Source organism: Castanea sativa, chromosome 1 (genome assembly GCF_040712315.1).
Source record: "Castanea sativa cultivar Marrone di Chiusa Pesio chromosome 1, ASM4071231v1".
NCBI classification, from domain to species: Eukaryota; Viridiplantae; Streptophyta; class Magnoliopsida; order Fagales; family Fagaceae; genus Castanea; species Castanea sativa.
In genome coordinates, this window is record NC_134013.1 from 35,067,485 (window position 1) to 35,139,573 (window position 72,089).

Genomic DNA, 72,089 nt, shown 5'->3' on the forward strand with positions numbered 1-72,089 from the left:
CTAATGGGGCGAAATTGATGAACATATTCAAGGCTTTTAGGGATAAGGGTTATAAAGTTCTGATTCACAGGGTATAGTAATCTACCTGAATTAAGCGAAGATAGGATTGAAAGAATTACATCCTAGTCCACCACTTTCCAAAAGTATTGGTAACGAATGATACTTGTGGCGACTGCGAGACAATTTATAGAGAAGAGAAGAGGTGTTAGAGTTGGTTTCTATTGCCTCTTCTCAAGCACTACAAATTCACTGATCTTGACAACACTCCACCACATCTTATCATATGGAAGGAGAAGTGTTAAAGTGAAGGCATCTAGACCATGCACAAATTGGGTGGATTTCATATGTAGCCTACAAGATTGATTTCGAACACCAACCCTTGATGCATGAATGGATATGGTTGTTCATTGGTAAAACTAGAGTGATTTGTGGGCAATTTTATCCCCAAGCTGTTGGAGTATGTTTCCCATTGACTGGCACCAATCAAGACCACCTAAGGTTGATTTTTTGACCTATGGCGAAGTAGATTTTTGGCGATGATTCGAGGTGGTTCATCGGAGAGAAAGAAAATCATATTTGCAGATTTGAAATATCAGATCATATCCCAAATCGATCTCAAATCAAATTTGAATCATAACCTAAATTATCAACACATCTTCGAAGTCTAAAAAATTTAAGCGAATTTATTTGAAAGTTTATAAAAAATAACCTTCATGTATATAGGTTTATTTGTCAATGAGAAGTGCATGAATATAGAGATCAAGAGGCCACTAAGGTACTAATCCATTAAAAGATCCCCTATGATAAAGAAGCACGAGGGATATCCATCCATGTTCAGCAACAACACCACCACCCTGCGAGCTACTATAAAGATTAAATTTGAATTTTCTAAAAAGATTATAGTTAAACAAGAAAATTTATAAATGTTATTTCTAAAATTTTGTGTATTTTATAAATTCTTCATCCAAACAAATGGAAGTTAAAGATTTTTTTTTTGTCAAAAAAGAATATTATTATTACTAAACTATCACTTAAATCCAAGTAAATGACTGAATTTGCAACAAATGGTAGTTAAAGGATTGAAAATTTAAATAAAAACAAAAATAATAATAATAATAAAGTGAGATTACTAGCTAAAAACTCGGCCAAAATTGGAAATGAACATTAATTTCCAAACAATATAATTAGTAAGCACTGTTACAAAACTATATTTGTTTACTAACATCTCGAGTTTAAAAGAATCGATGTTGGGCCTAAAAATCAAGTCTTTGAGAGTCGATGTTTATGGTTTGATCCCGTCTAATGTGGCATTTTTTTCACGTGGCGTCCACTTAGAAATCGAGTCTCTAAAACTCCTTTTATAAGTCTAATATATCCAGCTGTACTTTTTTCCTATTTCACTTTCTCACGCACACATAGTTTCACTGTCACACACATAAACTCAAACACCTTCTCTCTCTCTCTCTCTCTCTCTCTCTCTCTCTAAATGGGCGAATCTAGCTTTCGAAGATGAAGATCACCGGCGAGTCGCAACTGCCGAAGACATTCGTGGCGACATATCTATTTGATAATGCTCTCTCCTCTTCTCTCACGCTCTGTCTCATCCCTCTCTGGCTCTAATTTCTTCTCCATGGGCTCCGATTTAGAAATCCTCTCCATGGCACTCCAGATTAAGATTTCCTCTCCATAAATTTTTTCAACCTCACGCTTGCCTTGTCATCTCAAACAATGCTTGATCTTCCACAAACCCCACGGTGGTGGGGTGGGTTTGATGTGGGTTTTGATCGGCAGTAAACGGTGGGTTGGTTGGGAGTGGTGGTTGAGTGGTTGAGAGTTTTTTTGTTGATGTGGGTTGGCGATGGGTTTGTGGACTTTTGTTCGGGTTTTTTAGTGAACTTTTGTGGGTTTTCTGCCATGAGTTTGCCGCCGATGGGTGTGTTTGCCGTAGGCCTGGGATTTGCTTGCCTTGGGTTTGGGTTTTTCTTGCCATGGGTCTGGTGCTCGCTAGTGCTGAGTTTTGCTCAGAGTCATGGTTTTGGTGGTTCTTCCTGGTGGTGGCGTGGGTTTTTTTTGGGTGACAAAGATTTGGTGATTTTTTATTTTTTATTTGGGTTTGAAAGCTAGGGTTTGGGTATGGTTATCTATGGGTATTTTTTTTTATTTGGATTTTGTCCGAAAATTGGTCTAATATAGTGTTTTTGTTAGAGTATGAGGGATTATAATTTTTTTTTTTGGCTTATAAATCGAGTCTTAGAGACTCGATTTCTAGGTAGACGCCGCGTGAAAGAAATGTCCCATCAGATGAGATTAGACCATGAAGATCAACCCTCAAAAACTCGATTTTTAGGCCTAAAATCGAGTCTTTTAGACTCGAGATGTTAGTAAAAAATATAATTTTGTAACAGTGCCTACTAATTATATTGTTTGGAAATTAATATTATTTTCCAATTTTGTCCTAGAAACTCTTCCAAAGTCAGAGGGGTTATTTTGTAATTTTGTCCATCAATACAATAATAACAGCAGATTAGTGGAGCAAAGAAAGCATCAATGATGGAGGTTGGTGACACCAAGTGCATGTGTATCCCTATGATTGATATGCAGAAATTGGAAGATAACAATGATGGAGAGCAGCAGCAACAGCAGTATAAGAAATTGAGAGAAGCATCAGAGGAATGGGGTTGTTTCAGGATCATGAACCACAAAATCTCTTTGACTCTGATGTCAGAGATGAAGAAAGTGGTGAGAGAACTGCTTGACCTTCCCATAGATATCAAAAAACGTAACACTGAAGTGATACCCAACAGCGGCTATGTTGCTCCCACCGAGTTCAGTCGTTTTTTTGAGGGCTTGGGCATCTACGATTTTGGCTCTCCTCACTCTGTCGATGTCTTTTGTTCTCAATTGGATATCCCTCCACACCAAAGGTTTTTTTTTCTTTGCTCAGCTTTCTTAGATTTCAGTTTTTTCCCCCTTTATTTATTTACTTTCTCTTAATAATTATCAATACTGCTTTTTGATTAACAATAGTTGTTAATACTGCTGTAGCAAAACAGAGGAGAATGCGTTATTTATTTAGTGGGAATAAGTTATTTAGTTAAAATTGAAATTTTTTTTATTATAGAAGTATAGAAATAAAATTAAAAAAATAAGTTGAAAATGTCGATGATTCATAAATAGTATAAAAAAGTGTAATAAAATTTATAAATAGTAGCAAAAATAATCTGAAAGTAAAAATAAGTTGAAAAATTAATATTATCCCAAAAGCAGACTTTACTCTCTCTTAATAGGGATAGGGAGTAATAGTTAATACTGCTGGGATAAATTAAAAAATTGATTTTTATGTTTTTACACCGTATTTTAATTTAGTTTATAATTTTTTAATTGTATCAATTTAATTACTAACATTTTTAGTGCTGCGTCAATGATGCCCTTTTCATTATCTTTTAGATAAAAAAAGAAAAAAAAAAGACAGTTCAAATAGTGATATTAAAATATTTATATTTATGCCAACTAATAAATGAGAAATTGGGTTATTTCACATTCCGATTAAAGAACCTGTTAGGGTCTTCATCACTTGCACAGACTACAGACCACTAGCAAGAACACCAGCATCAACGAACTAAAACTCCTAGACTCTCCCATCTCTCACTCTCTAAAACCAAATGGGGTTCTTGATAAGATTGGAGAAATGGGACTGAAATGTACTAGGAAGAGAACCCTTCAACAAAGAAATAAAGGGCCTGTTTCGATTGAGGAGAGAGGGTGGGAAGGAGAGTGGAAATGAATAGAGTAGAGTTTGCTGAAAATAAGTTAATTTTGAGTCAATTCTACTTTATTCTACTTTACTTGCCTCTCTCCTATTCAATCCAAACGGACCACAAATCTTTCTTTGTTTCTGTAAAGCTCCCACTTTCGCTCTCTCTAATCTTTGTTTTCTTTTCCATTTTCTTTTGAAACATTTTTATCTCTTTCAATGTCGGTGGCAAGGCAAGAAAGAACCGAAGGATTTCAGAAGTGTTAGATCTTCTTCTTGATGGGTGTTTTCATTTATGTCCACTTTCTTTTGTATATAGCAGTGAAAACTAATCAATGGTCTGTGACCACATTACGAGAGCCTGTGCAGATTGTTGTCTGTGTTTTGTTTGCTAGATTGAAAATATAGTTATAATTTTTTCGTTGGCCAATTCTACAGTGGGTTCATAGTAAAAAACCCAAAACATGGATGGGCATAAAACACCTTAAATTTCTTTATTGTTTGAGTTTTTATTTTAATTTTAATTTTTTTCTTAATCTTCGTGGCAACATTTGTGGCATCCTGCTTGGCATAAATATTAATATTTAAATATCATTGCTTGACACATAAGTTTTTTTTGTCATTCAAGAGATAACAGCATAGACGAGATTTATATAAGACTGAAAATATTAGAGACTAAATTGATATAATTGAAAGATTTAGAACTAAATTAAAATATGATATAAAATATAAAGACTAACTTTGTAATTTACCCATTTTGCTACAACAAAATAAATGAGAAAGCTTTAAATTGTGTTGTAGTTCTACTTCCTTTTTGTTTTTTGTTTTTGCCACTAAAATACAGAATTGTAGCGTACAAATTTGTCAAAAGCGACGCGGATCATGCATGCGACCCTCGAAGGCACAAAACGCAAACAATTTGCTTGCCCACTCTGTTCCCAATGAAATCTACACATCCAAGACTTTAGAAGTAAAACAAAAAAACAAAAAAAGAGAATTGTGGGCTGAAGTTTCACGTTTTTTAGTTTTTATTGTTGTTGTTGTTGTTGTTGTTTGAAGGAAGTTTGGGTTGAAGTTATACGTTGGGGACGGGTGGGGAACATTATTTATTTATTTTTGAGACGTACGAACTTGAATTTTGTTTAGACACATTTAATAGGAAGTCTCACATATTTTGAGAGAGTAGTCTCATAATATGCCTTTTTGTTTGGGAGGCCATTTGTGCTAAATAATAATTAAAAAAAACGTAATTATAGTAAGGGACAGAGTTAGGACTTGGAGTTAGGGGGTGGCTTTACATCTTGCTGTGTACAGCGGCTCTGGCCTTTGACTTTATTGCTTTACTACTAAGAATTTTTGTTTAAAACTTTTTAAAGGGCCAAATTGTTTGTTTTGGTAAAATAAATTGATTGAGATTAATTTTTTTTAGCTTTATTATTGGTAGGTTTTTTTGTTGGGCTAACTTTTTTGGGCTTGTATATTTTGTTTTAGATTTAATCTATTAATTTTTTATGGCCTTTAAAAGATGGAAATTTTAAAACTGCAAAATTTTTACAAATTGCTAATATTGTGAGTGGTTATTGGCAAGTAAAAAGTGATGCAAGTGTGTAAACCAATAAGAATTTACTACCTCAATAGTTTGTAAAATTGTTGTAAAAAAGTTTGTGGTTATAATATTATTCTTAAAGGAATTGATGGCATTGTTAATGGAGGTAAAGTCTAATTTTATAAAACAAAATTGCTAAAATTAATACCTATTAATATAATAATATTTTTTTTTTTTTAAATTAGGAGGGGCCATAGTCCATTTGTAGCTCCATCCATGATTATAGTAATGTTTGAAAGTTGGGGAAAAAATTGTTACACACTCTAGTGCTCACACATTTATACATGTGAAAAAGCAATTGAAGTCACAATTTCCATGTTAAAAATCTTGACTTCAAGTTACGAGCTCAATTGTGTGCGTGTGTGTGTGTGTGTTTTTTTTTTTTTTAATTTTTTTTTATGTGTGTAAATGTGTGCGCAACAAAATATGTGTAATAAACACTACTCTTTTGAGAAATAGTCCGTTTTGAATATCATCCTTACGAGAGATGAGTGTTTTTAGCATCCAAGAGATGAGTTACATGTTTTCAATAGAACTCATCTCTTCTATGCTTTAAAAAATTCAATATCCCTAAATACTTTTAAAATAGTCTTAATTATCAAAATAATTTTAAAAATAATATCATTAAGTAAAAATAGCCTTGTTTTTTTAATGTAAAATATTAATATTAATTACTGTCATAGCTGTAAAATATTCAAATTTCAATTTTTGGATTTCAATCCATGATTTGGCGATTAAAGAGGATTTAAATGTGTAGTTTTAGTCACGTGACTTTTTTAATGAACCAAGTAACTTGTTTAAATAATATACTTTTTTTTTTAAAATTTTTTGATACAAGATAGAATTCTACTTTAGTCTAATCTAAGTGTATATGTGTGTGAAGCTCCCTTCTAGAGACTTGAATCCTGGCCATTGCCACCCACACCCCATAAGCACTTATACTTATAGAGTGACCATTGCACCAAGGGTGTGTGGTGGTTAAATAATATATCATAATAGTTCAATAAATTGTATGAGTTGGAAAAGATAACTCTAAATTAGTTCTCAAAAAAAAAAAAATTATGGGTTGGATATTATGTAACTTCCTATTAACATTAAATTTTATGTATATGTTTATAGTAAGTCTGAAGATGACATAATCCAATAGGAAAGCTGGAAATCTTATTTTAATTTTTAATTATTGTGTGGTGTAATATTGATAAAATTTATTATTTATGAATTAAACTTGATGTAATTTTTTAAATAAATAAAAGAAAACAATATCTTTGTTTTGGCAATCTAATATTATCTGAGGGACAAGTAATGATTGATGTACTACAAATTTTTCTATATAAATCTTATAAATTAATTAGTCACCATTTACAAAAAAGTAATTCAAATATTAATTTATTATGTTATTGAAATGGCATAATCATACACGTTAATTGGTAAGCTTCAAATTTGTAATGCAATAGTGAGGAGAAGAAGGCATACCCTTTACTCTTACGAGAGAGAAATCATTGAAGAAGGCAACACCTTATTCTATAATTTTAGGGAATGATGCAATCTTTCATAAACATTTGGCAAGGTGATTGTAGATTTGAATTTTAGAGCAATGGGTGATGTAATGGATATTATTGTTGATGTGACGCCAATTACATAATTAATTTGTAATTTTTTTGGGTGGTAAAATTGATTTTAATTTTAAATCTTCCTAGAGCAACTACCCCCATGTTCTAGTGCATATTTTTTATGCATATGTTTGAACTCGTTTTCCTTTTTAAAACTATTTTCATATAGTTTTCTTCTTTATTAAATATCATTTAGAAACAAAGAGAGAAACAGCTAGAGTTTAATCACATTAATTGATTCCAATTGAGCTGCTCTTATTGCCAGAGAGATAATACTGATGTATACTCAAGCAATACATGATCTGGCCATTGATTTAGGGCGAATGTTGGCCAAAAGTGTGGGGTTGGCGAGCGACTTGTTCAAGGGATGGTCTTGTCATCTTAGAATTAACAAATACAACTTCACCCCTCAAACTGTAGGATCCACTGCTCTAAGAATGCACACAGATTCTGGATTTCTAACCATACTTCAAGATGATGACAATGTTAGCGGTCTTGAATTCGTGGACAAGTCTGGTGCCTTTGTATCCATTGATCCCTGGCCAGGCACCCTCCTTGTCAATCTTGGGGACATTGCTAAGGTAGGCAAAGGATGCCATGTATGTCTTTCATTTATTTGTCGGAATTATTGTGCTCTAACTCATGATGTGGTGACTAAAAAAATGTTTAATTTTAGTCATATGACTTTTTTACTAAGTCATATGATTATTATTTTTTAAATAATATACAAAAATAGTTTTATAATTTACCATGTAATGAATTGAAACAAATAGCTCCAAGCATGTTTAGAGTGAAACTTTGTCCTTCCATTTATCGGCACTCAGATTAATTATGAGTTAAAATTTGTTATAATGTTTGTTGATATGTTGAAGGTATGGAGCAATGGAAGGTTTTGTAATGTGAAGCATCGAGTACAGTGCAAGGAAGCAAGTATACGAGTGTCAATTGCTTCATTTTTCTTGGGACCCAAGGAAGCAGAAGTTGAAGCCCCACCTGAACTTGTGGATTCTGAACACCCACGCCAGTTTGTCCCTTTTACCTATGAAGATTATAGAAAACTTAGACTTTCCATCAATTTGCATGCTGGTGAAGCCCTCCAATTTGTACGCTCCCATTCATGATCTACTGGCATGCCATGTATATCCACAACCTTTATACGTATCCTCCTCACCCAATTGTGACGATCTATAAGTCTAGATACAAAACAAATTTCACAATTTTTTTTTTCATAATTGTTAATTGTGATTGGTGTGTAATAAAAGTTATGTTAATAGTGTTTCCATTCTATACAAAAATGATCTTGCCCTAAATGGTATTGTAGTATTGTTGAATTAAGATTTGCGGGTTATTTAAACTAAAAATTTAAAATATAGGCTTGATCTTAGGTTAAGAGCATCCACATCAGTTCTTTCATTTTACACATCCACTTTTACACTAAAAATCCACTTTTTCTATTTTACACATCCAATTTTACAAAACACCCACATCAGTTCATCTATCCTACCACATTTTTTAATTAAATAATCAAGTCTCTTCAATTTTTTTATTATTTTCCTAACTAACTGGATATAATTAGTGCTCTCTCTCTCTCTCCCTACTCATTTCTGACTTTTGCTCTCTCTCTCCATACCCATCTCTCCAACTCTCCCTCTCCCTCTCCCTCTGCCTCTCGATCGCCTCTCCCTCTCCGATCACGAGCTCCGATCGCCTCTCCCTCTCCGATCACGAGCTCCGATCGCGATCCGCGAGCTCCGATCCTCAATCCGCTCCGATCCGCGGCAAGACCCACGAGCTCCGACCAGTCAAGCACCGATCTGTGATTGTGTATGTCTGTGGTTTTTTTTTTTTTTTTGTGCAAAGTGGTTCTCTGTGTATATTCTATGTGGAGAAAAAGATGAGAGAATTGAGTTGGTTGAGCACGGATCAGAGAGAGAAAAAAAGGAGCGAAGGAGAAATGATAAAATATTATATAAACAAGCTACAGTAGCCGTGTGTATTTACACGGTTACTGTAGCTCGTGGATGGTTTTGAATGATTTTACACAGTTTTAGCTCCATTGATGTAGGAGATTTTTTACTCAAAATATGTAAAATTGAGAAATTTTTGCATTATACATGACTATCCACCAACTGATGTGAATGCTCTAAGGTTTGAGGTCAACAGGAAAAGTTGGCATGCTCCTGCCATGTTTGGTTCCGTTGAAAGCTGAGTGCATTCTATTTTCATTCCTATTTTTTGTGGCACTCTTCACGAGTTCTCTCTTTTCTTTTTTTTTTTTCTTTTTTTTGTTTAATCTCCCAAGTTATGTGGTCACGCGACTTTATTGTATATAATTACGTAATAAATTTTAGCTGATATAATAAAAAATAGATAAGATACCATAAAACTAGGCACGTAACTTCATCATATTTAGTTGATATAAATAATATAAAAAAGATACAATCCTTCTCAAAAAAAAAAAAAAAAGATACAGTAATTTAAAAAAAGAAAAACGTTTCAACTTAATCACATATCCATTTTTTATGGTAAATCTTAATCATATATCCATAAATCGTAAAATTCGTTTATTATTATGTACTAATGTTGTCATTGATTTGTCGTAAAATATTATGTTAAAGGGGCAAAGTAGTGTTGCATGCCTCAAGCCACATAGATAACTAGTGGTGTAGTAGTTGCTAATGAGGGATGCACTAGCCAAGCCACATTAGCAGCAGACAATGCAGCAGTTGCTGATACTAGGTGCATTGGTTAGGCCATGAAGGTAGCAAGTAATGCAGCATTTGCTGATGAGATGTGCAACACTCAGACCACAAGGCTTGCATCAAGGGACTTGATTATCTCAGTAGTCTTGGAATTCCTTGAGGTCATGCCACATCATGAGTTCTTCATCCAGGATTGTTGAGGGAGTCAGTTCCATAAATCCAGGAGTTAGTTACTCAAGCTTGTCACATGTACAATTTCCAGAATATTCAAATAATTGATTTTGGCGCAAATTATAGAGTTGATTATATTTTTTCTATGTATATAAATAGAGCATCTTGTTTGTATATATTGATTCAGTTCATTTTCTTGTAATTGACTCTCAATCAATGAAATTCTCTCCACGTAAAATGTTATTTAGAAAACATTTTCATTGTTTTTAAGTGTTTGGCATGGCATCAAATCTTGGTCAACCCAAAAATATTTTTTGTTGAACACGAAAGTGTAGTTATGATGGTTGAAAAATGCATTTACGCAAGTATGACAAAGTAAGCCTTGTTGATCTACATATACAAAAAAGCCTTGTTGATCACTAGAGTATTAGAGCATTCTCATCAGGTCTCTTATAAAAAAAATGTCATTTTGACATATCAAAGACTTACTTGATTATTTTAACACACCATTTTACAATTCACCATTTATCACATCTTCTATTTTTTGATTTTAAACATTAAAATAATATATACAAATATTAAAATAACATTAAAAAAAACCCACCATATAAATGTATTTCTACTGTCACTTCCACCAACTCATTGCCACAGTGCCACCCCCACCACAGCCGACCACTGATACAAACCCACCACCATAATCGACCACTGATACAGACCCACCACCACATCCCACTATTGTTACAAATCCATCACCACTAACCAAAATCAACCAACCACTATTATAAACATTGCCATAAGCACCAAGAGAAAGAGAGATCGGTGAGGTGGAGAGAGAAGATGTCGGCGGATCCAGTCGAGATAGCTCCAGGCGAGGCAACTTCAGGTAAGATCGGCTTTAGGTGGCGTTAGGCGAGATCGATTTCAGCAATGGCTTGAGGATGAGAGAGGAAGAGAATTAGAGAGAAGAGGGAGCTGTGGAGGACAATCCAGACAAATATGGTAGCGAGATTGGCGGCGATATTGGTAGCTTCGGCGAGATCGACGGCTTTGGTGAGATCGGTGAGAGAGAAGAAATGGTGAGCAGAGAGAAGAAGTTCCAAATGAGAGAGAGAGAGAGAGAGAGAGAGAGAGAGAGAGAGAGAGAGAGAGAGAGAGTCTGAGTGAATGAGAGAGAAACAGTGAATAAAAAAATAATAAAAAAATTTGCAACATGCTACAGTGCGGTTTCATAAATGAAAGTGCATTGTAGCATGTTGCAAAATATTTTGAGATTTGAAAGACCTCATGAGGCTTGAATATTGGTGTTTGGTGTGTCAAATGCCAAATATTTGGCATTTGACACACGTGATGGTAATGTTCTTTGTCGCCCTGATAAAGTTATAAAAATGTCAAGCATCTATTTGGAGACTTGTTTAGCATGACCTATTAGAACTTGCCCTTGAACCGTTGAGCATGAACTAGGATGCTTGTGAGACTCATAGGATTGAGATTATGGGTAGTCATATTGCTACTTCAATAGTTTCTCTCAATGTTGAATTTGGGGGATGGTTCTCTTTTTCTTATGAATCTGCCTAGAGGAGATGACAAGGGTATGGTGTTTAGGCAAAATTGATAGAGGTTACAAAAGGGAGAAAAACCAAAATACCCTTATGGAAATCTCTATAAATAGAGAGAGATTCTTGAAGTCCAAACAAAGGCATGAAAAAATAAAAGGTAAATTATGTATTTGGTCTCTATCCTTTACACCATATTTCAATTTAGTCTATAATATTTCAATTGTATCAATTTGGTTTCTAACTTTTCAATGCCGTGTTATTTTAATCCATGTCGTTATATTTTAGATGGAAAACTCTGACATGTCAAAAATCGACATAATTGAAAGGTTAAAAACTAAATTAAAATATAATATAAATGATAGAGACTAAATATGTAATTTACCTAAAAATAAACAAACTTACCTTACTTTGCTCAAATTTACACTCCATTGTTCTAACTTTGCCATTGAAGTATCTTCCATAACCCCATTAGTTGAGTAAGGATATAGTGTAGGCCTTTTTTTTTTTCTTCCTAATTTGGCTGTAGGGGCTTTCTTTGTTTTCCGGCGAAAAAGGCAATCTCTAGGAGGTTGGGGTTTGCATTGTAACTTACTCACAATCAAGAAATACTTTAAAAATAATTGTAACTAATAAAATAATTTCTAGAATAATTTTATTAAGAAAAAATAATCTGGAGGAAAAAACAGAAAAAGAAAAAGAAAGGATAACAAATGCAAGGACCACACAGGAGACGATAGCTTGCACGGCAGCACTGTTCATCTCTCTCTCTCAAAAAATAAAACAAAGTTTATATATAGTATACACTGCACAGTGCTACGGTAGTAGTTTCATTCATTTCCGTTATTACCAGCCTGTGACTTCTGTTCTGGCTTTAGATTCATCAAAGCAAAGCAAAGCAAAGCAATGCTACTACTCTTTCCCACACCCACACCCTCCTTTCCCGCCAATTTCACTCCCTCCAAACCTTTCTGTCTCCCTCACCGCCGTCACCTCCTCCTCCGATGCAAGGCTGCCGACTTTGACTCCTTTACCGAGCGCTCCGGCTACCTCTTCGACCTCACCGCCTCCGAGGCCGATTCCTTGACCGAATATGGCGTCTCGAAGATCGCCGCCGTCTATAGGAGGAAACCGCTCATCCTATTTCGCCGCCTTTTTCAGACCGGTACCACTTTTGGCAAATGGTTTGCCCTCCGCTACCTCGACCGGGTTTATGATCGCTCTGACCTCATGTTCCAGGTCTTTTTTTTTCCTCTCATTTCGTTTCAATTCTTTGATTTTCTCCTTCTTTTCGTGTTTGCTTTACACTGTTCTTGATGGTTCTGATGCAGATTAGAGCCGCAGAGCTTCGGAAAATATTGGTCGAACTTGGTCCGGTACGTCTTGTTTCTCAATATTGAAGTTTAAAAAAAAAAAAAAAAAAAAAAAAAAATTTCATGTGGAACAATCACTGAACTTTTACTTCTTTGTTCAGAATTATAAGTTTCTTTTTCCTTTTTGGTTTGGCCAACAATATGATATTCATGGAATATTAAATTTGTCTAAGATGGCACAGCGATGAAGGATAGGTTTAGGGAAAACTGGTCTGTATGCTCGGGGGTGGGCTTAAGGTTAGGAGAATTTGTGGATTTAGGATTTTAGAAGAAAGGGTTAGGGCTTGTAGAACGAATTAGAGTTTGAAATTTTTTGACATTTCGTAAGAAAGTATGTAGGATTAATTAGGGGTGGGAAAATGTCGGGTAAATTATGTGTTTGGTGCCTAACCTTTAGGTTTTGTGTCAATTTGGCCATTGACCTTTCAAATGAGTCACTTTGGTCTCTAACCATTTGGTATTGTGTCAAAATGATCCCTGCCCTTAATAATAATTGTGAGCATTTTTCATCCATCAAGGACCAAACTGGCACAATACCAAAAGGTTATGGACCAAATTGACAAACATTGTCAAGGTTATGGACCAAATATGTAATTTACCCAAAAATGTTTAGTTTTGGTTGCAAAGAAAGGAGAAAAGAGAGGATTTTGTTTTTGTGTAGGGATTGTGAACAATATCCTATATCATGAATAGTACCCATGAAAGAGTAAGAAGACGAAAAAGAACTCTAGGCATCTGCACTTATGGTCTATTTGGATTGAGGGGGTGGGAGGGGGAGTAGAGTAGAATTGACCCAAAATTAGACTATTATCAGCCAATTCTACTCTACTCTACTCCCCTCCCTCCCCCCTCAATCCAAACAGACCATTAGTTTTTTTATGACTTGACTCCTAACCTTTAAAGACATCGAGCAAATATTATACGCGGACTCTTGTACAGCACTACTGTACTGGTGGCATTAGGACTTTGAATTTTACTAGGAAAATGAAAACTCAATAATAATTATTAAAGGCACATAGAAAATAAGCCCAAGACACTTAATAAAATATATTAGAAAATTTTAGACTCAACCCACCCTTAATGCACAGGAATTGCAGAAAGTAAAGATTTGCTGCTGATTACAAAAATTACCAACACTTGTAAACAAAAAGCTAAATAAAATTATTTTAAGCCTAGAACCTTTAAATCAAATGACTCATGTTTTCATTGGCCTCATGCATTGACCACATAAAATGAATCTTGAATGGATGAAATTGAGATTTATTTTGCTATGCTATGTCATTCTCCTCTGGTTGGAGGGAAAAAAAAAAAAAAAGAACCATGGATATGAGTTTTAAAGTTTTGGAGTGTGTACAATTTCTAGCAAGGTCTTGGAAAATTTTTCAAGGAGGGTGTTTGGGAAGCATGTTGTTAGAGAATGCATTTGAAAAAAAAATGAAGCCAAATTTGGATTTAGTTCTCACTGCGAATGAATATTTGGATGGTAAAATTTAGAGTGGAACCCTAAGGTGATTTGTAAACGGGATATTGAAAATGATTATGATCATGTGAAATGTGAGTTCTTAATGTATAACTGCGATGTTTGGCTTTGATGAGAAATGGATTCGGTTTTGTGTTTCTATCGTCAGATTTTATTGGTGGTTAATGGTTGTCTGGGGGGAGAGATGGTCAGGTCTTTGAAGGGATTGAACTCACTGTTTATAGACGTAAGCATGTGTGTCTGAGGTCATTATTTGTTTGGATGTCTATGGATGGCCATTCATCATATTTGTTGGATTTTTTTGGATTTCCTGCATTGTTGATTGTAATTTAAGGGTATATTGTAGTACAGAGCCTGTGTACTTCAGTTCTTCCTTTCGTGTTTTTGTGAAAATAATTTAAAAGTATTGCAGAACTTCTACTAATAAAAAATTTTTAGAACTTAGTCCTTGAATTTGTAATGCAACCAGAAATTTCTGGGAAGATGTTTTTGCCTTTATATCCTTACCCTATGCATGATTTAAAATTCCCTAATTATTTAGAAGGCCTAGATATTCATGCTGAAGAATCTTTTCTGACCCCAAGTTGATTTTCTGTAGAAGCATTAGTAGTTTCCATAAGTATTGGATTTTCTAGTAATCAGGAGAATTCTTCAATAAGGGACCCAACATCTGGTGTCACAGGCCTTTCAGTTACGAATCATGCTTCTATCTGCAATTTTACTAAATTCATTTACTGGAATATACACACACACACACAGAAGAAAAATATTGATTTTTTTTTTCTCCTGGTTGTAATTTGTTGTTTGAGCAATTCATCGAGTCCAGTGATCTTAAAACAACCCTAGAAATGTGTGCCTTAGTTAATATGTGATCTTCATTACAATAGTGTTAAATCATTTACCATGGAATTTATCTCAAAGTAAACAAGGTGTATAAAGTTTTAGGGAGATAAATGATGCGGCATCTTATCTATACATTGTTGAATGTTGACAAAAATGTGGGGAAAAGAAAGAAAGAAAAAAGAGAGGGCAAAAATTATTCTCACAACCATGGGGAGGAGGCATGTTGCAATTTTTATTCTCTTCCTAGTAAATGTTTCAATACAGATGTAATTTGATAGAGTACTGATAATAGACTTTGTATATAAATATTAATCCTTTTTGTGTTTTTATTTTCTATACCTTTACAAGAATAAAACTCATTGTTACCCTTATACTAAGATCTAAATTATCAAGTGATTGAGGTTGATTTATAATTGCTTCTTATGGTTCTCTAATAATTTTATTTTGAATGTTTCTGTCTTGTAGGCATATATCAAAATTGCTCAGGCTATTTCTTCTAGACCTGTAAGTTGACATATGCTTCATGCAAGGACTTTCTACTATCCATATAAAGCTCTAGTTTCCATACTCTGTTTTTATAAGAATTCAGTTCAATTGGCGTTGGTTTCTTGTATTATTAGTTGCTATCATTTGAGGTTCAAGTCCAAAGGCTTTTCTACTGTAATATGATAAAGCATAAAAAGGGTGGCAACTTACTAGCAAATCTATGCTAAAACCCAATATGTATTTTTGAGTCTAGGTTATCTGGAATTGTTTATCTAAAAGATCACCAACACACATCATTGGCTTGCAAGGAATCAATCAACTACTCCCTCTGTCCCATATTGTTGTTCATGTTTAGAAAATTCAACTTTTAAAGGAAACATCATATAATGCACTATCTTTCAAATAACATTCCAAAACCACCCTTCTTAGTTTAAAATATTGTGGAAGTGGAGTATTGACATTTTAAATAAAGGTTAACTTAAGAAAGTAATCAATATTGTGTTCATTGACCTTTCAAACAAGACCGTATTTGGGACATCTCAAAATGCAATAGAGGACCAACAACATGGGATGGAGGGAGTATTAAGTAGGACACCAAACATACCATAGAGCACCTTATCTCATGGCACAATAAGGTGGATTGACACATACTGGAATCAATTGCTCAATCAAAGCAGCATTACATGCTACAAAACACAATTGGAGAGGGAATCAACACTGACTGGAGGTGAATCGTTATTGACCGGAAGGGAAATAACATTCAACACTGAGGGGATTGGCTCAAGAGTATTAATTAAGTAGTAGCAGTGTAAATCAGCATCCTAGAGTGAGATCTTGGCTAGCTTAGATGGGTTAAACTCAATTGGTGATTGTCTTGGGGGAAGAGTAGTCACGGTAAAGGCTCAACTGTGGACTGTGGAGTGCTTATTGAGAACTCTGTCACTTTGGTTAGGGGACCCAATCAGTGGTTGCAATGGGAAAAAATAATCACATCAGCTTATCTACTTATGTACCCATTGGGAAAAATAAATTTTTGCTACAGTGCCTGTCCAATTTAGGAGGCATTGTAGCTTATGCATTTCATTTTTTTATTTTTATTCATTTCTTCTCTCTCACTACCGAGGCGCTTTGTCTCTCTCTCCTGGTCTTTGTTTCTTCTCTTCTCTCTTAGTGACCGAGGTCTCCTCTGTCACAAATTGTACAATTTTTGGATAAGACCTGAACAATTGAACGTAAAAAAAGAGATCTGAAAAATGAAAACCCCTAAATTATAGTTTGCATAAAGTGAAATCATTCTCTTGGAGGCAGGGGGAATGGCAAGGGGGAAAAGTCCATTCAGATTTGAAAATATGTGGTTGAAGTCGGAGGGATTTGTGGATAGAGTTCAAACCTGGTGGAATCGACATTCCTTTGTAGGTACACCTAGTTTCGTGCTTGCGAAAAAATTAAAGGCTCTGAAAGAGGATATTGTGCAATGGAATCGCCGAGAGTTTGGTAATGTAGCGCGTCAAAAGAAGCAATTACTGGAGGAGTTGATAACATTAGACGCTAAGGAGGGGGATTTTGGTCTCTCCGATGGAGAGAAAGTTCATAGGGCTGGTTTGAGGTCCCAGGTGGAGCATCCTTCTTTCCTTAGAAGAAATTTCCTGGAAACAAAAATCTAGGATGTTATGTATCAAGGAAGGGGATAATAACACCAAATTTTTTCACAAAATGGCTAACTCCCATAGAAGGTCTAATCATCTAAGGACCTTGGAGGTGGATGAGGTGGTTTTTGAGGAGGCCTCCGAGGTAACTTATCAAGTTGTACAATTTTATAAAAATTTGTACAAGGAGACTGAGGAGTGGAGGCCTTTTGTGGAGGGTTTGGAATTTGATCGTATTGAGAATATGGAGAGAGTTTGGCTTGAAAGGAAGTTTGAGAGAGAGGAGATTCTTCAAGTTGTTAGGGATTTGGAAGGGGACAAAGCTCCAGGTCCGGATGGGTTTATTATGGCGTTCTATCATCATTGTTGGAAGGTAGTGGAGAAAGATGTTCTAGCGGTCTTTGAAGAGTTTTTCCATCATTGCAAGTTTGAAAAATCCCTTAATGCGACCTTCATTGCTTTAATTCCTAAAAAGAATGATGCCTCCAATATTAGAGATTTTCGACCTATTAGTTTGGTGGGGAGTGTGTATAAAATCTTAGCTAAGGTCTTGGCAAATCGCTTGAGAATGGTTTTAGATCAGTTGATTTCTGAGAATCAGAATAGCTTTGTGGGTGGGAGACAAATCCTTGACTCGGTTCTCATTGCGAATGAGTGTGTGGATAGTCGTGGGAAGAGTAGGGTTCCTGGAGTCATTTGTAAGCTCGATATGGAGAAAGCCTACGATCATGTGAATTGAGAGGCTTTGTTGTATCTGCTGAATAGAATGGGTTTTGGAGTGAAGTGGTGTAAGTGGATACGTTCTTGTATATCCACAATTCAGTTCTCTGTTTTGATTAATGGGTCTCCAGTTGATTTCTTTGGCAGTTCAAGGGGTTTAAGACAAGGAGATCCGCTATCTCCCATGCTGTTTTTGATCTTGATGGAGGTGTTTAGTAGGATGTTGAGAAGAGTGGAGGGAGATGGCTTGATTCGTGGTTTTAATCTTGAGGGTAGGAGGGACGGTGGGGAACGTGTTTCACATCTATTATTTGTAGATGATACTATCCTCTTTTGTGATGCAGATGTGGAGCAAATTCTTCATATTCGGTTGTTGCTCCTTAGTTTTCAGGCGGTAACAGGTTTGAAGGTTAATGTGCATAAGAGTGAAATGGTTCCTATAGGGGAGGTTGGTGATGTGCATGCTCTGGCTGATATCTTGGGCTGCAGAGTTGGTTCTTTACCTATGTTGTATCTTGGCATGCCGTTGGAGGCTTCTCACAATTCCCCTTCAATTTGGAATACAATTTTGGAAAATATTGAGCGGAAATTAACTGGGTGGAAGAAGTTGTACCTGTCTAAGGGGGGTCGATTGATGTTACTCAAGAGTACGGTTTCTAGTCTTCCGACTTACTTTCTATCGTTATTCACAATTCCTACTCATGTGGCTAATAAAATTGAAAAGTTGCAAAGGGATTTCCTATGGGGAGATAGCAAGATACATTTGGTAGGATGGGATAAAGTTTGTGCGCCTATAGCCAATGGTAGCTTAGGGATAAGGAAACTCACTACCTTTAATAAGGTTTTATTGGGGAAATGGTTGTGGCGGTTTGGGAAGGAAGAGGGTTGGTTATGGAGGCGGGTAGTAGCTTCAAAATATGGGGAAGATTGGGGGGGATGGACCTCAAAGCTAGGTAGGGGAGCTCATGGGTGTGGTTTGTGGAGAAGTATTTGCATGGGTTGGGAGGATTTCAGCAAAAATTGTCAGTTTGTGGTTGGGTTGGGGAATAGGGTGAGGTTTTGGCAAGATGGGTGGTATGGGGATCAACCTTTTCAATTAGCTTTTCCAAGGCTGTATGGCATTGCCATTGATAAGGAGGCTTCTGTTGAAGCTTCTTTGCCTAGGCAGGGGGCGGAGGATAGAAGATTTTGGAATGTTCGTTTTAGCAGATTTTTTAATGATTGGGAGATGGATGAAGGGCTGCAATTTCTTCGTATATTGGGTGCTATAACCCCTCCTATGGATGTTGGAGACCGGATGAGATGGAAATTGAAGCCTAATGGGACTTTTGACATCCGGTCATACTATAACAAATTAAGAAATTCTCCTTCAACTATCTTTCCTTGGAAAGCTATTTGGAGAGTAAAGGCCCTTAGGCGAGTTTTTTTTTTTTTTTTGGTGTGTAGCTTGGAATAAGATCCTAACGGGAGACAATCTGAGATTGAGGAGATTGGATTTTGTGGATTGGTGCATTATGTGCCGTCATTGTGGAAAGACAGTAGATCACTTACTTCTTCATTGTGAGGTGGCCTATCGGTTATGGAGCTTTGTTTTTATAACTTTTGACTTGGCTTGGGTTATGCCTAGATCGATTTCAGACTTGCTTTTTGGATGGTGGAATTGGCTGGGAAAGCATTTGTCTCAGATCTGGAATTTAGTCCCGTTGTGCATCCTATGGTGTATTTGGAAGGAGCGGAATCAGAGGACTTTTGAGGATTTGGATTGCTCTAGTGATCACTTGCTTCTTTTAGTGGAACTCTTTTTGATTGGTCTCGGGCGTGGGGACTCACGTCTAGTGATTCCCTCCCTTCTTTTCTTTGCTCCCTTTTCCTCTTGTAATTTCTTTGTTGTTTGGTTTTCTCTCTTGTTTCTCTTTGTTTTCTTCTTCTTGTATTTTCTGGGTTGCTCTGTGTTTTTCAGGCATAGAGTAGCCTTTTGTATATATATCATTCTTACTTATCAAAAAAAAAAAAAAAAATCAAATCTAAAAAAATAATCACATTCAATCCCTACAAAATGAACCCTTACTCTCACTCCCACTCCCACATAGTACATACTAAACTCACCTCAATCAACCTCATCTCCCTCTAAATCACTCTTTGAAACATTAACAAAAACACCTATCTCCCTTAAAACAAAAAGCCACCACCATGTACTTGTCAGAGAAGCCTTGCTCCATAGATTTCTACGAAGAGGAAGGCGTGCATGACATGATGATCGAGGAGGTCTCCAATGGCGACCTGCTACCTCACCACCCTCAACCTCACTCTCATCCCATTCTCACTACCAGCACCAGCACCAGCACCAACACCAACAGATGATCCTAAGCAATAGTAGTGGCGGCAACAAGGACCACAATGAGGTGAGATGTGGAGGATAAATTATTTGCTTTGATTTGTGTAGATTGTGGTTGAGGAAGAGAGGGTGAAATATGAAAATTAAAATTCAACAGTAGGAAATAATATTTTAATAAAATAGAGAAAGAAATAGAAAATTGGATGTAAGTGTTTTGAGAAATTGTTAGCTAAAATAGAAAAAGTAGGATCTTATCTTAAAATAGAGTCAAAGTTTTGCGCAAACTAATGTAAATGCTCTAACTTGGAGGAGTTGGTGGCTATTTTGGGATGTAAATGGTTAACCTTTGGGCGCTAAATTCAATAAGAAGAAGATTTGGGATCCATTTTGATGTAGGACAAGGGGGAACAAGGTAATCTGATTTAGAACACCAGTGGCAGATCTGGTATAGCTTGGGTTTTGAAGAATTAGGGTTAGGTTTTGGTGGGGAATAGGCTAGAAAATAATGGGGATTATAGGGTTGCCAAAGGGACAAGGATTACTAGGTTTTTAGGAATGAAATCAAAGGTGAAATTCAAGATTCTGGTAGCTGTGAACAGTGTTGTGAACAATATCCGTGAATAGTAAAATTAAAGAAAATAGATAAATTATAGGAATCACACCTAGACTTCCTAAGCATCACACCTAGGGTTCCTTGGCATCACACCTTAGAGAAGGTTGCATCACACAAACCATAAAAGAAAGCATAGCTCTTAAATTCTGAAAATATTCATTAATAATTAACTTAATAAAAAGTACAACTCTTTAAATAGAAAACTAATACCTAATCCTAGTTGAACTAGGATTTCTTAAAACCCTAATAAGATTTGGACTTGGACTCCTTGGGTTTTATTACTCAACCCAAACCAAATAACCAAGCTTAAAATAAAACTAAAGTAAGACCCAATAGACTATAAGCACAACCCATTCTAGAATATTAGGAAATTACAAAATTGCCCATGATACATAAAATCAAATAAAATATAGGAAATCTGTCTTCTCACTGCCTCCTGTATCACATTTCTTGAAAAGATGGAAAAGAGGTTGGCGAGGTGGAAGCAGCTTTATTTATCTAAGGGAGGGAGGTAAAGTTACGCTAATTAAAATTACTCTTTTGAACTTGCCTACTTATTTTCTTTTTTTCTGTCCTATTTTGGGTGAGTTGGCTAACCATATTGCGAAGTTATTGTGAGAGTTCTTATGGAGTGGTTTAGGTGAGGAGTCCAAGTTCCATTCAGTAAACTGGACACAAATTTGTGCATTTCTTTAGATTAGGGGTTAGGCCATCTGAAATTTGAGAAGATTAAATCAAACTTTATTATGGAAGTGGTTGTGGAGGTTTGGTACTTCACCTCCACAACCACTTCCATAATAAAGTTTGATTTAATCTTATGAATCATCATACTTCACCTCTACTCTGGAGGTTGGTGATAGAGGTGAAGTATGGGAAGTGCATTTGGGGGGGGGGGGGGGGGGGGGTTGGTGCACCAAAGTGATGTCAGGTCCTTACGGTTAGCCTTTGTAATTCCACAAGACATGATTGGTTGACTTTTTCATGGTATCTTCAGTATAAGGTGGGTGATGGAACTTGAGGAAAGTTTTGGCATGACTTGTGGTGTGGGGATTGACTTTAAAAAAAAGAAAAAAAAAAAACAGGTAAGCAGTGAAATTTTATTAATCAATGAAAAATATAAACTTTGAGCTCACGATGATGAACACAAGAGATAGAGTTGATTAATACAATTATTCAGTGATTTGAGGATTGAGGCATGATGGCCTTTGTGTAATATTCTCTCTCTCTCTCTCTCTCTCTCTTCTTCTCTTTCTTAAGTTATTGTTTATACAACCCCCAAACACGATAAAAACCTCTCTTTTTTCTTCTTCCTCACATCCCCGAATCAAGCCTTTTATTTTACCTATTAAAACCCTAAATCCCCACATCCTTTCTTCTACCAAATAGCTATCAAATAACTCATCAGACCACCTTTTAATTCCTAACAAAACTCCATATCCCTTTCTTCAACGACTAAATTCTATTTACACAAATCCTCCTAATTTTTAATCCACCAAAACCACATGTTAACAAAGTCCCTAATTTATCCTACGTCACTGGTACTACCATTCTTTAATTTCTACTAATGCCATGTCTTTTCCCTGGAAAAGCATGTGGAGATCAAATGTATCAGCTAGAGTTGCATTTTTTTTTTCTCTCCTTTTTTGTGGACTGCTGCTTTGAAAAAATTCTGATGTGGGAGAGATGTATTATTGTGTTAGAGTCTAGTGTTGTATGCATAAATGTAGTGAGGAGATTGTGGACCACTTACTTATTCGTTGCCCTATAGCTACATAGTTGTGGTCTTGGTATATGGTTTGTTTCGAGTTCAATGGCTTATGTCACAGAGTGTTTTGGATATGCTAGCTTCTTGGCAAGGTCACGTTGGTCTTCATCGGAACATAGCAATTTGGTAAGCTTTCCCTCATTGTTTGATGTGATTGGCGAGAACGGAATGCTAGAAGTTTTGAGGGTTGTGAACAGACTATTCTTGATTTTAAGTTTTAATAAATCTTTGTTTGATTGAGTTGATTCTCCTTTAATTATGTCTTAGATATGATTGAACGTTGTACTTTGAGAACTTGATTGTGTTGCACCCATAGTATACTTGGGCTACCTTCATTTATTAATAAAGTTAAGATATTTATAAAAAATAAAGTTACCTTAATACAAAAACATATTATTTATTTGAGATTAATTTATAGTATACTTGGGCTACCTTCATTTATTAATAAAGTTAAGATATTTATAAAAAACAAAGTTACCTTAATACAATAACATATTATTTATTTGAGATTAATTTATAAATATATTACAATTTCACTTCTACAAGTAACAATTTTCAAGCTTGATATTGAAAAGGCATTTGATTATGTTTATTGCAATAATTTACTCTATATGTTAGATTAGGTTGTGCATTTCTAGGTTTCCATTATTAGATTCTAAATACTCAATAGTGGAAGTCCATCTAGCTACTTCCCAACATATAGAAGTTTGAGGCAATGTGACCCATTGGTACCACTTTTGTTCATTCTTATAACGGAAGTTCTTAGCATGATGATTGATAAGGTAATTTCCGGTACAAAGAGGTGGTGGGAAGGAATGGAGACACCTTGCACATATACCATTTGTTGCTTGCAGATATATTATTATTTACTGTGGTGCACACATAGTGTGATCCAGGTTTGAGGTGTATCCTGTTATGTTTTGAGGTGGTGATGGGCTTTAGGGTGAATCTGACAAAATGTGAGATGGTGCTATTGGGGAGTGTGCCAAAGGTTAGCAGCAATTTTGAACCCGGCCCGACCTTGCCGGTCAGACCCAGTAGCCTAGTGACTTGGCACATAGACTGATCAGGGTCGTCAATTGGATCGGATGTGGAGATCAAATTAAAACCCAATGAGTTCTAAGCATGTGGAGATCAAAATTATTAATAAAGTCATCAACTAGAGTTGCTTTTTTTTTTTTCTCCTTTTTTTGTGGACTGCTGCTTTGGAAAAAATTCTGATGTGGGAGAGACGTATTATTGTGTTAGACTGGTGTTGTATGCATAAATGTAGTGAGGAGATTCTGGACCACTTACTTATCTGTTGCCCTATAGCTACATAGTTGTGGTCTTGGTATAAGGTTTGTTTCGAGTTCAATGGCTTATGTCGCAGAGTGTTATGGATATGCTAGCTTCTTGGCAAAGTCACTTTGGTCTTCATTGGAACATAGCAATTTGGTAAGCTTTCCCTCATTGTTTGATGTGATTGGCAAGAACGGAATGCTAGAAGTTTTGAGGGTTGTGAACAGACTATTCTTGATCTTAAGTTTTTATAAATCTTTGTTTGATTGAGTAGATTCTCCTTTAATTTTTTCTTAGATATGATTGAACGTTGTACTTTGAGAACTTGATTGTGTTGCACCCATAGTATACTAGGGCTACCTTAATTTATTAATAAAGTTAAGTTATTTATAAAAAAAAAAAAAAGTTACCTTAATACAAAAACATATTATTTATTTGAGATTAATTTATAAATATATTACAATATCACTTCTACAAGTAAAAATTTTCAAGCTTGATATGGAATAGGCATTTGATTATGTTTATTGCAATAATTTACTCTATATGTTAGATTAGGTTGTGCATTTCTAGGTTTCCATTATTAGATTCTCAATACTCATCAGTGGAAGTTCATCTAGCTATTTCCCAACATATAGAAGTGCAGGGAATTGGAATGATAAATATTTTGTTTTTGCTTCTTGTCGATTATCTATTTGTTGATTCTAATATATTACAATAAATGTCATGTTGGAAATTGTTTTGGGAATTTTCAAGTTGTAGGAAAGTTTATGTTCTTTGTTTCTAATGTATTGATGTAAATATTAGTTTGAGAAATTTCTGTGTACAGGAAAATTTACATTTTTTTTTCTAATTTATTACAGTATTGGTCTTTCCTTTTAGTTTGCTTGGAAGTATATATTGTTGTTTCTAATTTATGGAGTCATAACGAGACCATATTACACGGGTATCATAAACGGGGATATCGATATTGACTCACCACTTTTGGGAACATCTCAAAATAATCCTATGTCAATTTTTGATTCTCTACCTCAAGTTGAGAATTCCTCTTCTATGAAAGGAAAACGGGGCACTAACTTTAGTGTAGAGGAATGGAGACACCTTGCACATATACCATTTGTTGCTTGAAGATATATTATTATTTACTATGGTGCACACAGAGTGTGATTGAGCTTTGAGGTGTATCCTGCTATGTTTTGAGGTGGTGATGGGCTTTAGGGTGAATCTGACAAAATGTGAGATGGGGCTATTGGGGAGTGTGCCAAAGGTTAGCAACAATTTTGAACCCAGCCCGACCTTGCCGGTCAGACCTGGTAGTCTGGTGACCTGGCACATAGACCGGTTAGGGTCGTCAATCAGATCGGATGTGCACACGAGCCAGTCAAAACCAGTAAAACCCAACGAGTTCTAAGCAAACCGTGTGACTTGGCCAGGTTTTAATAGTCCAGCTGATTTTTGTGAATTGTGTAAAATTACATTAATAGGACAATCCCATTAAATTCTTTACTGTTTAATGTGTATAATATGGTAATTTAATTAAAAGAAAACTTAAAGAAATAAAAATGCACTTTTCAGTTTCACGTAGCCAGTTAGCACGTAAGTATGAGTATATCAGTATGTGTGATATAATTTATTACTTAAACCTTCTTTTCTCTTCTTTTGTTTACATATCTTGTGCTTTATTTGTTTATTGCTTTAAGTTTTAAGTCTTTAAAAATTTTTCCTCTTCTTTTGTTTATGTAGTTTGAGATTTTCCTTATTTATTTATTTATTTAATATACAAAATTTTAAGACATAACAAGATTTTATTTAGGAAAAAGATTGTTGCAATCTTATGACATTCATTATTTTGGTTGTGAATTTTATAGAATTTCTAGTGCTATTGCTTGTGAAACTTTGATTTTGAATAATAATGGCAAGTTTAATTTAGGCATATGCCTTTTTTTTTATTTTTTATTTACATATCATGTTATAATTTCTCAAATTTACTTATATATATAATTTTTGAAATCTTTTTATTTAAACCTGCGGTTCGACCGTTGACCCACTGGTTGAACCAGTGACCCAACTCATAGACCCTGTCAATGTCTAGTTCGGATTTAATAACTATGTTTGCAAGACAGGCTCCTTACCAATGAACTATTTGGGAATTCATTTTGGTGATTCATTTAAGGTTAAGTTAGTTTGGAATGGCAAGATAGAGAGATGGAGAAGAAGTTGACTGGGTGGAAGGTATTGTAACTTTCCAAAGGAGGTATATTTACACTCAAAAAGTGCACACTATCGAATCTAGACCTCCCCCAATGTCAGACCCTTGGTCCTCGAGATTGAGTGGTTGCATGTTGCACCCATGGCATCCACAATATCCTATGGGTTAAGTAAGGTTGTGGGCAATAGTAGGTTGTGCTGCCCCTCTTGGTGGTGCATGTATGCACAAGTATGCTGTGTTGGCAGCATGACAGTGGCTTTGCAAATGCTACGCACTCATGGTCATGGCTTGGCTGGTTGCAGGCCATTTGTGTGTTGTAGGCAACATTTTTTGTGGGTGAGCCATGGCAACTTGTGTGGCTTGATCATGGGCAAATTCTTGAGCAGTGGTACGTTGTGCGTGTGCAAGGAAAGGTTGGGTTGCTTGAGCATGTTCGCATGCTGGGTATTGTAGGAAATACGAGTTTGGGCTTAGGCTTGCTTGGCCAAATGTAGTTCGATGGCATATCTCGCATATGGGTGGCAATAATGTTGTGTAGGTTTTGTAGATTGTGTTGACTAGACCTGGAGGTGGCATTGGCATGGGCCAAGCCCTCCACATGGTGGTGTATGGACCAAGGCTGAGTTGCTGGGTATTTGCTTGGGTTGCCAAGTGTTTTTGCATAGCTTGTGGTGTGCAGGAGCATGTGCACAAGCAATGGGCATGCATAAAATAGGTGGCAGCAGAATGGCATTTTTGGAAATTGCCAAGCAGTTGCATGTTCAGACGACCTTTGTTGTTATGCTGGGAGCATTGAAAGGCTCCAAGACAACAAGCAATTGTGCCCTAGAGGCAGTTCTCAGATTGTGACAGCAAGTGTAGGGGCGGTTACCATGAGAGTTACTCCTGCATGTGATCCTTAAAGTTGAGACTAAGTAGGGCGAACTTAGTGCCATCACAAGGCAAAAAAATTGGATGTGAAATCTGTCCTGTGAAACCATAGGAGGTAATATTACATTTATAAAGAGCACACTTTTGAATCTACTACCTATTTACTCTATGCCTGTGTTTACAATGCCTATCTTTGTAGCTAAAAGACTGGAGATGATATAGAGAGAGTATCAACGGAGTGGAATGACAGAGGAGAAAAAGATACAACCTTTGGATTGGCAAACAACTTGTACATCTTTATAGTTAGGAGGATTGGGGATTGGAAAATTGAGCACATTTAATAACGTGTTGGTGGGAAAGTGGCTATGAAGATTTGCTCATGGGAGCGATCAAATTTGGAAATGAATAATAGCAGTAAAATCTGGGGTTGAAGAGGGGAGTTGGACTTCACATCCACTTTATATAATGCATGGGGTGGGGGTTTGGAAGGAAATCATACCATGATGGGGCTCATTTTCTTGATATGTTGCTTCTAGTGTTGGTGAAGATATTTGAGTAAGGTATTTGCATGATGAATGGTGTGTTGAGAGAGCCTTACTGACCTTTTTCACTTGACTATAAACAAGGAGGCTATGGTGTCAGAATATATGGTGGTTTCTGATGGTGGGGTTCATTGGAACCTAATCTTTGGGAGTTGGAATAGTTTTTGAATTTTTTTAAAGTTGCTATATTCAATCAAAATTCATGTGGGAATGGAAGACAAAATGTATTGGAAACTAAATAAAAATGAATTTTTAGTGTTTGATCTTATTACAATGCATTAGGAGGAACAATGGTATCGGACTTTCCTTGGAAGTTGTTTTGGAGGGTGAAGCTACCTAGGAAGGTAGCTTTCTTTGTATGAATGTATTGGAATATTTTCCTTGGTGCTGTATGTATAAAATAAATGGATAATATGTGTTGATCATCTGCGTTTGCATTGTTCTATTACTAGGGAATTGTAGAATTTTGTACATAATTTTGGAGTCAAATGGGTGATGCTCAAAATAGTGGGATGATGGCTATGTGGTTGGAGATGAAGACCAAGCTCTTTTTGCAATAGAGTGTGGAATATGGTCTTTTCATGCTTGGTGTGGCTTGTTTAGATGTTGAGGACTAAGGGACCCTAGGAAGCACGGGTGCGGATTTGGGTTGGGTGTGGGTGTGGGTGTGGGTGCGGGTGCGGGTGCGGGTGCAGTCCCGCGACATGACAATTTTTGAAAAAGTAGGACATTATTGCAGCAGGATATGTTTATTAATTAATTATTAAATATATTTTTATTTATATTTTTTATATATTGCTAAACATTTTTTTTCATATAATGGGAAATATATATCAATTTAAGAGCAATAGTAGATAATTAAGTGAATACATAACCATTTACATAATGTTCATAAATTAGAGTACAATATTCAAAGTTTGAAACTAAAACTAAATAAAAGATAAGTTTAAAATTAATGTTTTTTATTTATAAGTATTTCGGCCCATATCAGGTCCTATTTTGGACTGAATCGAACTGTATTGGGCGGTGTCAAGAAAAAAAAAATTGTTAGGGGATGCGTGTGCAGCCCCTCGTCCAGGCCACACGTAGCGTCCCGCCGAGTTTGATGCAGGTTCGACCAAAATGGCACGCCTGTGCTTCCTTGAGGGGACCTTTGAAGGGTAGGGACTATCAATTGAGAGATGAAAACACACTTTGTGTTGGGTCTCACTTCTTTTGGCTGTTAGGAGATATTAGCTGACCTCCAACGTTGTATGATTTCCCTGATTTGTTGTACCTTTGATTGCTAAAGGAGTGGTTGGGTAAATAGCTAATATGCCCGTTGTCCCTCCCTTTGTATACTGTATATTTCTTTCTTTCAAATGCAAATTGACTAACATATAAAAAAATTGTATATGCTATACTTTCTATCGCACTAATGATGTGATTCTCTTTTTTGTTTTTAAATCTCTTATTTCATGATTGTCTTTAAGATGATCCTATATTAAGATATCTTCTTGCAGGATTTGATACCACCTTCATATTTGGATGAACTCTCGCTGTTGCAAGATCGAATAAGTCCGTTTTCCACTGAAGTTGCTTTCAACACAATAGAACAAGAACTTGGTTTGCCAATAGATGAAATTTTTTCTGAGATTTCACCGGAGCCTATAGCCGCAGCATCGCTTGGGCAGGTTTATAGTTGTTTATGCTCATGATCTGGGACATCTTTTGTGATATCTTTCATGTAATTAAGCTTGGTTTCTTATCTAGCTACAGAATTTAAGCTCACTTCAGTCCCTCTCTTCTCTCAAATAATTAGGTTTATCAAGCTAGGCTTCGTCGTAGTGGAGAGGTTGTTGCTGTTAAAGTTCAAAGGCCTGGAGTTCAAGCTGCCATATCCTTAGACATACTAATCTTGCGTTTTCTAGCAGGATTACTAAGGAGAGCAGGCAAATTGAACACCGATCTTCAGGTATTCTGTAACATGTAGCTTGGGTAAAATACCTTTTATTTTTATTGGCCTGTAGATGAGGAATACCAGTTTTATATCCAATGCATTATGTGATGTTGCTGACTACTGAATGGGTCTTTTTGAGGGTTTTGAACATTTCCAATGATGTATGAGAGCATTTTGTACATAAAAAAGGTCATACCCAAAGTACAAGACTCCCACTTTTGCGGGGTCTAGGAGAGAAGTTGGTAGGCAGCCTTATCCCAATTTTGGAGAGCGTGATTCAAAGAGCATTTTGTACATATAAATGTTTTATGTTTCCTTGTCATATTGGAACTAAGCAACTTGACCTTTAATTTGCAGGCTGTTGTTGATGAATGGGCGTCAAGTCTTTTTCGGGTATGTATTGATCTTTCATTATGACATTTTCCTTTTTAAGCCAGTAGATGTTATGACTTGGTAGAATGTTGAGTAAGAATGCTAGTCCTTCAACTAAATGCTACCTTTATTGCTCAGAGTTTAACCAAGTCCACTACTATACCATAGTTAAAAAGTGCCTTGTAATACAGGAAGCTTAAAATCTTAATATCAAGAAACCATGCTTTTTCCATTAGAATACTCACAAGTACTGTTTGACTTAGATACTCATGCAAAAATAATATTTTGTCATACATTTGGTTGAAGAGAGTTTTGATACATTTGCATCTTAGCATCTGAAAATATACTGTGTAGGGAACACCTTAAGTGTCATCAGATGCTTACTTTTCTAGAGGCCATTTAACTTCATTCACTTATTTTATAATTGTTATATCATCTTTTACTTTTAAAAGAAAAAAAGGGGAAAAATAAAGAAAGAAAGAAAAAAAGAAAGAAGAAACTGGGAAATAAGTGGTTGACACTGTCATAAATTTTCGACTGCTGGTAAAGCACTTCGGAACTTATTTCTTAAAACATTTTGGTTGCATGAGCAATATTCTTAGAGCTTCAAATTGAATACAGGTAAATCACATTGAATGCAGGAGATGGATTACATAAAAGAAGCAAACAATGGTCTCAGGTTCAGGTAGGAGCATGATCTGAGTATTACTTCTGACTGAAATTTCATGATAAAAAGTTTCCATATCTAATTTTTTTTCTGTCTACAATCTAATTTTGGATTCAATCTCTTCAAAGTAAGTTTGGTGGCATATTTAACATTTCATATAGATTAGAGATTTCATTTTACAGAGGTATCCAACAACTATTTCAATTAGTGAATAGTGATGGTAGGATCAAGCTTCCAACCTTGATAGTGCTTGGCCACACTGTTTTCTTGAATTTCACGATATGGTTAATTGTATCTAGGGCTAATTCAATTGTGTTGTAGGTAATCCCTCACACAAATCAATCATGTTGGGTTGCGAAGAATGCCAAACGACAATGTCTAGATAACTAACTGAAGTAACGTTTTGGGTGATCTGTTGGGTTTGGTAGGTTTCATCAAGTGCCTTGAGGTTGCCGTGATGAGTACCACTGGTCATGGTATGAGTCGATCTAGAGTTGTGCCGGTTCATGATTGGTCAATCTGATGGGCTTTTGAGTTGAGCTGGGTCTGGTAATGGTGACAAAGAATTGGTGCAGTGGGGGAGAGAGAGAGATCAGACTTCATTTATGGGACTTTAATGGCACAATGTGGACAGAACTAAACAGAAGGACTAATTTAAAAACAATATAATAATTGAAATAAATGAAACTTCAGGTATGAAATGAAAACAGGTCAAACTTAGAGGATGTAATTTGTAATTAAGCCTAGTTTTTATTTTTCTTTATCTGGCTATTTTTCATCTGTTCACCTCCTTTCTGATTCCAGCCATGTTAATCTATCAATTTGAAATGTAAATCATCTAGATCAGATAGTTGATCTATCACTTGTCAGGATGATATTCCTCCTGATTAATTAATGTTGCTTGATAAAATTCTTCAAACTCTAGAGAGCACAATAATACAATTTACAGCTTGGAAAGTTGTTTTCTGCTTGTACTCTCATTTGTTACCTAATATTATATGTTTTGATTGTAATTATATGCTAAGTCACATGTGTGTGTGTGTGTATGTTTTGATTGTAATTATGTGCTAAGTCACTTAAGTGTATATACATGTGTGTGTGTGTATATGTTTTGATTGTAATTATATGCTAAGTCACCTAAGTGTATATATGTGTGTGTATGTGTGTTTGTGTGTACACTCTTTTGGCTAGGTTCATGATGATATATGCTTGAACAGACAGTTGTATGGCGGGCTACCAGATGTGCTGGTCCCAAAAATGTTTGTGGAGCACTCAACTCGTAAGGTCCTTGTTATGGAATGGGTGGAGGTATGGCTAATTTCATCTTTGTCATTTGTTCTCACTATAATATTATATGTACCTAATTCTTGGAAATCATAATTATATGTACCTAATTATATGTACTCACTAAAAAATCCTAACTGCCAATTTCCTGTAAAGTTAATTATTGTATTCATGTGGTGATCATGAGGCCATATCATTTACCTTGAAAATAATTAAATTCCACCTTCTTCAGATATAAGCGTGCATGTGCATGCGTGTGCATGCTTGTACACGTAATAAAACAACTTTACAATAGTGGAGATATCTCATGTACAACAGGATAGCAAGAATCTCCTACAAAATTACATATATTACAAACGGAAACAGATGACATCAACAAAATATACCAGCGAATTCACTTTAGTTATACCAAAGATGTGGACCACTCAAACATTGATGTTCAATATACCGACTTAAGCTCAATTGCAGAGTGGTCCACACCATTGAAAGTACAGCTATTCCTCTCCCTCCAAATAGTCCACATCAAGCAAAGAGGGCTACATTTTAAACAAAAGAACTATATTTGTCAAACCAACATCTCCAACCAAAGAATAGATCAATAACTTCCTTTATATATATATATATATATATATTTTTTTTTTTTCTTATGAGTTTTGATAAGATTAATAACCCTCTTAGGTATCAATTAATGAACTCTAAATCTAGAAAGAAACAAAAGTCCATAGCTTGTGGGTGACTTTACAAAGAAATAACAAATGATCCACCCTAACAGTAACATTTGCATATACAACACTAGTCAACCAAAGGGATACCTCTTGTAATGAGATTATACTCAGTCAAAATCTTTGCCATAGTTTCTGCCCACCCAAAGAAAGCGACTTTCCTTGGAATTTTAGAGCAGCAAATAATCTTCTGTGGAAATTTCCTGACATTAGCACCTCTTAAAAATTCATTAAGAGCACGGACCACAACTTACCATTACTTTTTGCCGTCCACCTGAAACAATCTGAACCCACACCACTTGGATCCTTGGAATATACATACATATATAAGGGGTTTGCTAACCTTCTTATGGGGAGTCTACAAGTTTCCCTAGTCTTAAGTGGATAAAGATACATCCTTAGAGCATTTGCATTAGCTTGTACAAAATTTGTCTATTTTAGCATAAGAACCTACTTTTTCTATTTTGCATACTCACTTTTCAAAACACCTCGTAACAGATTATCTATGTTATACTACATTTCATTAAAATATTAAATTTTGTCGATTTTTGTGATTGTTTCTCTTTCTTCACACACAACAACCATCATCCTCTCTCTTCCTTTATCCTTGGGATACGTAAAGAAAGAATATTGTAGCAAACTTGTAAATTACACAAATATACTCACTGATGTGGATCATTTTTAGGCAAAAATGTGTAAATTTTACACATTTTTCTATTATACACCCACTGATGTGAGTGCTCTTAGTTTTGGTTTTATAGTCATTATGGAATTTCACTGTAAGTAAAGATAGTGTTAGAGTGGGTGGCTTTCCTCTGCATATATCACTAATTGTACAAAATTGTTCTCCTTAATACATCTCTTTGGACACTCCCAGATAAGCTGGAACATAGGTGTTCATCATGCCTAGCTTATTATACAAAATTGAAAATGATTCCTTTATGGGAATACACGTGCGAGTGAAGTCTCACATTAAATAAGAATAAGAAGCATGAGTGGTTAATATAACATAGTTGGACCCAAATTCATAGGCTTAAGTCTTTTGGGTCAAGTGGTGTCTCTGTATATTATATTAACTACTCAGATGGTGGCTCCCCAAGGTGTTATTTCCCCAACATTCCTCTTGAGGCCTTAATAAAAAATATCTCCCAACTGACCTCACAACATAGCATATTGTGCAGCGAATTGTTTCTTGATAACCACATAGTGCCCAATATGACAATCAAGCCTCAATGTGTTTGATTTGCTCATGGAGTACTGGGTTACTTTATACATTCATGCCTGGTTATCATAAAACATCCTCGTGGGCTTTTTATTACATAAGCACATCTGTTCCAAAATAAGTCAAACATCTAATATCTTAAATGCTGTATACCTAGATTTTGCAAGAGAAGTATCACCTGTAGGCCATTTTTTTATATGATCCTACCTTGTATTCTAAAAGGGGGGGAAAAAAGGATAAAAAATAGAGATCATTTGAAGCTGGTCACCCCTAGCTTGTGCAAATATAAATCAACATTTTACTGTACCCAAAATTACCCTTGTATTTCATCAGAAAAAATAAACAGTGATAAAGTAACATGATATCCTTGAGTGATAATTTCAAGGTTTCCATTAAAAATATTATGGCGACCTATGCCCCAAGTGTTCCTTCAAATATCATTCACGGGGTGGTAGAAACCATTCTTTCTTAAATGTGCTCCTATTGAACCCTTATTTATCTACTCACAAATTCTTTGCTAATGTTTTCTCTTTTCATGGCTATTGTAGGGGAAAAAGTTGTCAGAAGTGCAGGATCTTTACTTGGTTGAGGTCATTTTTTAAACTAATTGCAATGATGTAGTTATTAAAAAAATCAATCTATGTAGCCTTTATTTTAATTTAGTTTTTGTAGGCAAATGAGATGTCTTTTTCTTGGTGCTGAATAGGTTGGAGTCTATTGCTCATTCAATCAACTTCTGGAATATGGGTTCTATCACGCAGATCCACACCCTGGAAACCTTCTCCGTACATATGATGGTAAACTAGCATATTTGGGTATGTGTTGCAACTTTGAATACATTAGCCAATAATATTAGGCAATATATTTATAGCATAATTAATTATTGACTCGCTTTCTATTTCCTTTACACCAAGTGTCTTTTCTACTTAACATTTGATCCATTTGACTCTTTTTATATCCTTTAATTCCAAATTGAAACTAGCATGTCATAACCAAGTTACAACCATAATATTTTTGTATGTTGCTTTGTGCATTTGGGATAATGTGGGCATAGACAATAGACATGAATTTGAAGGTATTTGAGGGGTTCTTGTTGTATCTGTGTCAATTGAGCTGTTGGCTTAATTTTCTTCCTAAAAATTTGATTTGTTTGTTACATGATCTGTTTTTAGGTGAATGGTTGGACCATTTGTATGGGCATGTTCCTCCTTCCCTGCTGTTTTGCATTTTTAAGACTATGTTATGTACATCATATAGCAATTTTGCATAATCATCCTAAAAATGGTTTTTCTCTCACTAGTATCTACTATCCGGCTTCAACCTCTCTCCATCTCTACTATTTCCACTCTCTTGGGTCTATGCCTCTCTAGTTTGAGTGTGAGGCTAGCTACCAGCTCACCAGTCAGGCAGGTCATAAGTCACGACTCACGAGTAACTTGAAAGTTTGAGTGAAATCCATAGTGTGGGGGAGAGAATTACTGGCGTGATTTTTCAACAGTCAACGGCTGGATGGGGCAATGCAACTCGCTGGTTGCTGATCTATGGCTGTGGTGCTTTGAAAATTGATGGCCTTGAGTTAAACCGTGAGAGAGAGACAGATTTTTTTTTGAAGATGGCATTGACTTAAGATTGATGGTGGTGTGCTTGCCAGGTGTGAGACGTTCTTTTTTTTTTTGCTCTGCTGTGTTCAGGATGCGTCCAGACCATATAATTATTTCTTTCTGGATACGTATCTAACATTCAGGCAGGATTATTGGGGTGGTACCCCCCATGTGCAACAAGTGTTTGAAATGGATACCTCGCCAAAAAATGGTTTGTTAGCAAAAACAGGTGTTTCAGTGTTCACTCTTATCATGATGCATTAAGATGAAGTTTAATCCACCTTCCCTTGGAAATGAGCATGGAGGGATAAGGCTCCTCCAAGGTTGGCATTACAACCTCATGAAAAGAGATATGTTCACAGTTAATCAATGTGTGATGTACAAGCAATATGAGGAGCAAGTTGGTCACTTGATGTTGCATTGTTGTGAGGGAGAATATCATATGGTTTTTGGTTTTAAGTTGGTGATGCCAAACGCAATGAGAGGATTTCTTCAAGTTAGCGATGTTGTCCTAGTCCTACTACTTTTACTACTTGGGTCTGAAATATAGTTCCATTATGCCCGATGTGGTACGTTTGGAGGGAAAGGAATTGAAGGGCTTGAGTTGAATATTGAGAGGTTGAAACCCTAATTTGTTGGGTCTCTAATCTAATGGACGTCTCTTTCTGGCTTCTTGGCTGAATATTCATTGGATGTATATGTCTATGTAACCATGTATATGGCTAAGACTTCAAAACTGATTGCAAATTAGTTGGGGGCCCTGAGAGGCAGTGGTTTACCTTGTGATCAATGTTAAGGGTTCGAGTCCACTTATCTCCAATTTGTGAACTTAGCTGATACAAAGTTATATGATAGCACCAAATTTTTCTTTCAGCAAGATCTTTGGCACAAGAATTGGGGTTCATCTGTATCACCTTGACTTGGTTATGATTTCTCTTAATTTTTTAAGAATATCATGTTGGGTTCTTCTCCTACCTGTATCAAATAGAGATCCACTAGGCCCATGATTGGGAATTGTTTGATCTTCTTTCTCCAAGGAAGAGGCAAACAGAATCAATTTATATTCAGAACAACTGTGTGTCTCTAAAAGCCATGCAAAATCTTTAATTATAATGTTGACACAAATTCTAGGACAATGAAGTGCAATCTATGAGAATTATTGAGTTTGAATTCATTCATTGGTGATGATGGTTATAGCCTATCCATATTGCATCTCTTTTTGGCCTCTTCGCTGAATATTCATTGGATGCGTCTGTCTATGTAACCATATATTTCTGCCTGCAATATGTTAAGTTTATACTTAATCTGGGTATGCATTGATAGATGACATATAATATGTAGAATTAACTTTTACCATTTGTACCAAAAAAAAAGGGTTAACTTGTGATATATTTTTCCACCAGATTTTGGTATGATGGGTGAATTTAAACAAGAACTTCGAGATGGATTTATTGAAGCCTGTCTCCACCTTGTGAACCGTGATTTTGATGCGTTGGCTAAAGACTTCGTCACTCTTGGGTATCATGATTATCTCTCTTTCTATTGGAGATTATTCTCATTGATATTGGTATTTAGAAGACTGGTTTACTCTCAAACTCTACAGGCTTCTTCCACCAACTGCAGACAAGGAAGCTGTTACAAAGGCTTTAACAGGTTTTCTCTATTTGTGTACATGAATTTAGCTGTCCCGGTAGCTGCATTTTAGGAATTTATGGTACTTGACTTCTTCCTCTGGAGGATCATACTAATTTGTTTTGGTGTCACCTGCATTTTTTATATGTAGGTGTATTCCAGGATGCTGTTGCTAAAGGAGTACGAAATATTAGCTTTGGAGATCTTCTAGGGAATTTGGGAACAACCATGTAAGGTTCTGTCTAATTACTTTCATCCCTCTGCAAGATGTACATCAACTTTACAAAAATTTTATTTGACATTGCTAATCTTTCTTGTCAATATGAACAGTGCCGAATGTTTAATGATCTGGAGCTTTTTTATCATCTGTTTGATATGTTCAACAATTTTCTTTCTATTTTTATAGAAAAATGAAAATATTAAGTGAAAAAAGTATTAATTAACAAGGGAAAACTTAGTGCAGTCTGTGGATATGAAGGACTTGGTGCCATAATGCTTGTGAAGCCTTTAATTACTACACTTTTCTCATGTCACAATAACCACAGTATGACAATCATATTTCAGCATGGATGAGCAGATATATATTGGACTGCCTTTGTTGTCATTAAATTTTATTCTCTCTCACACCAACTCTTAAATGGATGACTACTCTGTAAAAAATGAATGGTTCTTACCTTTAAGACAGGTTATAGAGAAGATTCTTTAGGCAGCACATGTTGCCTTCCTGCCAGGATGTAACAACTCAATCATGTACAAAAGAATGGGAATTATGCAAATGCATTGTATTGGTTATACCCATGAAGATTGGAAGGATCAATTGCCAAATTGAATCTTCGTTGGTTCATTCTCAAGCTATGCTGTTATCTCTGTCTTCGTGAAATTAGTCAAATGATCTTTTCCATTTTGTCTTTTTAATCTCTTTTGCAGGTATAAGTTCAAATTCCAAATACCCTCATATTTTTCTCTTGTAATTCGAAGGTAGTCATCTTCTCTTGGAAGAGATCAATAGACCTCTTTTTAACTTCTGTGTCATACTTGATTCTGTTTGTGTTATTTTATATGGATCTCATATTGGAGTTGTTGAGTAAAATTGGTTGGATCAATGTTGTCGAGATTACTGTCATTATTCTACTTGAAGTCTTTTATTTCTATTTGTCTCTCAGTCTTGCTGTATTGGAGGGAATTGCAATTAGCTTTAACCCAGATTACAAAGTTTTGGGTAGTACATACCCGTGGATTGCTAGAAAAGTACTAACTGATAGCTCGCCACAGCTGAAGTCTTCTTTGCAAAATCTTCTTTATGAGGTTAAAACTGACATTTTTTTCCTATTTGTCATGCATTCATTCAATTATGGTACCCATTACATTGAAGCTATTGATGCTGTAGTATGTGCACTTAATCTCCAAGCAAAAAGACACTATACATACGTTGTCAACCATAGTCTTGATCCCTAAATTGCTTCTTCTTAGGAGGGTGTTTTCAGAATTGATCGTCTAGAGTCTCTGCTAATGGAGGTTAGATTTTCTCTTCTTTTTACTAAATAACAATTACTTTCTCTACTCAAATCGCATTCTGGTCTTATGATTAAAGTGAATGACCTTTTTGTGGTACTTTTAATGCAAATACTGTGATATGATGAAGTTCTAGATGCATTTGAGTTATATTTCCACTGACTTTGTAGCTATGCCTACACACTGACTGTTCTCAAAAATCTAAACTAGAAGATAAGTGAGTAAAAGTGAACTTTTTCTTTATCAATTCTGAAACAGTCTTGGTAACTGATGCTTGCATCCATTTAGGTGAATAAATGTGTACTTTCTTAGGATATGCATTGATAATATAGATTTTCTAGTTACATCACCTAAAAAATATTGTTCCCACAGAGCTAAAAATGTTTTCTGCTTGGTGTACAAACAGATCAATCATATAATGTAGTGGCTCTTTTCAACCAGTCCAGTCAGCTGGTTTGGTCTAGGATTTAAAATGTTGAACAGATTATTGGTATGAAATTCAGCCTGAGTTAGATGCATCCCATCTATACTAGTGGTGTTGGAATATTTTGATAATTAGTATCCTAATGAATCTAACAGGTCATTAACCAGTGCTGGGCCACACTAGGTGCAAAACATTCTAAAAAATTTATTATTCTTTTCCAACTTTGATATTTTAGGCTTAATTTATGTTAGTGCCTCAAATAACTCTTGTGGCAGTCCCTCCGTGCCAGAACAGAGAAGGCATTGGTCAGAAAACCAGCAGAGGAAACTAATTCCAGGGTGGTTGTTAAGCAAGTCCTTTCTTTTACTTTAACTGAGAAGGTATTTCAAATTTTCTTGTACTCTTGAAATAATCTTTTGATATGAGCTGAGCTGAAAACATGCGAATACTGCAATCTTTTTCTTTTTCTTTTTTCTAATAGTGATGAACATTTCTCAGGGTGCCTTTGTGAGGGATATACTTCTTCAAGAAATTGCTAAGGTAGGATCTTTAGACTCATACATGTTATTTCTATCTATAGAAATTACTAATTGTAGCAAATTCTAATTCTCAAAGAATGTGCACATGGTAGAACCTCATGCTCTCGCACATGAGTTCCTGCTTTATATATATATATATATATATATATATCAGTAAATTGATGCAAATATTAAAACATTTGAGAAAAACATGATTAAATTCCAGAAGATTCAAAAAATTGTGGTCTAGTTTTGATGTGGGGCCTTCTTCGCACATTTTATAGGTTACTCTTTTTATTATTGAGTCCTAGTATAGAGTTTCTTTTAGGTTAAAAAGTCATTGGTTCGGTTTCAATAAAGTTTCTGTTTTGCTAAAAATAGGGGTAGTTCGATAATTTCCTGAATTTCTGGAATGGGCTGTTATGGAACAAGAGTCCTATTTAATGTTCTGAGTCATTTTTTCTCTTTGGTTTAGAAGTTCTTAATTACTTCTCTTTGTTATAAGGAATTCTAGTCTTTCTAGGATGAGTCATAAACCTTAAAGGATGAGTATTGGCAATAGCCTACAAAAAAGTCTCCATGTATTCAATAAAGGACAGATAGTGACATAATATTAATAAAATTCCAGCTGCTTGTTTTAAGCTTTGAGGGTGTGATTGCCTTATCCTACCTAAGTGTGAGTGCTTAAGAAAACCTAGGCAATGTGATTGCCCATGGTGTATCTTCCTTTTTATTCTCGTTCTACTCACTGTTTTTAACCTACCTAAACCCTTATGTATCAAAAGGACAAAGTTTGGTTACAAACTTGATTATAGCCAAAGGCTACAACTCCACTAATAAAATTAACATGACTACATATTTAGAAAATCTAATAGTTGGACTACATGTTTTTTATATTTTTAACACACATGTCAAATTTCGTGTCAATCAGATGTTATTTACTATTCGATCCATAAACTTATTTTTTATGCATAATTTTAGATTACAAAAACTTGAAATTTAAACATTTGATAGATGACTTAGCTATTGATTTTTAATCTACTGGAAATTTTGCGAGTATAAAGGATATAAGAAGAAAAGTAATTCAATGGTAGATTTGTCAAAATTCACATTCAATAAAAGATATTGAATGGAATTGTAGCCTTAAGTTACAACCAAGTTTGTTGCCAAACCTTGTTTGTATCAAAACCTCTTCAAGAACCCTGATGTATTGTTGAATTCCTTAAGATCCTGAAGTAAAATTGATATCAGAGCCCATTATGGTTTCTGTTGTGCATCTTACATGTTCCGTGGTCACTTTGTATCTCACATGAACTGATTAGTCATCTGCTGACCATGTACTTAACTACAATCACTTTGAGCATATATCTTCTTAATTACAGTGCCATCTTTTAATTGTGGGTTTTTTTGGTGTTTTAAAATGGTCTCTGCAATTAATACAGGGTTTGGATGCACTTGGGATAGCAACACTGGATTCTATAACTTCTACCGCTACTGCTAGTATACCTTTCATCTCTTTCTTTTCGTTCTCATCAATGACTGATGAGGACAAAGTTAACTTGAGAACCTTGCACCGCCTTATGCTGTTGGTGTCAGGACATCAATCAACTGAAAATACCAACACAGTAAGAACTTTTGCGTCTTCTACATTGCAATGCAGTTATATCATTGTTGAGAGAGAGAGAGAGAATCAAGACTAGATTTATCACAAATATGTATAAATTTCATTGAACCAAATCATGCATAGTTTTGTTGCTAGTGTTGGAAATTGTTCAATACAGACATGCACATGCACATGCACATGCACACATACATTGATGCAGAAGCCAATACATGGTTGGACAAAGCTTGCTATGTACAAGGGCCACTAATCACACAAGGAAATAAAGAAACAAGCAAAATCTGCTTAAGTTGTTTAATGCAGCCTATGTTGAAAACTTTATATCAAATTTAGATTTGTACTTGTTTTGAGGATTTTTGTTAGTCTAAGTATCATCTAAGAATTTTATTTTTTTGTTAATGACAGTTTCCTTGATTTACGTAAATTATAAGCAATAAGCAAGTTGTTGGGGATGAAAATCTTTCTCTATGACATTACTTTGAGGGGAAGAAAAATGGCTGCTCTTAGCTGGTAGCTGCTGTCCATTAAAGTATCCTAGTACTCAGTTGTCCTAGTTGGTTTTCATTTAAATGTGTGATTAGCACCTTAGCACGTAATTTCTGCTATAAAAGGATGTGACCTTTAGTCTTTTACAGGATGAAGAGAGTTGAAAGGTGCACTTTTTGACTTGATGTCTTCTCTCCCCTTCCATTTTTCTCCTTTTCTATGTGATCTTCTCTTTCTATTCTCCTACCGTCTTGCTAAAATTCTTAGCTTTCTGATGCCATATTTCTCTCATAACTTCCCTTTTATACATCCAGCCTATGCTTCTATTTCTCTTTCTAAATTCTCTCTACTTGATTCTCACCACCCTTCTAGCAAGACAGCCCCTGACTCACTTTGATTGTAAGGTTGTCCTGTCCTGCATATCACACACACACACACACACACACACACGTGTTTTTGTAACTTGCAAATCCAAAGAACAAAAAACACACAAAATCTATAATTAACATGGCATGACATATTAAAATAATTCGTACAACAAAAGTATTCATGATATCTGAGATATGAACAACCTTAGAATCCAAGTGAGGTGCTGTCTCGCTAGAAAGGTGGTGGTGAGAATCATGTATCCATAAAAATTAAAAATAAATAAGAATAGAGAGTGAGAGAGAGTCATAGGCTGGATATATAAATGGGAAATAATTTGATTTTGCTGGAAATCAAAAGAGGCATGTATATTGCATTTCATCATTCAAAAGCAGGTTTTTTGAGCATACAGTAAATAAGCTGTCTTAAATAAATAGATTGCAATCCTAGCACATTGAAAAGTAAACGTACCATTTAATTTATTCTTGTCCATTTACTCAGAAGGTTGACCAATTGATAATTAGGATAATGGAATGAAGATTCTTTTCAATCCTTTTTCACAATTAATGTATTTGTTTCTATTTTGTAGGGACTTGGAGGTGTTAGTCCATACAATAGTCAAAACGTGTACCCAGAGGAAGCATCATTAGTTTTTAATCAACTTGCTTCTGTTCAAGAAATCCTTCCCATCCTATCTGTTATTTCTGAGGTAAGAAGCAAGCATGCGCATGCATCAAAATATACGAACATCTTGGGTACGCACATGTATGTTGCACACATACATAGACCACATTTAAGCATTTCCTTCTTCCCCTTGTAATGTGCTTTCTGGATGTGGGGACTATTCTTTGTATTTGGCAAAATCATATTTAGATATATTTATATATTTGCAGCTGCCACCAGAATCCCAACAGCAGTTATTTAGTCTACCAGCTGATTTGGCCGGACGGTTGATTTCCCGTGTCACTGCAAGGACAATCCGAAGGATGTTTTTATGAAACATTTATGGTTTGGATATGAATTAAACCTATAATTCGTTTGAAAATATTGGGAGATTTACTTCAGTCAACATAGATTCTTTTTCCTCTTCCTCACTGAAGTAGTGAAGTTCTCTTTGTTTTAAGTATCCTTCATACCAATCAGAAATTTTCAGCTGATTGCATTGACTAGATTGTGCTAGATGTAAATATTGTAAATTGGTTTATAGCAATTGAAAATTCTCCTTGTAAACGATTTAAAGAAAATATATTCTCAATTTCTTGAGCAATTGCTATTCTTGCAAGCTCATTACGAGTCAATTTATCAAAAGCTTTTTTGAAAATAAACTAGCTTTTTTGAAAATAAACTAGCTTTTAGTTTTTGTCACACTATAACATAAATGCTACCAAAAACTATATTTCTTTAATAAATATTATGCAAATAAACTACCAGAAACTACGAGATACTTAATCAGGTATAACCTAATCTATCTTTTATTTATTTATTTATTTTTGGCAAAAATATAAATTTCACACTTGAAGTCTGAGCAATTTTCAATTTGGTCCTTAAGTTTCCTTTTTGTCACTTTGACCCACTAAGTTTACATATGTTGCCAAGTGAATCCTTTTGTCCATTCCATTAAAATGTTTTTGTTAAAGTCATTTAAAATGATGCCAAGTTTGCTTTATTGCTCAATTTTTTTATTAAATCATTTTTATTTAATTTTCAATAAATAAAAAATAATTTTTTAATTTTCTTATTTTCTAAGAATCTAAGGGGCTGTTTGGTTTAGGGGTGTTTTGAGTGATATGATCCAAAACTCATAATTGAGTTATTAAAACACATGGGACCCACACCAGTTTTTTTTGTTTGGCTTAGTTTTCACTCCTTGTTTTCATCACTCAATTCTCTAATTTTTGAGTGATGAGTTATGAAAACTGAAAACACATTTTAGGTGTTTTTAGTTTTTAAAACTCAATTTTCAATGGCAATTTTGTAATTAAACTCACAACTCTCTTACTGTTCATCACTGTTCAGTCGCAATGTTTGACTTTTGAATTTTTTTTTTTGAAAGAAAGCCCAGCCGCGTGACTTTTCAGTTTTTTTTTTATTTTATTTTTTTTATGAAACAAAAAGTAAGGACAATACTGAGTGATGAGTGCCAAACAGGGGGTTTGGAAAATTGAAGGTATTTTAAGTGATGAGATTTGAGTGATGAAAATTGAGTAATGAAAATAGAGTGATGATAAATTTTAAACCAAACGGACCCTAAATCACCATTTCTAGCTCTGTCTCTCTTCGGTGCATAGTTATTAAACTCAGACTGATCTGGCCGGTCAAATTGGAAACTGGATGACTCGACATCTAGATTGCTCTGTGTATTTAAATGAACTGTTTTTGCTTAAAACCCAATCATATCTAGTCAAACTCGATCAATTTGTGGCAACTAGAGTAACCCAAATGGGTTTGTGAAATTTATAAAATTACATCTATAGGTTCATTTCATTGACTTCTTTATTGTTTAATGTGTCATAATATTGTAATTTAAAGAAGCAAAAACATAAAAGAATTTTTTAAAAAAAAAAATACACTTCGCTGTTTGTCAATCTAACTCCAAGACTCTCATTCTATCGAAAGACTACTATGTTATTATGAAACATTTATTTTGAATTATAATTGCTAGTTTAATTTATGAATATGCCTTTTTTTTTAATTTACATATTTATGTTATGATTTCTCAAACCTATTTTTGATATTAGGCCTCACCAATCCTACCACTTGTGGATGGTGACAGTCCAAACTATCTTCACATGTGTGAGAGCACCTACCCTTATTCGCTTACTCTACTTGTGCTTGTGGGTTTATGATCATGTGTGGGTAGTGAACAAATTGTAGCAAGCCATTATCCATCATTTGGGTTTTTTAAGGTGTGATTGGTCACCTATGTTTGGTCAAGATCTAAAGATTATAAGGTCTTATAACCTTAGGTCAAACCATATCTTGAACTAGAAACATGGATTTGGGATTTTGATTATGCAAGAGGAAGGTGTTACGTGTTAGGCACCCCATGATGATTGTGGAATGAGGATACTTAGTTTTGATTATCCCTTCTAATATTCTGAAATGCAAGATGAAGGTAACCCTTGACTTAGTTTTAAGGACACATGTTCACGATATTGTGCATGCGTCAAGATTGATGCATGTGGGATGGCGTCAATGGTTTTTACTTGATATGAATAATGAAGTTCGCCCACAGATCTACATCTTTTTGCCATGTGTGGAATTTCCTTACCATCAAGAAACTTACTTATAGTCAGAATCCGCCTCCCTAAGAGCACGAGTCCATCATCTAGATCATGCCAAGATACTAAAGGTATGCTAGATGACTACTCTACCACACAAGTGAAAAGAGCTGGGGAACAAACAGAATACCTCTAAGGTTTTGACTTTTTTGCTTAGATGGAGGTCCAGAGGGGATTTATATATATATATACACACACACACATGAATTCAAGTTACACTTAATGTAACTCCAAATAATGTTACGCCATCCAATAACTTGTTATTGATTATATATTTTGAACTGAACCATTGAATTACTTATTCTGTATGTTCTTAACATGCATGTCAATTTTCTTGCTAATCAGATGTAATTTACCATTCGATCTATAAATTTATCTTTTATACATTATTAGTAAGTTGCTCATGTTCACGGATAATATTGTAATTTTTATATAAGATGGTTTTGGAGAATATTGTATATATATTATAGTATAATTGTTATAAAACTTTTTTAGTAATGAGTTCATCGTAAGAAGAAGAAAAAATACCCGTAGGGGTTTCGGCAGCTTCATGGTGGTGAGAGGTTAGCATGACAATGGTGGCAGTCCCTCAAACTCCTCTATTTCTCTCTCTTACAAATGTTTTGTCAATCTCAAGTATTTTATTTTGGAAATAGTGAAATAATGTGTTTCATTTAATAATCCACAACATTCTCGTGTCTCTCTTTCTCCATAGTGCCTTATTGGTTAGTTATATTAGTCCTTAATTTTAATTTTAATTTTAATTTTTTTTTTGCATTTGTTTTTAATACTTTGACAATGGGTATGCTAAAAGACATGAATAAGAGAGAAATTTGTGGTGTAAGCTTAGACAATTAATGAGAGATTAATAAGATGATAGTAAAAAATAAGTTAATGTGATGTTTTGGGTAACCGTTTAAAAAACTTAATGAAAAGAGGTAAAAAAGACTAAATGCAAAACTAGAGCGTCACATAACAGAACCTCATGCGCTCCTGCATGAAGTCTCTGCTTTATATATATATATTGATTTTAAATTACAAAAACTTGAATTCAAACAATTGATTGATAACATGATTGTTGATCATTTTTAAATTTTGTAAACATGAAGAATATACGAAGATAATGTAACTCAGTGGTGGATTTATTAAAATTCATATCTAATTAATAAATATTGGATGGTGTGATTAGGGGTGTGCAGAAAACCCACCAACCTGCCAAACCCGACCCGACCTAACCCAACCCGCCGGGTTGGGTCAAATTTTAGGCTTGATGGGTTGGGTTGGGTTATAAAAAAATTTTTTTGTATCGGGTCGGGTTGGATTTGGGTCATAAAATTACAAACCCGCCAAACCTGACCCGACCCACCCATATTTTAATATATATTTAAAATATATTATATATTTATTAATTTTTTTTTAAAGTTAAAACTCAGCTGTAGAGCTCTTCATCAATTCCTACAAACATATATAATATAAAATCCTATTACTTTCTTTAATATATATTTAAATATATTATATAATTAATAAAAAATATATGGGTTCAATTTAATAATAATAATAATAAAATGTCAAACCCATGGGTTCAACCCGACCCATGTGGGTTGGGTTGGGTTGGGTTGGGTTGGACATATGTGATGGGTTGGGTGGGGTTGAATTTTTTTTGGCTCACTATGGTGGGTTGGGTCAAAAAATTCTCTTAATCTGACCCAACCTGACCCATGCACACTTCTAGGTGTGATATTGCTTAGAGTTACATCAGATGTAACTTGATCCCAATGTTTTATATATATATATATATTCTTGACACTTTTCTATGGTTTCCAATTTTGCTCATGACTTTAGGCAACTCATTTTGGGCCTTCTGAATCTCCATTTTGTGTGATTTGGTGTCATTAATAATTTTATGCAGTTATCTTTTCAACACCAATTTTGCGTCAATTATTGGCATTGGGGAAGCTGGGTACCTTGCAAACAATTTTGATTTTCCTACATGCTTATCGTGGTACACGTACAACGTTGTGCATGTGATTCCTCTCAATCAAGATATTTCTTAGGGAGGCGAAAATACTATTTTCAAAAGGAAACGATATACTTGAAGAATGTGGCTATCTTTCAAACTATCATTATGTAAATTAATTGGGATCCGAACGCAAAGTTGGTATCTTGAACGCAAAGTTAGAGTTTTCAAGGATCAAGAGATGTTTTACAAAACCCAACCAACATTTTCATCTGCATTCTCAATAGCCCCACCACCGAAATTCCTTGACCACTAAGAAGCCCAACACGATTGGACCATCAGAAACCTCCATTTATGATGGTGTTCAATGGCAGCGATAAGTTCTCTACTTTATCTCATATCTTCTCTATGAGCTCCTCTCTCTCTCTCTCTCTCTCTCATATGCTTGATGGTTGATATGTTAATACCTGGACGTCTTTGTTGGAAATACTAAGAAATGACAGTTGAACTTCAATGCTCTGGACGTCTTTATTAGAAATACTAGGAAGTGATAGTTGAACTTCAATGCTCTTGGTGGCCAAAGTGAGTCTTAGTGGATTTTGGTAGTCGATAGTGATTAGCAATGATGGAGTCCATCTATGGTGCATGGCTAGTGTTGTGTGTAGACGCGAATATATTATATTCTCAACTTGTGCAAGGGTGGAGCTAAGAAAATTGGGGTGGGGTGGGGGAATTACACAAAACACCCCTACGACTCCACAAAAATCTAACACCCATTTTCAAACAATTTTGTTAGTTAGCACGTTTTTAAAACTATTTAAGAAATTAACATCTCAAGTTCTATATTCTCGATTTTGGTATGCTAAATTGAGTTCCTTGAACTCGATTTCAACATTCTGTCATATGAAACTCGAGTCCATAGGACTCGATTTCTTCAACAAACTACAAACTTGACCCCACGGAGACCCAAATCCATGAAGAAGAAGAAGAATCATGAAGAAGAAGAAGAAGAATCTGCAACCATCCCCATGAAGACCCAAATCAACCAACCCCACAAAGACCCAAATCCAAGAAGAAGAAGAAGAATCTGACCTAGAAGAAGGAAGATTTGACCAAAGAAGAAAAACCTCAACAACCAAACCCATTTCTCAAAAACCCAAACCCAAAAATCAAAAAAAAAAAAAAAAAACCCAAATCAAAACACAACACCACGAATGTTTTGCTTTCAACACTAGAGCGGTTTTGGTTTGTTGCTCATAGAAAAGCTGGAATGATGAAGGCTTGCAAAATGCGAACTATCTTGACAGAGTTGTAGGGATGAACAAATTTTGTTTTCAGGTGAGACAACCATCTGGATTCTCTTAAGCTTGTTAATTCTAGTAGAATTTATCTGGTGGTTTTGTTCTTTCTTTGAAGGCATCGTCCAAGCCTTGGAGTTTGCTAAAGAAATCAAGTCCTATGTACTCGAGTTTCATATGACAAAATGTTGAAATCGAGTTCAATGTACTCAATTTTGGATCCAAAATCGAGTATATAGAACTCAAGATGTTAGTTTCCTAAATAATTTTGAAAACGTGTTAACTAACGAAATTGTTTGAAAATGGGTGTTATTTTTATAATAAAAAATACCAAAAATCAACCTTATTCTTTTGATTTCATTTTTTGTATTTTTCTTGGTGGATTATCTATGTTTTATATCAAAAATCATTTAAAAAGTAGAAAAAATATATCTCAAATTTTGGGGGGAAGGGAAACAAGGTAATATTGATAATCCAGTTAAACTTGGCAGGTTTGTGACGACTTGGGTAAGCCGGATGGGTTTAAAGAACCCAGTTGGGTTTGTGGAATTTAAAACTAGTGGATATCCTGCGCGATACGAAATGCATTTTGATAAATTTAGTAAAAAATTATTTATGATCCATTGATTTCATGAATACTATTATTATTTGTCATAATTAAAATATGAAGTTTTCTAGTAAAACAAAATTGAAACTAAAAAAATTGGGGGAAAATTCTTGTAATTCATGCAACCAACAAATGACACCATATTACGTTCACATTGTCATCTACAAACCTGGAGGTTCTTAGGTGTCTTTCTTTTATGATTTATGCTTTATATATAGATTTTATAGTGTTAGTTTCTATATTTCTTATGGCACTAAAGTTTCTATCTCCACTATATCAGTACTTATAATTTTTATGCTAATGAAAGTAGCTTTTTTTTAGTTTCAGAATTGATATGAGATAATTAAGGCCCAATAATATTTTAATTAAACAAAACTTTGATTTTCTAAGACCTTAATTATAATAGGGAGAAAATTGAAAGAATGATATCTTAATCAATTAACTATAAAAATTGCTAGAATACAACAACATAAACAATATAATGCCATAATGATACAATAATATCACAATTTAACCTCCAAATTTTAATTGAACTAAAAGCAGTCAAAACACCAAATATACTACAAATCCTTACCAAGTATATGTGTCATACAGAAAACCCAAAATCTAAATTAACACATTGTCAAAGGGAAAATTAATGCCTCTGAATAAAAATTGGAAAGCCAAGCCGAAACTCGACTATGGGCTCTTGAGATGGTGCCCAAAGGCTTTTGGTGTGGTGACAAGCCTATCCAAGCAAGAAATGAAGGCTGCACTTGATAAAACAGCAACAAAAGCCCAATAAAAATGCTTTACAATATTTAATTAATACGTTAGTGGTCATGTTTTGAAAATGCAAGGAAAATAAATTCTCCAGCGGTAGGGATGAAATTGCACAGTCCAGAAAAATAAGTTCTCCAGGGTAGGGATGAAATTACACGATACATAAAAATAAGTTCTCCAGTGATAGGGATGAAATTACACAGTCCAGAAAAATAAGTTCTCCAGTGGTAGGGGTGAAATTACACTTAGAGTCTAGTAGTTAATGATTAAATAAATTTAGGAAAGTGTTCACTTCTAGGGTCCTTGTGTGTCTCAGTCAGGGGAATTTATTATACTTTCAGCCATCATTACATCGATATGAGGGAAAAATTATATTGTTACAAATACATTATATCCTTCAACACTAAAACAAAAAGTAAAAATTAAAGGTTCCATAGGAAGAAGAAAGGGATTAATTGGAGTGGTGTGAAGGGAGAGAGAGAGATCCCAACTCAGTGCAGCAATTATTAAACTAAGATTTTAAGGAGTATATGTGCATGAGGTATGAATGGGGTAATGTAGGCTATTTTGAGTGAGTGAGATGGAATTAATGCTAAGGTTAAGGCTTTAGTAAGTAGTGGGTTGTTTGTGACTAATTGGGAAGCATTATGAGCTGTGATTATGCAAAAGAGGAAAGGAATGTCTGAGGCTAGGTGATTGTGGGCTAAGGGAAATGAGTTGAGAGCTTAGGGAGAGCTAAAACACAAGTAAAATGGTAAGTAAATTAGAAGTTTCAGAAGGAGTGCGTGTGTTGTGGGCTGAGGTGCTTATGTTTTAATAGTGGAGTTTAGGGAAGCATTAATTAACAAGAATCCAAAAAATGTAGGACTAATCAGAGGCAGGGAATTAGGTTTAATCCTCCTAGGATTTGGCCAGAAGTAAGAGATTTACTTTTGGGGTTACCTTGCTTTTTTGGGTAATATGCCAAATGGTGGGTTTTTGGGGTGTTTTGCATTAAATGTCAAGATTTCTGGAGTTGAGTTTAACCAATGAGATTAAGGCAAGTATCAAGAATGAATCCTAGTGTTGCAACTGAAATTTGGACCCCAAGAAGTAGGATTCAACAGCCCAAGCCAAGTGTCAAAATCTAAGTCCACTTCAGGGGGTTCGGCTGGAGATCCCTTTATGCCCTCCAAACCACATGTTTCCAATTTTTCCCCTTTAGGATTCATGGGCTTGGCACATGAATCATGTCTTGAACATTTTTGACATTTATAGCATCAATTTGTTGAGATTTGGATAACATAGTGGAGATATGGTCTTGAGAAAAATGATGGAGTTCCATCACCCATTAAACTTCAGCTGATATCACAACCTTTGGGCACTATTCACGTTAGGTAGAGGGTGACAGAAAGCTGATGGGACAACCCCTAGTTCATCCCACTTGGTTTTCTTGTAAAGGCCTCCAGCTGTACCTTGGTCAAGGATGAATAAATGCTGATTGTCCACTTTCAATCCTCTACCTCCTGCTAAGGTTCTTTTGATTGGGCTTGCTCATGTGGGCTGGTCCCTTTAGGCTGGATTGTGTTTATCCTACATAATAGACATCAACAATACATGTTGCCATGGGTTTTCATCCCTCATGGACTTTTATTATTAGTAAATACTTTGGGTTTTCATAGACATTTGTAATGGGCCTTTGGGCAATGAGTTGTAATACTTGAAATAATGGGATAAGTTTTAAAATGCCTTTGTAATTAACTTTTACTATGATGAATTCCACATCGTAAGTAATGTTCATGATTCCTAATAATCACTTCATAATTTAAATGGTAAGCTTGTGGGATTGAGTATTTACCATGAGCTTTGAAGATAAATATTATGGATGTTGTGATGTAAATGATGACCATGTGTTTCATGTGTTTGTCAAGATAGCTTCTTATGAGCTTTTATAAAACGATTACCATGGTTTTTGCCATAGTAAGGTTCAAGAAATAATGTTCATCTTTAAAATGAAATAAACATGATTTTTTTTGCTGAGCGTTAATAATCTTGAGCTTTTGATAAAATAGTGCTAACGTAAATTGGGCTTTCGATATTGCTAGCGAGAACTGGGCTTTTGATGTTGCTAATGGAAATTGGGCATTTTTTATGTTGCCAGTGAGAACTAGGCTTTTGATGTTGCCAATGAAAATTGGGCTTTTTGATAAATAATTTGCCATGGGTTTAAATCATGAGCTTTGACTATGGGATTGAATCCCATTGATAAGATAATATTGCCATGAATTTGAATCATGGACTTTGATTATGAGGTCGAATCCCATTGAGAAAATAGTATTGTCATGAATTCTTGGGCTTTAGAAAGAATGGGATTTCACCTTGCTCAATAAATAATTTGGGTTTTACCAAAAACATTGGGTCTTATAGTGTTTTGCATTTGTAGCCCAATTTTGCGATGGAAAGGAGAACGGTTGTGGGCTAGCATAGCAATAGTCACAAATATTTAGGTATGCCTAATAATTTGTTTGTGACATTTGAAAATAAATAGGTGTTATTTAAATAATATTAGGTGTAAAAAAAATGTACCCCAACACACATAATATGGAAAAATCATCCTAACCACATTACAAAGCTACATTAGTAGAAACAAATACATAAAATCTAAAAAAAATATTAGAAACGAACATAATATTTTGGAAGTTAACACACCTCTCAGAAAGGGAACTAACGATATTGTGAGAGAAGTATGGAAGTTTGATTTTTAAGTCCAAAGGAAATGAGAATTTATATTTGACAAATGTAGAGACAAATACTCATATTACTCAATATTCATTGAATCTGACTCTTGTAATTCTGCATTGAAGTTAGTCTTATGCATAAAATTGAAAAGTTTTCTTAATTCCAATCTTTCCCATAACTTTTTATCCATCCATATCTATTTAAAGCATTTCAAATAATAAATGTATACAAATTCTTTGAATTTTATTAATGCATCAAAATAAATGCATATGTCATTACTTAATAGTTTGATACAAATGCTAAATTTAGATGAGGTGGAAGCTCAAATGAAAAAAAATGTTATACAATACGCCATTTGGTAGAATTTCATGCTCTCGCACATGAGATCTCTGCTTTTATATTTTGATGATTACATTTATAAGTCCACTTTATTGACTTCTTTATTGATTAATGTGTTATAATATGGTAATTTAATGAGAAAAGCTAAATTAAAAAAAAAAATGCATTTATCTATTTGTCTACTTACCTTCAAGACTCACATCTTATCAAAAGACTACTTTGTTAGGCAAATGCCTATTTTTTAATTTACATGTTTTTCTTATGATTTTTAAACATATTTTTGTATATATTTATTTTTTAAAATTTTTTATTTGACCTGTGGTTTAACCAGTAACCCACTGGTTGAACCGGTAACCCTGACTCATTGATTGGGTCAATGTTTAGGCCGAGTCTATTAAGTACAGTTGAGAGTTTGTTTATTATATTAGCATGAGTACCTTTGGACGTATTGAGGTTTTTGGTATGTGAGAGTGACTCATTTTTCAGTTGGTGTTGAAAGTTTGTTTTTAGTGTAATGGGAATTTGGGTGCGTTTACGCTCGTTAAAAAATGTGTTTATGTTTATAATTTATATCATTTGTAGTGAATTTTAGACAAAGTTACTCGTAGATATAGATATGGAGTTGAAACATGTCAAATTTTGTTGTCATGTGTAGATGTTTTAGTTTCTTGTTTATGCCATTGCGTTTTTTACTTGCGCAAATTAGAACAGATTCTGAAATTCAGGGAAATTGAAAGAAGCTTGTTAATACAAATCCTTTATTTCATTTGTACATTGGATAAGACAGCACTACCGAAAGAACCGATTTGTAAATTTTGTATGTTACGGGGACGAGTATATAGAATGAAACCTTTATAAACTGAAAGATAATGATCTTTTTTTTTCTCTCTTACTGCAACATCCCTACCAAAAGAGCTGTCCCTAATACATATAAACTATAGAGTGAGGAACAAAATCCGAGATATTGGCTTAGTAAGGATACATTCGTAGGGACTTGCCATTGTTACCCCGTAGAAATTTCTCAATTTGAGCTAGCACCTGACAAGATTTAAGAACAAGTTAAGTAAATACACCAGTGGGATAACAGCAAAAATAATCTGTACAGAACAGGATGAAGTGAGACCTCAATTGCTATGACAGTTGGCGTGATATCAGACACATCTTCAAGATGCAGGTTGGTTGCAAGATCTGTGAAGTAAAAGAATCAATTGCACACAATTGTACAGAAACAAGATCTAATAAAGATAAATTTTAGTTTTATGCTTTAGAAGATGTGGAGCCAAAGAACACCGCAGCCACATAATTTCTAAGAGAAGTACAGGGGAGGACAAAAGTGGACTATGACCCTTCGCTAATTTACATGCCAAAGTTTTCTCAATCTGCATTATCTCCAAGGACCAATTTCCCTGGAAGTGATAGATGCAACCATGTCCATGTCTAACGTTTGATCGAATGTAAAAAAAATAAAAAATATGATAAATTATAATTTTAATAAAATAAAATTAAAAATTTTAAAAAATAAAATAAAATTTAAACATGTTGTGGATAATAGAAGGCATACGTAGAAGGGAAACCGTAGCATCAGCATTGGCATATGCCTCAGATCGCTTTTTCGTTAGAGTAAACAGTCCCACAAAAGCCTGCAGGGAAGTCGAGGGTGTCACATATTCAATTTTTTTCTAAATCAACTATAAAATCTGAATCTAGTGAAAGGGTGTTTGAATTGGTGGAATTGATAGCCACCTTGGTGTAAGCATCTCCTGATTCAAAATGCAAAAGAGGGCGAGAATCAGTTCCCACTGCAGCGATTCTCCTTGCCAAGGCATCAAGAGGTACGTCTAAAAAGACAGTGATCCCCTGCCTCATGTATTTCCTTAGAATAAAAAACAATCATGCAGTTTTTTAATACAACTGACACAAATATAATATATAAAGGTTATACAGAATATGAGACAATGGAAAAAGGTTAATATCCATGGCCCTAGAATACCAGTTGACAGGTCGAACCACTGCACCACCTCCTGTGGCAATAACTTTCCTTGGTGCGAAAGACAATTTCTGCAATGCCTCACTCTGTAAAGAAAAAATGAGAAACCATTAGTTTCTTATCCACAAACATTGAAAGAGTAAAACAAAAAAGAAATTTCTACTACAATTAAACTTGTAAGCAAAGTTATTGACTAAAAATAATGATAGACCACTCACATTAGTGATTAGTAGTAGTGGCTTAGTGGCCTTTAATAAACATATAGGAAACTGGAAAATGAGTTTCTTAATGTATAACTTTCACAGGTTCCTCCTATTATATGTAGCTTTAAAATATTATAACATTCTCAAACTCCTAGTCTAAAGCAGAGGTATTTCACTTTTCCAGTATGCCCCTTTACAGGTCTCATAACTCATTATTTGAAATAAGTTTTGACCTTTTCTTTTCCTGCATAGAACTATATTTGAGACTTTAAAATTTCAGAAACCAATTCTAAATCCAACTGGTGCCAACCAAGTCCAAAAGAGTGTAATAGCAGCTTGGTAAAAGAGCTGGGCTTTATTTTTTATCTTATTTTTTGAGACTTAAAACTTTTATTCTTAATCCATGTTTTATATGCAGATATCAACTGATATGTGAAGATCCTAAAACAAAATATCTATGAAAATTCTGGTATTAAATCCTGATAATAAAGAAATACTGTATGATGATAGAGGAAAGGGGAATGTGAATTGAAATTCAGAGCTCCTAAAGACCAAGAAAAGTTTGTACTTTGGTGGACAATGGTTTGTGAACTGAAGGGTAAATGGGTAATAGAATAAATCATAGGGAAAGAGAGAGGAGCAGAGAAGTTTTGAGCAGTTCATAAGATCAATGTGCTCCAACAAACCTCATGATCTCTGAAGAAACTCTCACCACGCTGTTCAAAGATTTGAGTCACGGAAGTTCCCATTGCCTGTTCGACATATCTGTCACTGTTACCCAGAAACAACATAAATATTTATTGATGAAATGTTTGCAACCCACAATAACATCATTATATTTTACTAAATCCAGAAGTGTGTTGGTGTCAAAGTCAAATACCACCAATCATACTTCTCCTGACCATTTAATATGATTGATGAAACAGATTGCAGATTTCTTTCATGGAAAATGGGAAATCTGATGTCCTAAAATGGTGAATCCTACCCAATAACATGTATTGCAATGCCTTGTTTGAGCTGCTTCATGATCCACCAGATGACCTGGGAACCATCTTCCTAAATAAAAACATACAGAGATAGCAAAATCACTAACCTGTCAACAAAACAATAACCTAATGCTTCTGACAAAATCCGGCCCACTGTCGTTTTTCCAGAGCCCATCATTCCTGAATTACACACTCCACGGAATTCAATTTCAAGAATAACTTTTTATTTTATTTTTAAATATATCTCAAAGATGGAGTTCAAAATGAACACTAACCAACAAGAAATATAGAGCGGCCATTTAAGCACAAAGCGACCTCTTGTGCTTTGTTCTGCAATTACATCAGAGCCCAATCACTAGTGTATAATCAACCAAACACTAATGTCACAGCCTTAAACTCATCTCAAAAACTAGCATTTCCCCAAAATAAATCACAAATTCCTTATAAACACTAAGTAAATAAAAATTACTACCTATATAGACTTTAAATAGTATAATGAAAAGTTACCGTACCTTTAACAACCAGTCCTCATCAAAAGAAGTGTAACAATCTCCAGATTCCAACACTGGAGCTACAGAACAAATATAATCATAAAAGTCAATCAGGGAATAGCTAGTAAAGCCAAAACTAAATTTAAAATGCTCAGCCTTGCAATCGCTGTTACAAAATACATCTCCTAATTCATTTCTGCAACAATTAAATTATCAAAAACAACAAACACCACCAAAATAATATTTTATTTATAACAATATCTCATCCCTCCGGAAACAAAATTAAACTGAATTTAAAATTAAAAAAAATTCAACGTTTCCAAAACATCAAAAATTTTTAAGTAGGTGTTTACTTAGTCAACAAAGTGAGACAATCATGGTCTCAACTCTCAACTCCGAAAACTTCAACCCCTCAAAAAAAAAAAAAAAAAAAAAAGTGAAATGCACCTATTACCCAGAATCAAGATTCGTTCCCCACTTTTAACAATTAAATTATTAAAAACAACAACAACAACAACAACAACAACAATAATATATTTATAACAATTTGTTACCTTAAACTGATTTTTAAAATTTTTTTTTTTTTTTTTCAAAAAATTTCAAAGTTTTCAAAACATCAAAATTTGGAAGTGTTTAACAAAGTAAGCAAAGTGAGACTCAATCATGATCCCAACTACAAAAATTAAGTCCTCAACACCTAATAAAAAAGAAAAGAAAGAAAATGCACCTTGTGAATGATTACAAGAGTGTGGAAGTCCCAAATGGAAGCTGCGACTCTGTATGTTTGGCTTGCGAGAAATTGTTATAACACAGTCTTCCCTGCCTCTCCGATTAAAATTCAAAGCTACCATTGCTATCTTCTCATTCCTCCCGATACTCTTCGAACCGATTGTTAGCGCAGAGAATTGAGGCGTAGTTATTGCTTCCATGTCTCGCTATTCGCGTCTCCTCCGAGTTTCAGTATTCAAATATTCACTTCCAACCGCTCATACCAACGATAATTGCACAAATTCTTCAAAATCGAGATCAAAATTTTCTCAAAACCAGAATGAGTCACAAATCATATTCAATTTTTTGCTGTTTGGTTCATAAAATTAAAGCCATCAGAGAAAAGTAGTAATACTATTATATTATTAGTATTAATCCTAGATTCCCGAGAAAATTGACTGGTTAGGCGACTATTTGACTATTTTGTTTTCCCGGAAAGATATATTTTCCGGCGGAACAAACAAAGCCTCAAAATTTTGAAAAAAAAAGAAAAAGAAAAAAAAAGGGAAATGAGATTTGATTATTTATTTATGAAATGGCGTACCAGAATAACGGGGCGGCGCAGTGGAATGTGGAGGAAGGTATGCTCATGCCAGCATAGCAACTGAGAGAGAAAGAAAGAAAGAAAGAGAGAGATAGGTGAGCGACAATGGAGGAGAAGAGAGGGAAATAACGTTTATTTGCGGCCTTTTATATGTATACTCCTATTTAAGGGCTTCTCTATTTGGATTCCTATTTTTTTAGTTCAAAAATGTCCTTACAGTCTTATATTTAAATAGATACAAAATTAAAAGATAATCTGGTAAAAACTTATTTTTTTTGTTCAAAGATGCCCTTACAGTCTTATGTTTAAGTAGAGGCAAAACCAAAGGACAATCTGGTAAAAATACAACTCTAACTCTTACTAAAATATTACCTAAAAAATAGGACCACTCTCTTATTAATTTTTAAATTGATTTATTCACTTATAAATTAGATTTTTAAAATAAAAATCATATATATATATATATATATATATATATATATATATATCTATAAAATAATTAAATACAATTTTTTTCTACAAAATAAGACCACTAAAAAAGAAAAGTCTCATCGCACGTGCGAAGCGCTTGTGATAAGACTAGTTTATATTTACATACATATATATATTTTTTTTAAATCTATAAAAATTTATAAAGATACTTCTTATCTTATAGACTTATTCCAACGTTTGTAGGGCATCTATTAACTTTGACATTTATACATAAAGACCAAAATAAAAATGAAAGTGCATTTGAAGAATTTGTGCCAGTTGCAAAAACAATCTTTAGAGTTTTAATTATATTGAGAGTTTCAAACAATAGTTTTCAGTATTTAAATAATATTATACGTATTTTTAAACACTTTTTCATCTATATATTTCTACAAAACAAAAATATTATTAAAAATTTCTTACCAAACATGCCATTTGACTAAAAAGCACTGTATAACTGCATTAAGAAAACTCAACCTATTAGTTCGTGTCATTATGAACTCTTGTCTGCACTACAGCGCACCCTTAGTGTGGTAGTCATTCTACATGTATAAATGCTTGTGGAGGGTGGGGGCAAGGGCGTGGTTCAAGTCTCCAAGAGGGAGTTTCACACACATATACACTTAGATTAGACTAGAGTAAAAATTATATTTTGTAAAAAAAAAAAAAAAACTCTTGTATGCAAAAGCTAACAAAAGTTAATCAAAGAGTCAAAAAAATTTTTTTTTTTTGATTCATTGATTGGATAAGAGTCAATTGATAATTTTTTTTACACTAAGGACTTATTTAGATACTACTTATTTTGTTGAAATTGAAAACTTATTGCTGAAAATACTGTAAATAAAAGTAAAAGTTAATTGAAATAGTGCAGTAAGGCCCATAAATAGTGTTAAAAAGTACAGTGAAGCTCATGAATAGTAGCAAAAATAAATTAAATAGTGAAATAATTTATAATTTTAATCTACGTTCAAACTACACTAATTGAGTTGACAAATTTTTATTAATTTTTATTATAAACTGGCTCTAATAATTTGCCACGTAAACAAATAATATTTTGGTTTCTCTTATGTGGGATATTCTGACACGTACCGATTTGGAGCGCAACAGCTTGGAAGTGAGCAGTTGTTGAGCATCGATATGACATTTCCTATTTCGAAATTTATGGCGGGGCAAATTTCTCTTATTCGAAGGCCAAATTACAGAAGTACCCTCAATTGACCGTACAATAATGTCAATGTCACAATGAATTTCTGCCACTCCGCTATTTCTGGTGAAAAATCAATAATGTATTGATTAATAGAAATTGATAAAAATTTCTGCCATTCCGACATTTCCTAATACTCTTTTTTTTTTTTTGGGCTGAATAATAAAAATTCATACATATTCCATGAGTCTTTACCTCAATGTAAAAATGTTGACTGGAGGTAGGTAGCTATGTTTGAGATTCTACTCTTATTATAAAAATAAATAAATAAACAAAACAAGACAAAGAGAGAGAAGAATACTGCTATTTTCTTGGGTTGTCTTTTTTTAGTGATCTTAGGTTGTCCTTGAATTTGAGGATTTAAATTATTTAAAATAGTGCTATTGTAGGATTAAGAATAATGCTATAGTAGATTTTCCAAAATGCAATTTTCTTTAGAGAGTTGAAAAATATCTGAGAAGAAAACTGTTATTACCGCATTGAATGCTCTGCAGCTAATCCCCTAGCAGCATTGATGTGGAGGTGATACCGAAATAGTAACTGGAGCCTTACAGCTACCCACAAAGAAGGAAAATCCCATTACAATGGGATCATGAGATAATCTATACAAAAATGAGTGTACACTCAAGAACTGTAATTATGGTTAAGTTTAAGAGAAATATATAAGAACAACCTTCCTCGGACTTTGCCGATGAGGATTTTTCCTTACCCAAACTATTTGTTTATGCTTTCTAATAGCACCTAACCTACTATGATCATTATACACCTAACTCATTGAAAGTTCAGTTTCAAACCTACTCTCTACAAATTCATTAATTTGGACTCTTTGGACCATTGACATTTCTTTTGGCCTTTGGGAGCAAAACGTGCCCTTACAGATTGAATTATCAGAAATAATAAATATAATTAGATGCAAATCAAAATTTCTACCTAAGTTTAATACTACTTAAGATCATTTTAATTCTAATTTTTAATAAGGTAAAAAGTATGGTGATTTTTGTTGAGTAGATATATGATTGATTTTTTTATTTTATGTTTCATTAATATTGGACTCTTAGTATTTTGTACTCATTAACTCACTTGGCACAAAAATTAAAAAAATTTTAATATTAGAATCCCTTTCCCTCTCCCTTGTGTATGTGTGTTTGTTTCTCAAAAAAAAAAAAAAAAAAAAAATTAGTAGACACATGGTACACAATTAGCTCACAATTAAAATCTAATTCAGTATCTGATTAAATTTTTTCTCAATTTTGACTTTATATATATATAGATTTTTGGTTTAAAAAATCACCTTTGGCGACCAAATTCGAGTTGATTATATTATACATAATGGATTGTCTTCAACACTATACGTTTCTATTTTTCGATAAGTGCTCAGTGCCAACTTTCTTTTTCTTTTTTAAACATATCCAACTTGTTAATGAACTAGTAGTTAGTAGTGATGGTTTTGGAATTACGTTTCAATCTACAATTTTATTGATTTATTTATTTATTTTGTGGAGAAAATAATCAACCATATTTTTAGTGATATCCATCTTCTCAAATAATTGACAAACTTGGGGTGAATGATGCTAAAAAGAGAGATGAATAAAGGCAACCCTTTCGTGTCAAAACATAGAGGTAAAAAAGAGAAATGATACACCCTTTCATGTCACCATTATATGCCTGCTGATCAATTCTTCTCATTTTATGAAGTTTCCTTGCTTCGCTTGTTTAATTAGTTTCCAATCCAACCAATAATGCGCTGTCAATTGTTACCATTTCTTGAGTTTATTAATACAGTTGTTGAGTCCTATCTTCTATATCTTGTACACATCAAAACCTTCTTTCTAAGCTTCATTAACATTTCTTTTCTCAAAAAAAAAGCTTTTCTCTTGGACAAATAATATTGTGAGGGACAAAAAAAGAAAAAGAAAAAAGGAAAGCTTTCATTTATTACACAAACTAGTACTATATAACTTCTCTCTTGAATCATTTTAACAATTTTCTATGCATTCTATAATAACCATTTCTAAACATATCTACATTATTGTGTTTTTGAGAATTTGAGATGACTTTTTTTATTTATTAAGGGGGTGACTTGAATTGGTGTCTTCTATATGGACATGCCCATAGTGACAACCAACTAGTTGAGGTTGGACCTGTGGGAACAGGAATTTGGGATAAATTAATTACTACACAATCTTTGAATTTTATTTATTTTTAATCCAAAACAATAGTTGTATTTTATTTGATTTTTTTTTATTTTAAATAAAAAAATGAACAACCATTTGGTAGATTTCCCTTGGTTTAAGGAAGAAAAAAGATTAGTAAAGTATAGACTGCTTTCTGTCTGTTTCAAAAAAAAAAAACTGTTTTCTATCGACATATCAACATTATCAAATATGTATTTGATTTTCAAAGTCAAAACTCGATATAATACATTATGAAAAAAAAAAAAAAAACGTTGTCAAAGAAATTTTACTCATCGCAATTAGCCTAATAGATATTTTGACTGTGTCACATCATCATTACAATATTATAAGATTAATTATAAGCTTAATGTGTTTTGATGTAAAATATTATGACTATTATCATTACAATAGACAAGATTTTCATTTATACAATTAGCATTGATGAAATTATTAGCAATAACTGTACTAAATCTGACTATATAAATTACACACGTATTAAAGAATAAATAAATATTTAAGTGTGATCTTCCTACACTCAAACTATAATTATAGTAAAAAAAAAAAAGAATGGCGGTGTTTGGTGAGATTATGACCAATATGAAAATGACATACAACTATGTCGAGAAAGTGGAAGGGAAGAAGCGAGAAGGGAGCTGCCCACACCAACCCAAAAACATGTCACCAACCACCATCTGCGTCAACTACACACTGTCACGCTAGGGGTTGGTGGGTATGGACAATTTTTTTTTTTTTGCATGGGGTTTGGGTTCTTCAATATTTGTCTCTTCTTTTTTATTTTTATTTTTTTATTAACACTATTCTTTTATTTATTTTTTATACAAAATAGAAATTCTACTCTAGTTTAATGTAATGTAAGTATATATGTGTGTGAAACTTCCTTCTAGAGACTTGAATCCCGACTTTTACCCTTCACATTCCACACGCACTTATAACACTATTCTTGATAACTTGGAACTTTATTTACTTTAATAATAATATAATAATATTTTAAAATAGAGGAAAATTCTTAAATACTTCAAATTATGTTAAATGTCATATCCAACTTTACACAAATCTATGGTCAGTGGCAGCGTAAGAAAAAATTCGAGATAAATTTTTTTTTTTTTTTTGAAAGACATGACATTCATCTTATTAAAAGAAAGCTGGAAAATCAGCTATTATAACATTATTGATATAAGGAGGAATAGACTCCATCCATACTAAAAGAGGAAAATAAAAGTTAGCTTTTCCTGCTAATACATGAGCTACCCTATTGTTTTGCCTATAAGCAAAAAACCAATTTTGAAAAGAGTTTACAAAGGATATAGTGTCTTTTATCAAGTGACCAAAAGAGTTCACACACACACATAAATCCAAAGAATTGCTTATACATAAAGAATAAATTATGTTTATAATTTTGATTTAAAAAAATGATATTTTTTATTGTGGAAGCAAGAAGTTAACCTGTGCTTAATTACTTTCTTAAGAACACAATTAATTTAGATTATGAGCTAAAATCAATCCGTAAAGGGAAATTTGAAATTTTGAACAAGAAACCAAAAATTGTTTCACTCTTGTAAAAGTATGTAAAAAAGCTTTTATTCACATGATCTTTCTTTGTTACAATTCTCACTCTATGTATTTCTCTCTTTGTATTTTGTGTCCCCTTTCTCTTTCTTCTTTCTTCCTTTTTATATGAGTTGTCTCATTCTTTTTCATTTTGTCCTTGTCTACCTGGATAACTTCTAATCTTATCGGGCTCTTCTTTCTTGGTTTTCATCATGAATGGAGCTTCCTAGGACTTCTTCTTATTATTTAGGCGTCTACCTGAATAACTTCTAATCTTATCGAGCTCTCATTTTTTGGTTATTCATCATGAATGAAGACTTTTGGAGTTTTTTTAACTGTTCAGACTTGTCTCTCTGCATTAGATATGGTGGTGCCAGGCAAGTGATATTCATTAATGCAAGTGTTGTTATGAAATCATCTGGAAATCTCAAACAGCTTTTTCGGTGAAGTTGATCTTCTCTAGGACTTACCTCAGTAGTTCAGACATGACCTAAAAACTAGGCTAGAAAGGGGATTGGGCCTAATCAATAGACCAAGGTGTTGCACCTATTATTAGAATGGGTCAGTCTATTTTGGATTTGTTTCCTGCGTTTAGGCCAATGCTTAAAATGGGCCCAACATTTATCTCATTATAATAAGGCCCAATGTTTACCCACTATACTTATATATAACAAAAATATTTATATAAAAAGTAAGTCTTTATATGTCTAAAATATACAAATTAAATTTAATAAAAATATATCATTAATAAAACTAAAAAAAAAAAAAAACTCCTTACCATGACAATCTCATTTTTCATTTGTTCTAAAAGACCAAAAAAGGAAGGGGGGGGGGGGGGGGGGGTGGCATATCTATAATTTTCTATGTGAAAAGTATTTTTTTTTTAGAAGGTCTTTACTAGAAAGAGGATTTACTTATTTATTTGCTAGAACATATCTCCTAAATATTCTTTTGTTTAATGAGATGGTAATAAGAGTAATTAGAGGAAATATTTATGTATTAACAATATATATATACTACTCTAGTTCTATCCTCCGATGGGGCTTCTCGATATGGCTAGACTGTCTTTCCTAGCGAGATGATTTAACCACACACTGGAGTCAAAGTTAGGAAATGAGAGCGTAACAAAGGACCGATCGGGGAGAGGTTTGGAGAGGAGGCGGACCCTTTCTGGTACTATCCTAGGCTAAGCTCCAAAAAAGCCAGCTTATGGCCATCCTTTAGCAAGCCCAAGCCACTTGAAAGCGCTAGTAAGCAGCTTTGTAAGCCACCGTACGAGCGTCCCGAAGTCTCGAGCTAAGTGCCTACAGGATGAGCAGCTAAGCCATCTATTTTTATGAAAGTATACATTAAAAATTAAAAATACACTTTGATTGAGCCATGTATGGTATAAGTGTAATTATAGAAAGCATTAAATATTTTTAGTAAAAATCTAAGGGGAGGATAACCTCATGCATATTATTTTCATTGGCTTATCATGCTTTAAAAATTTCCTATGCAAAAATAAAGTTTTACATTAAAAAATTAAACTTGAAATTATTGTATCTAAATATATATATATAGATATTTTTTTATATAAGATTTTAAAAAAAAAATCATTAAAAAAAAAAAGATAAACTGAAACCAACAGACCCTTAGCCTATCTGTGACAGACCCAGTAAGTTGAAGAGTAATAGAATCCTTCTCTTAATATATTGAAGAGCTGATCTTGGAAGGATTACAATGAACATTATCATTTATTTTAGCCGAGCATCAATTCTCTAAATCAAACGTAAGGAAATTTGAAGAGTATGGGAGTAGAGAAGATGAGGTACTGAACAACTTCTAAGGATACCCAACAAGCAACCTTAGGATTATTTTTTCTTTTTTTGACCCTGTAATGCATTGCGCAGAAATTTTTTGGTCTCAAAGGAAGATCACATGAAGCACTGGAAAAAGTGAATCAAAAGTAATTGCAAGCATGGTACAAAAATTTCAAATCTATAACAATAAGATTAGACAAAATTTTTTCTTTCTTCTAGCTATTTTTTCAGGCATGTTAATCACATGCTCCTAAACGTTACATGAATGTAACCTCACATTTTGAATCCTATGTTGGATCCCCTGAGATTAGTAATTTTACAAACACCCAGAATTGATTGAACCAATAGCAAGCTCTTGTTCTTCATGCAACCAAACGAATTGAGCCTGCACTGCCAAGTGCCAAGACAAGCTTGCTGCATTGATGAAATTTTCATGTGTCACTCTTCATTTACTAAGATGGCTGAATTTGATCTCGCCGAAGAACCTGTTGGAGCTGAATGACTTGTTGTTGCTGCTCTGGAGGCAATGAACTTAATTGCTCTGGTGTTAGGTTTAACACTTGTTGCAGTAAGGCAGACTCCACCTCAGGTGGAAGCTGTGACTGAGGTGTCGAAACCAACAAATGTGATATATTAGTCCAACATGATACAGAATCAAACTCCATTGGGACAAATGCGTCAGAATCGACAGAAAATATGAAATATTTGTCCATTACAAATGAAATTAGCAGTTCTTTATATATAAAAATCTATAACAGAACAAAAACGTTATATTATGGTAGTATGTACATACAAATCCACAATAATCATTCTGTGCAAATCAGAGGCACTGCCGTGATTATTTGTAGTTTGATAGATGGTCTGTACTGTGATGTGGCATAATTTACTAGAAAGGCCTATTGTATAATTTTCAGTTCCTAAATTAATAAGAGCTGGATCCCACAATATGACATAACAGGCCATCAAACCAAGGAAAAAAAAAATGTTTTAACTCATGACTAGCTCTGAACAGTGCATGTAGGGGTGGGGAGAACATCCACTACATAATCCAACACACGAGAATCTAAACCGAAAATTCTCTTATCACAATGATTTTGCTTGAGCTGTTGTGCTGGAAGCAGAAGTCTACTAAACATAGGCTCATGAAGATAACAAGGAATCTTATAACAGGAATCCAAAAAACAACAAAAATCAAATAGCAGAAGTATGAGCCTATAGCAGGGAAAATTGCAGCCCGGAAATTTTGGTACACTGCAAGCACATGCTTCAGAATTATTATGAGCATTTTATGGTGAACCAAAAACACTTTATTTTTTTCTTTCATTTGTCATGTGGTTAGTGTCACAGAGTTCACAAAGGCTGGATAACAATGTCCAAATTCTTACTAGATGGTTACGCAACTAAGTTATGCTCAATTTCGTTTAAATTTCAACATAAGGACCTATAGTATACGCAGCAAAGGGATAAGTGCAATTGACCAAGGTTAATAGTGTCTCATTATTTTCCCCAATTAATATAAAAAGACCCTCCTCTGTATATGGATATAGATAAGCAGTCACTAGGATTAGAAATATTAATTCTAGGAACAAGAAGCACATGCTAAAAATCTCATCATAGTTATCTAAGACCATTTTAGTTACACTAGCTCCCAACCCATTGAAAATCAATTTTTACCATCCTATAACCCATCACCCCCCACATGTGAAAGACATCTTGAGTGTAAATTCTAAAAATAAGACATAATTAGAAAACGGAAGGCACAAAAGCTAATCAACATTCTTGATGCAAGAAGCACAAGGAAAGATTTATTTATTTATAATCTTATTTGAATTTGGAGGCAATTGTAATTTTTGGTAAATTGTATTTTATTTTTGGTCCTAGACTTGTAGTAGTTGATTAGGTTATTAGTATTTATTTTATTAAGTCAAAAGTATTTTTGTAATTCACTAATTGAGATTTTCCAAGTTAATTAGAATTTAAGGTTCCCTACATTAGTTAGGATTAGGGTTTAGTAGTCTATATAAGCAAAGGATTTGGGAAAAATTACATTTTACCACCCTAAACTATACCCTAACTATACCCCCGATTATACTTCGCTCTTAAACTTTTCGAATGAACGTTTTGCACCCTAAATTATGACCTTTGTTACACTTTGCACCCAGACATCAAGCTTTTGTTAACTTAGATGGAAAAATATGTCATCATGTGAAAAGACCTAATTGCCCTTCTTCTCAATCCTTTAAAGACAAAAGGTAAATTACAATTTATCACCCTAAAATATATTCCTAATTACACTTTGTACACTAAACTCTAAATTTTCGTCCAAGTGAACAGCAAGCTTAAAGTCGGGGTGCAAAGTGTAACAAGAGTCATAGTTTTGAGTGCAAAACGTGCATTCGAAAAGTTTAGGGTGCAAAGTATAATATGGGGTATAGTTTAAGGTGGTAAGTGTAATTTTCCCAAGTATTTGACTCCAATTGAGAAAATTATTTGGATCAATAAAATTTCAATTGAAATTGTCCCAATGGTCTATTGCTGACTCTAGCCAACCCTAGAGGCTCACTCCTAGAGGTTTCATTTCACTTGGTGCTAACTCTTAGGTTCTCTATCTTTTATTTTTGGTGTTCTTAAATTTTCGTGTTGCACCGTTTTGGTTTGTCCTGCATCAATTGTGCAAACAAGTGAAGGTAAAAAAGAAACAGATAAATAACCAAATTATCTCTGGATATAACCTCAGATAAGGAACTGTATCTGGAGTTATTTTTTATTGCCTCGGACAAAGATGCTTTAGTTAATTCACTAGTAACTAGTTACTTTTAAAGGGTATATTAGGATACTCAGAAGTTTGCATTGGAATATAGGGTTCTTTAGAGATTTTCCTGATTGGGAATTAGAAGGGGTGAACCAATTGATGGATATGCTTTACTCCACACAGCTTTCAGAAGGAACTGAGGATTACTTATTTTGGTTTCCAAATGGAAGGGTTAGTTTAGTGTACACTCCTTTTATGAGTGACTAAGACCTATGACCTTAGCCGAGATGGTCTCCAAACACCTACGTTCTAAAGGTTGTTTTGAAACCTATGACCTTAGCCGAGATGGATAAATTTAAAGTATTGAAGACAAAAGTTATTGAAGGAAAAGATCTAGAAGCTAAAAATTCTGGTGTAGCAACAGAAGCTACCAAAACAAAACCTGACCAGCGTATAGAAGTGCCTCAAATTCCAGAGAATTTGTCCAAAGATTGCACTGATTTTTCTTCGAAAGATTTATTGAAGCCCTTACTTCCTATGCATGAGTACTCTACTGACTTTGTTAAAGGTACAAGCTGTCTAGTGAGCAACATAGGAGATGCTGAGTTGAAGATACATGCAAGTGACCAACGGAAGCTTGAAGTAGTGCAACAAAGCTTTAAAGAGATGGCAATTGTTGATAACGTTGAAATTGAACAAGTACTGTGCAATAAATGAGGCAGAAGCAAAATACATGAAGGACAAAGTGACTTATTTCGATGTTGATGTTGCATATCAAAGCAAGATTCTATTGACTACGGCCCTACAACTTTTCAAGATATTGATTTTGTCATACCTGAAGAATTTAATGATTCAACTGGATTGATGGATGTATCATTATCATCATTGGTATCTCAGATGAAGAAAGCAAAGGAAATTCAGATTCTAAGTGTTCAATCAATGTCAAGGATGCACTTCAAGAAACCAAGATTTTTTTTACTTCAACATTTCAAAACTCGAGGTTGAGTTTTCTCCAACCAAGGGAGAATGATGCAGGACGCAATGAGAAAACAGATTTTATTATAGGAGAAATTACATTTTGCCCACCTGTGGTTTGCTCGAAAAATACTTTGACTACCTATGGTTTAAAATTGACACTTTACCCATTTGAGGTAAGCTCTGCTTGTCTTCTGTTACCCACCTCTGTTAAAAAAGGGATAAATCTGTATTTTTGTTATCCTTTTATGTCTCTATCCTCTTTTTTTTTTTTTTGATAAGCAACGTAAGAATGTTATTAATAATAGAAAAAGTGCCAAACTGAGTACGTTGAGGATGTACTATGGGGGTACAAATCAAGAAACAAAAGTACAACGATAAAAAAAAATAGGTAAGGAAGAACAAGAAAAATGAGTAAAAACCACACTCCATCCAAAAAGAGTGTGCAAGAAAAAAGACTTAATCTCTAACAAAGAACGTTCACAACCCTCGAAGTTTCTAGCATTCCTTTCACGCCAAATGCACCAAATCAAACAATGAGGCACTAATTTCCAAACATCATTATGACTATGTCGTGCGAACTTTCCTTGCCAAGCTTCAAACAACTCCAGAACAGTATGAGGCATAACCCATTGAATACCAAACAAGCAAAAAACCAAAGACCACAACTCTCAAGCTATGGAGCAATGAAGTAGAAGATGACCCACCGACTCCCCACAACTCTTACACATATAACACCAGTCAAGCACTATCACATGTCTTTTACGAAGGTTATCTATTGTTAAGATCTTACCTAGGGAAGCAGACCAAGAAAAGAAGGCCACCCTTGGAGGTAACTTTGCGTGCCATATCATTCTCCATGGGAAGTAAATAAGGTTAGGAGAATAGAAAGAGTTATAATATCCTCTAACCTCAAAACCTCTATTCCTTGCAGGTTTCCAACAAACCTTATCTGGGCCAAACCCCCACACTTTCGAAGAATAGACCAACCCCATAAACCAATCAAAGGCTTCTTCTTCCCAATCTTGTGGTGGACGGCGAAATTGCACATTCCAGTGAACCCTCCTAGCAAACCAACCCATAACTAAGACAATAAAGATCCGGAAAGGCCTCTTGGAGACTACAATCCCCACACCACAAATGCTTCCAAAAAAACTAAAAAATCAAGAGAAAAGAAGATCTAAAAGCTAGGTATTGTAAAAATTAAAACCTAACTATGAATTTATGGTCCGTTTGGATTGAGAGAAGGGGGGGGAGGAGGAGTAGAGTAGAGTAGAATTAGCATATTTTTAGCCACTTCTACTCTACTCCCCTCCACTCCCCCTCCTTCCAAACGGGCCATTAGATTAGAAAAGATTGTCCATAATTACAAGAATGTTGAAGCTGTTGAAGATATCCTTCAAACAAATGAAGACCTTGTTGTGAGGAGCAACACTAAATTGTTGCCTAGATGTCTTGAATATTCAAGACTTATAGATGCAAATGCAAAGGATCCTTCAAATGGTCCAATAAATTCAATTCAGTTCAGTTCCATTGAAATGCACAATTGCTACTAGCTGCAGGATTGGATAAAAAGCTTTGATTTTTTTTTTTCAGATTAATGGCAAACAGAATACCAAGATACAAAGTATCTTGATGATTGCCCCATTCAAAAGGCATCTTTCTTGCCCGATGGGTCTCAAGTTATTATAGAAGGAAGGAGAATGTTCTTCCATAGCTTTGATTTAGTGAAAGCAAAATTTGATAAAATTGGCCCCCAGGTTGGCAGGGAGGAGAAAAACTTGGAAGTTTTTGAGGTTTCCCCTGATTCAAGTACAATTGCCTTTGTTGGATATGAAGGTTATTTCTTGCTGGTTTCTAACAAAACAAAGGCTAGGTTTTAATTTTTTTACAAAACATAGCTTTTAGATCTTCTTTTCTCTTGATTTTTTTAGATTTTTATGTTTTAAGAGGAGAGAAACATAAAAGGATAGCAAAAATATAAATTTACTCCTGTTTTTAACAAAAATGGGTAACAGGAGACAAATCTAACTTACCTCAGGTGGGTAAAGTGTCAATTTTTAAATCACAAGTAGGAAAAGTGTTTTTCACGCAAACTACATGCGGGCAAAATGTAATTTCTCATTTATTATATTTTATTTGATTTTATGTATCAAGGGCAATTTTGTAATTTCATAATATTCTGGAATGGGTTGTAATAACAATCCATTAGATCTTCTTTTCGGTTTTATTTAAGTTTGGAAATTTAGTTGGGCTTAGTAGTAAAACCCTAAGAAGTCCAAGCCCAGTCTTATTGGGGTTATAAGAAATCCTAGTTCAACTAGGAATGGGTATTAGGCTTCTATTTAAAGAGTTGTAATGCTTTCTATTGATGATGAATATTTTCAAAATTTAATAGCTATGAAGCTTTCTTTATGGTTTGTGTGATGTAACCTTCTTTAGAGGTATGATGCTAAGGAACCTTAGGTGTGATGCTTAGGAAGTCTAGGTGTGATGCCTAAAATTTATCTTTTCTTGAATTTTACTATTCACGGTTACTGTTCATAGCAACTCAAATCTTGATTTTCACCATGTTTCATCCCCAAACCCTACCCTACCATTCCCCTAATCTCTATCATTTTCTAGCCTATTCCCCACCAAAACCTAACCCTAATTCCTCAAAACTGAAGCCATATCAGATCTGCCCCAAGAGTTCTAAATCAAGTTTTGTTTGTTCCCCCTTGTCCTACGTCAGTTAGTGTAGTTGCAAAACAGTATAGCACTTGCTACTTCGGTGGTCCTATGTTCAAGAGTTGTGGTCTTTTGCTTTTATAACCTTTGTAGTGTAATGGCTAATGCCCAAGCAGGTGATAGATTTGTTGTTTTCATGTTGAGGACTGTTTGGACATCATTGAAATCGGGTTTTTTGGCAGGCAACTTGTCATTGTATCATGTGAACCACGTGGCAAGACCACAAGAGAGAAACCTTGTTTGGCAGGCAACTTGTCATTGTATCATTTGAACCATGTGGCAAGACCACGAGAGAAACCAAATGACGTTTGAAGATGAAGAGAAAGCAATGCTTATTATTAAAACTAGTTCTCTGAGATTATCATTCAAATAAAGCACAATGGTTGGCAGGTGTCATGTAACTCTAAAGTTGATTTTTTAAAACCATATGAATGTCCATTTGTAAATCTTTAAGGAAGTTCCCCTTTTCAAACTTTATTTTATCTCAAAAAATATAATTTTTTAAAAATCTGTGGAAACAACCTCCAATGTAAGCATCTTTTTCTCAAC

General features: G+C 34.4%; 4 protein-coding genes across 6 annotated transcripts in view; 2 read left to right on the top strand and 2 right to left on the bottom strand.

Moving 5' to 3' along the window:
- The first annotated feature begins 2,547 nt into the window (after positions 1 to 2,547).
- Positions 2,548 to 8,170, top strand: LOC142622472 (2-oxoglutarate-dependent dioxygenase DAO-like). The gene is made up of 3 exons (XM_075795940.1): positions 2,548 to 2,924; positions 7,236 to 7,551; positions 7,843 to 8,170. Exons 1-3 carry the CDS (start codon positions 2,548 to 2,550, stop codon positions 8,089 to 8,091), a joined length of 942 nt encoding a protein of 313 aa, XP_075652055.1. The 3' UTR covers positions 8,092 to 8,170.
- A 3,994-nt stretch (positions 8,171 to 12,164) lies between these two features.
- Positions 12,165 to 43,189, top strand: LOC142615852 (putative aarF domain-containing protein kinase At1g71810, chloroplastic). 3 transcript variants are annotated; one of them, XM_075788745.1, is made up of 21 exons: positions 12,165 to 12,635; positions 12,728 to 12,772; positions 15,558 to 15,596; positions 29,059 to 29,229; positions 29,358 to 29,510; positions 29,853 to 29,888; positions 30,509 to 30,552; positions 31,752 to 31,842; positions 34,311 to 34,352; positions 34,469 to 34,577; positions 36,767 to 36,881; positions 36,967 to 37,016; positions 37,147 to 37,225; positions 37,923 to 37,973; positions 38,159 to 38,300; positions 38,466 to 38,510; positions 39,207 to 39,311; positions 39,430 to 39,471; positions 40,892 to 41,074; positions 42,512 to 42,631; positions 42,816 to 43,189. In XM_075788745.1, the coding sequence occupies exons 1-21, from the start codon at positions 12,303 to 12,305 to the stop codon at positions 42,918 to 42,920; spliced, it is 2,100 nt and encodes a 699-aa protein (XP_075644860.1). In that variant the 5' UTR covers positions 12,165 to 12,302; the 3' UTR covers positions 42,921 to 43,189. The 3 variants fall into 3 exon arrangements, with proteins under 3 accessions (XP_075644860.1, XP_075644871.1, XP_075644879.1); XM_075788756.1 differs by lacking the exons at positions 12,165 to 12,635; positions 12,728 to 12,772; positions 15,558 to 15,596 and adding an exon at positions 22,347 to 22,783; XM_075788764.1 differs by lacking the exons at positions 12,165 to 12,635; positions 12,728 to 12,772; positions 15,558 to 15,596 and adding an exon at positions 23,895 to 24,094.
- A 10,487-nt stretch (positions 43,190 to 53,676) lies between these two features.
- On the bottom strand, positions 53,677 to 58,066 carry LOC142621599 (shikimate kinase 3, chloroplastic-like). The gene is made up of 11 exons (XM_075794895.1): positions 57,864 to 58,066; positions 57,279 to 57,563; positions 56,573 to 56,631; positions 56,336 to 56,390; positions 56,168 to 56,240; positions 55,761 to 55,845; positions 54,875 to 54,957; positions 54,628 to 54,757; positions 54,446 to 54,524; positions 54,008 to 54,072; positions 53,677 to 53,922 (listed from the first exon to the last, which is right to left on the bottom strand). The coding sequence occupies exons 2-11, from the start codon at positions 57,478 to 57,480 to the stop codon at positions 53,854 to 53,856; spliced, it is 900 nt and encodes a 299-aa protein (XP_075651010.1). The 5' UTR covers positions 57,481 to 57,563; positions 57,864 to 58,066; the 3' UTR covers positions 53,677 to 53,853.
- A 7,144-nt stretch (positions 58,067 to 65,210) lies between these two features.
- The window catches only part of LOC142616659 (cleavage stimulating factor 64), a 14,445-nt gene continuing 7,566 nt past the window's right edge, over positions 65,211 to 72,089 (bottom strand). The window contains exon 10 of the mRNA XM_075789466.1: positions 65,211 to 65,685. Within this exon, the coding sequence (XP_075645581.1) occupies positions 65,536 to 65,685 (150 nt within the window). The 3' untranslated portion in view covers positions 65,211 to 65,535. The remainder of the gene's footprint in view (positions 65,686 to 72,089) is intronic.

What these genes read in the sequence shown, in the direction of transcription:
- LOC142622472 (XM_075795940.1), top strand. Translation starts at nt 2,548, where the DNA reads ATGATGGAGGTTGGTGACACCAAGTGCATGTGTATCCCTATGATTGAT. An exon ending in GATATCCCTCCACACCAAAG is followed by an intron (nt 2,925 to 7,235) that starts GTTTTTTTTTCT and finishes TCTTATTGCCAG; the next exon opens with AGAGATAATACTGATGTATA. An exon ending in ATCTTGGGGACATTGCTAAG is followed by an intron (nt 7,552 to 7,842) that starts GTAGGCAAAGGA and finishes GATATGTTGAAG; the next exon opens with GTATGGAGCAATGGAAGGTT.
- LOC142615852 (XM_075788745.1), top strand. Translation starts at nt 12,303, where the DNA reads ATGCTACTACTCTTTCCCACACCCACACCCTCCTTTCCCGCCAATTTC. An exon ending in GGGCGTCAAGTCTTTTTCGG is followed by an intron (nt 29,889 to 30,508) that starts GTATGTATTGAT and finishes CATTGAATGCAG; the next exon opens with GAGATGGATTACATAAAAGA. An exon ending in TTTTCTCTTGTAATTCGAAG is followed by an intron (nt 37,974 to 38,158) that starts GTAGTCATCTTC and finishes TTTGTCTCTCAG; the next exon opens with TCTTGCTGTATTGGAGGGAA.
- LOC142621599 (XM_075794895.1), bottom strand. Translation starts at nt 57,480, where the DNA reads ATGGAAGCAATAACTACGCCTCAATTCTCTGCGCTAACAATCGGTTCG. An exon ending in GTTTCTTCAGAGATCATGAG is followed by an intron (nt 54,958 to 55,760) that starts GTTTGTTGGAGC and finishes TTTTCTTTACAG; the next exon opens with AGTGAGGCATTGCAGAAATT. An exon ending in CAGGAGATGCTTACACCAAG is followed by an intron (nt 54,525 to 54,627) that starts GTGGCTATCAAT and finishes ACTTCCCTGCAG; the next exon opens with GCTTTTGTGGGACTGTTTAC.